This window comes from Adiantum capillus-veneris, chromosome 18 (genome assembly GCF_014529385.1).
Source record: "Adiantum capillus-veneris isolate H3 chromosome 18, ASM1452938v2, whole genome shotgun sequence".
Classification (NCBI taxonomy): domain Eukaryota; kingdom Viridiplantae; phylum Streptophyta; class Polypodiopsida; order Polypodiales; family Pteridaceae; genus Adiantum; species Adiantum capillus-veneris.
The window spans coordinates 63,138,362-63,210,450 of record NC_140948.1 but is presented as its reverse complement, the minus strand read 5'-3'; the positions used below and the strand labels follow the sequence as shown (position 1 = coordinate 63,210,450).

The following is a 72,089-nucleotide window of genomic DNA, read 5'->3' as shown; positions in this document are numbered from 1 at the left end:
GCAGAGCTTGATGATGCAACAGTAGAAGAGCAGGTGGTTGAAGCCGACAAGCAAGCAGTGCTTATTGACCTTGAAGGGCCAATTGACGAGGAGGAGCTCGACGATGCTGGAATTGAGTTCATGGTAGGTGATAAAGGCAAAGCGGAGTCAAAGTTAAAGGTGCTTCCTATGCAATGGGTGCCCTCTATAACAAGTGATGCGGACTCCAAAGCAGTGTCCAAGCTTTGTAAGGAGGTTTGTAAGTGGTGGTTGAAGGGAATGCTAATCAAGGTAGCTGTACAGTATGCTGTTGAGCAGGTACAGGATCTGCTAGACGAGGATCTAGCTTTACATAGATGGGAGGGTGGGTCAGATGTGTCATGTATGTCACGAGTGTTGATTGAGCAGGATGGTGAGCACGAGGATGCTCTATTTGATGTTCTTGGAGGTGCTTTGTTGCGAGTGGGCAGTTTGCCAAGGAGGGCTTGGAGTGGTAGAAGCATGTGGTTGGCAATTTGGTTATGCAGTTGGGTATGTGCCTCGATGTGGCACTATGCAAAGCTGTTGCAAGTGGATGGAAGGGACCAATGCAAGGTGTTTGACCAATGTGGGTGACAGGTAAAGTAGGGGGTTGGGCAACCCGCATGAGCAAAGAAAGCGGGTAGTGGGTGCCAGTTTTGTACATATGTTGGGTGTTTTGTAGTGTACAGAGAGTATGTTTATGGTGTGCAGTTTTTTAGTGCAATAAGGCCATGTGTGGTTGAACATAAATGTTCAACAAGGGGGTGGGCAATGATGGTGCAGCTAAAGTTCGTCCGAGCTAGGAGATGGTCTATGCCAGCCAGAGGCAGCATGTGAGTGCAGTGCAAAAGGCTAGGGCAGGTACCAAAGCCCTAGGCAGTCCAAGGATAGCGGAGGTGTATGCTCGAAGCGGTTTTTAAGGCCAAAAGTGCTACGGAATGGTCTAGATGGGATGGCAGGTCAAGGTGCCTAAAATGCCAAGTCAGCACTCTAGAATGTAGAGTTCAACGTGCTCTAGAAGCCGGTCTGGACGGCGCGTCGAACGGAGCCCTGGTGCTCAAGATATTGCAGTTTAAAGCTAAAGTGTGTAGCAGATCCCCGACGGACAGGGTAGCTGGGGACAGGTGGCCCGGTTGATGTCAGTGTATGTGCGTGTAGTGCTCGAGTTGTGGACCATGCCTGTCTTTTTGGATTGCGAATCGGAGCTCTGGATAGCAAGATATGGTCAGTTAAATATTTTCCGGGGGCCGGGTCTGAGCCCACTTGGCCGCATTGGAGGGTGTGCCATCTGGCAGTTTTTTGAGCCTTGCCAAGGTTCTCGATGGGAGTGTTCACCATGTGGGGCTAGTCGGAATCGACTGCACGTCAATCGGATGTTCGGGTGGCCAGATACAGGGAGATGAAGTTGGGAGCCGGTGGCACTAGAACGTGTGCGGATGATTTTTCAAGTTTTTGGTCGCATTGGATAGCGGACTCCGGGGACTCGAAGTGCAGTGAGCACGAGGAAATTTGAAGTCAGGAACCCGCTCTATCAGTCGGGTTTGAGGGCCGGTGCATAGACCAATTGGGCAAGGCAAAGCAGAGTACCCGATGCAAGTGAAAATGGGATTTTTTTTTTTCAGTTTAAATGGTGGGTTTTGTGAAGGCTTGAAGGATGCTTAACCAGTGGACTACCACGTAGCCTGAGAGTAAACCCAGATGCAAAATGTAGCCTTAATATCGAACCCTATATGGGCTGGGGCGAGTGCCTCCCATTGGTATCATAAGGTGGAGAAGGAGCTTGGAGCTCCATGCGGTGTGGGCTATGACGGAAAGCGCCGTTGGAGTTGCGCAGGCGAAGGTTGGCGTTGCCGAGCGGCGCGCGGCCCTGCAGGGCTTTTGGCGGCGGCAATTGGCAAGTGTGGCGGCGATGCAGTGGTGCGCACCCGAAGCGGCGGCGGAGTCCGGCAGTTGGAAGTGATGACGTGGCAGTGGATGGTCCCACGGCCAAAATTTTAAGGAGGAGAGAGGGAGCAATAGCGACATCGCTATTGCCTCCCCCCCTCATGTAAGGGGAAAGTCCCACAGCAGCAAAGAGCAAAGCGAGTGAGAGTGAGAGAGTGAGATACAAGATCTTGGCATGTGTCAGAAAGAGGCCAAACATGCTAAAATGGGTGCTCCCCCTCTATAAAGGAGTCTTTTTTATCATTTTTGAGGGCTTTTGGTCGCCTCGTGAGGCGTGGGAGCCACAGGGAAAAGAGCCAAGAGTGTTTTTTGTCTGCAGGGGGCCGAGAGGGCGCCTCCCCCTATGTATTTTGTGAAGCCGAGTGCGGCTATAGTGTTTTTTTGAGCAAGGAGTGAGTTCCCCCCATTGAAAACGGGCGTTTCTTGTCGTGCTATTTCCTTTCCACCCCCTTCTCCTGCTCTGTTCTGTTGCACGTGATGCCGGGTGTGTGATGGCATGTGGGCCCCCCCGATGGGTGTGTGTGCAAAGAGAGAGAGAGAGAGAGAGAGAGAGAGAGAGAGAGAGAGAGAGAGAGAGAGAGAGAGAGAGAGAGAGAGAGAGAGAGAGAGAGAGAGAGAGAGAGAGAGAGTGGTATGTGTGCAGGGGTAGGCGGTGATTGCAGCCGTTTTGTGGGTGTGGGTTGATTGGTGGTCTATTTGAGTGCATGTTCACTGCGGTGCGTCAGGTTGTGTTTGATCGTGTGTGCGATAGTTTGAATTCTGTGAGTCGAAGGTGATCACTAAGTGGATTGGGGTGCTGTGAATTCCCTGAGCTATAGAGAGGCCCTTGTGTTTGTGTCGGGCGTGTTCCCCCCTTCCCCCTCTCCACCGTATGTGTGTGGACTATCGAGCACTAATCCACGTCACTATCAAAAATAGATTTGTTGTACCTCGGGTAGAAGATCTATTTGATAAGCTACAAGGATCTACCTACTTCAATAAGATTGACCTAAAAAGTGGCTATCATCAAATAAGGATAGTGGATGAAGATATCCTAAAGACCGCATTTCGTACAATGTTTGGTCTTTATGAATATCTAGTCATGCCTTTTGGCTTGACCAATGCACCAGCCACATTCAATCATTTGATGGAAAAAATATTTAGACCCTACCACAAGTTCACTGGAGTGTTCTTTGATGATATCATCATCTACTCCAAGTCCTTGGAGGAACACAAGCAGCATCTCCAAGTGATTTTTCAAGCATTGACGGAGAACAAGCTTTTCCTCAACCAAAAGAAAAGCGAATTTTTCCTTCAAGAGATTCAATACTTAAGTCATATTATCTCTCAAGATGGTATCTGTATGGATCTATCAAAGTTAGAGGTAATAAAAGCATGGCCTAATCTAAGGAATCTACATGAACTAAGAAGCTCCATAGCAAAATTTTCTCAAATAGCAGGACCATTACGTGACTTAACAAAGAACAATGTTAAGTATTCATGGACTGCTAAGGAGAAAAAAGCTTTTGACAAGCTCAAAGGGAAGCTTACCTCTCAACCAGTCCTCATGCTTCCGGATCTCTCAAAGCCATTTGAGGTTCAATGTGATGCTTGTGGTGATTGCCTTGGAGTAGTCTTGCTTCAAGAAGGGACTGCCATAGCATATGAGAGCCGAAGGCTCAATATGGATGAATAGGTCTTGGGCATTTATGAGAAAGAGCTTTTAGCCGTTCTACATGTCCTAGACACATGAAAGCACTATTTATTGGGGACTCCATTCATTTGAGGAACATACCACCAAAGTCTCAAGTACTTCATGACGCAAACCAAGCTTTCCGACAAAAAAATGAGGTGGGAAAATTTAGCAATTTTTTTTTCATATTTCTCACATTGCCGTGGTAAGAACAATCAAGTGGTCGATGCACTTTCACGAAAACCAAAAGTCAATGCGTTATCTATAGCAACTCACAATGATCTATCTTCTATGATAGAGACCTTGACTTTAAAAATGTAATGTCATCCCTTGCTTTGGAGAAGAAAGAGGAATCATTCACCTTGCAGGATGGTTATCTTCTCCATGGCAATAGGCTATGTGTTACCCACTCCCTTCGTGAGATGAATCCCATGCTCCTCCCTATGCAAGGCATAGAGGCATTCAACCTACTCTTCAAGGAGTAGAGACATACTAATTCTATTGGCCTACCATGAAAGTGGACATACAAGAGTATGTTTCAAAACGTGTGGTATGCCAAAAGACTAAGTATGATAGAGGGAAGAAACCTGGATTACTCCTGCCATTACCAATCCCGAATTCACCATGGGAGAGTATATGCATGGATTTTATATTTTGATTACCCAAGTCTATCCATGGAATTATGAGAATATGGACAATAGTCGATAGTTTTAGCAAGCAAGCACGCTTTATTCCTGTCAAAAAGACTATTAAGGCACACCAAATGGCAACCATCTTCATATCTCAGATTTTCAAACACCATGGATTACCAACATCCATCGTTTCCGATAGAGATCCTAGAATGACCAGTAATTTTTGGAAAAATCTCTTTGAAAATCTAAGTACAAGATTGAATTTCTCTTCGGCCTACCACCCACAAATGAACGGCCAAAGTGAGATAGCCAATCTTATGATACTCAAATTACTAAAGACTTATATTACAAAAGTAGATCAAGGATCACAATGGGAGAAGTACTTACCCCTGGTAGAGTATGCGTACAATAATACTGTCCATACTACTACAGGAAAAGTACCTTCTGAGATCATAGAGGGAAAACCTAAAAGTCCCTTGCTACTTAAAGTACATGGGGAGATCTTCGCTAGTAAAGAGTATAGTTGTGACCTACAAGAATCTTTTCAAAAGGTTAAGGAGGCTATATCCATCTCTCAACAAAGGCAGAAAGCTGCTACTGACAAGCACAGAAGGTCCTTAACGTTCAAAGAAAATGATTGGGTCTTACTTAAGTTTCCCAAGGCTCAATTGAGGCAAATGAAGGGAAAAAATCCTACAGGCCATCAAAAGTATTATGCTAAATTAGCAAAAAAATACTATGGTCCTTTTCAAATCTTGAAGCCAATCAATGACATGGCTTATCAACTCAAGTTTCCCAACCATTGGCTCATACACAATGCTTTTCATGTGAGCCTACTTAAGCCCTACAAAGGAGAGCCACCAATAGAACCAATTATTGAAGACCCTCCAAAAGTTGAAGACCAAGAAGAGGTTCTACAACCCAAAGCTATCCTTCACCATGAAGACAAGGTACTACGGAATGGTAAGATTATCTGATGGTATCTTATTATGTTCAAAAATAATCCATTTGAAGATACTATATGGATGCAAGGAATACATCTTAAGGATAGTATGAACCTTGTCAATGCTTAAAATGCTGCACTAGAGAAAGCAAATGTAAATGATTTCTAAATGAGCAATGTTTTTGTCATATAAGACTAATCTTCATTTGTGCACAAATTTAAATATTATGCATGCTTAGAATCATGTTTTTGATGACGACATCACTCAAACACCAAGTAGAATTTGTCACTCTACTTTGGGAGTATGATATGGACTAAAGAGCAGACATGCTTACAGCAGCTACGTCTCCCAAGCACCAAATGGACTAGTCATCCATTATGGAATGATGTTGCAGGAAGAAAAGAGATCCTCTACCTGCTAAGAGATGTAGACTAATGACTAATACTTTATCTCTTCCCTACCTCATAGTTGAGGACGACTATGATATCAAGAGAGAGGTAATCTCATAAAATCTAATATCAAACCAACACAAATGATTTTCTCATATTAAACTGATCATTTAATGTGGGAGAGTAAATGGGAACAAGGGTTAGAATATAGACATGTTCTTATGGATCTGTCTCAACATGGGTCCAAATGAGAGATGGTATGTTAAAGAAAAATGCTACCTAATGGAGCTTAATGTTGAGCTATATATAGAGATACTATATAATGTTGAGCTATATATAGTATCTCTATATATAGCACCCTGGTCCCCTCTATATAAACACATCACGTGTGATCAGTAGACACACTTTTGGGGTTTGCACATGATGGTGTTGTCTCTCTCTCTTGTCGTCTACCTACACTCTCTTAGTGCGGTTTCTTGTCTTCGGTTCAACATGGTATTAGATCTCACCGCATGCGTTCTCTATCGAGCTAAGGCTATGGAAACTCCGTGTGCTTCAAGCACGAAGATAAGTTTCACGTATTTCTTCTTGAGTGTCTTTCTTGTATTTTATTGTAGTTAGGGGTTCGTGAATGAGCGTACAACTGTGTAGCAGCCTAAGTGCGAGGCGTATGAGCAGATGAAGCCCAGTGAGAGGCTTACGAGAAGATGAACCGACTGCATAAGACAGTTAGAACTTTTCGTGGGATTAAAAAAATGCTTGTGGTTTGTTTCTTCCATTTCGAGTTCATCTCTGTACAGGGAAACCCTCAAGTTTTGCATCTGGCTTGCCTTGTGAATCTAAGAAAAAGTGATGAGATGCTTAGATCAATTGATAGCAACGAGCAGAGGTGGAGCAAAACCCTATTGCTGCCCAGTTTAGCGCATCTATAATTACGCAGCGCTGTCAAAATTAGAGCGCCGTCGTATATAGTGTATAAGCGATGCCGAAATTATAGCATCTTTGTCGTGAGGCTCCATCTTTGTCATGTACGTAGCTTTTGTGTCGTGAGGCTCCATCTTTGTCTCGATGCTTTATATAGCATCAAATATATAATTAGACGTAGTTCGTGTCGTGAGGCTACCGCAACGCGCCGCTCTATTGTATGTGTTGCATGCTGTCATCATCCCCGATGGGCAAGTAGAGAAGCCAAGTCAACCCACGTTATGGGACCAGAGAATCCAAGGCAGTCCGCGATAACTAGAGAAGCGAAGGCAACCCGAGTTTGAGCCATTAATACGATCTGGTTCTTGCTTTCTTTGAAGCTTAATCCTATGACACCTTAATCTATTAGCCACAAAATTGATGAAGCCATTGCATCAGTGCCTTGCGACAACTGGCAACTGCTGAATGAGAAATAGTACAATGGTTGGGTCGTTCTCCCAATGCTCCCATGCTGACGAAGTCAGTTTCTATTGGCAGCGATGAGTTTTGAGTGTCCGTCTATGGCTACTACCCATGACTACCACGATTGGCTTGTTGCGTATTGTTTGCTGCCATGCAAATTCTCTCAAGAAAGCGCACTGTCAACCAGGAAACTTTTATATTGTCTACCAGTAGCAGCTTTGGTAGTGCCTCGCGATGGCTACCACCTTCTCTAAGATCTCCAAGTCTCGGCTTAACAAGTGCCTCGAAACGGCTACGACCATTGTCTCTAGTCAACAATGGGACGAGGAATGCTATTTTTATCGTGACTTGTTTTAACTTGCATGCTTTATTAAAAGAAACACCACGTTATTGTAACCACTGTTGATGATTGAGTGGATTTTCATGGATGTGCTTGTGCGTATCTGCAAGTAAGGCATCTATTCGAGTGCATTTTCATGGATGTGCTTGTGCGTATCTGCAAGTAATGCATCTATATTGACTTAGAACTGTCGAGGATCAGTATAGAGGCAATTTTGTCATGCTATGTGTAGCAAGCTTCTGCCGAGTATAGTGTGGGTTTCTTTTGTCTTCAATCACATAGTCTAGTATAGCGTGAAATGTTGTCAACAGGTTTCATGTATTTCATTGACGTAGAAACGACAAGGTTCACCAAATGGAGCTCCATGATGTCACGGGTGAAGTTACATTATGCGTCTTTATTATCTTCATCCATGGTTCAAGGCGATATTATTTGTTGTGTTTTTATTTTCTCCATTGATCATGGCTTTGGTTCTTGGTACATGCTGCTAATCTCGTCACGATTTTTCATAACGTATTTCACGTGATTTTACAAAGTAGTTATCTATTGACTCTCATTGTCTTGAGGTTTTGCAGATTTTGCACAAAACTAGCGTCTGTAATGCCATGGTACATAAAGCCATGATGGTGATTACTATTTTACAATTTTTATTTGATTTGAATAAAATGTCTCTGATGCCATGGTACGTAAAACCATGATGATTGGTATTTCAAAGTTTTTATTTGTTGAAAGCGTCTTTGATGCCATGGTACGTAAAGCCATGATGATTGATAGTTCAAATTTTTTTTCTAAGCGTCTTAATGCCATGGTGAACACCGTGATGCCATGGTACGTAAAGCCATGATGATGAAAACTGTTAGTTGAGACCTTGGGGGTCGCAATGTATTTATTACATGTCAGCTTTGTATATATTTGTGCACATGTGATTACATTGATGTTACGTTTGTTTCTATGTCATCTACACATGTGATTGCATCAACATTACGTTTGTTTCTATGTCGTCTCTAGAGCGGCGTCGCAAACCGTCTCTAAGGATAATGTGATGTATTTATTTCTAATCTTCACATATCGATGTGTTTCTTGAGTTGATGTTGTTTATAGGATGAAAGTCACGTCAAGGAGTGTACTGTACATGGGCTTAAATATCTGTACATGGGCTCAAAGATATTTAAGCGGCTCAAACATATTGAAGATGTTCAAAGATATTGAAGAATTTGCATCAATTCAATTGTATATATAGGGTTGTTAAAGACCCTTGAAAGGGCACATTGTAAAACAAGAGTGATGTAGCTCCTTTGAGCATTGTAAATATATATTTTAAAACATTTTAATAAATCGGTGGGTATATATAGAGCTGTGGGTTTTTCCCTTGAGCCCCCAAGGATTTTTTCATCCACAGTTAGGGACCTTCATTTGAGTGGGGGTGTTGAGCTATATATAGTATCTCTATATATATCACCGTGGTCCCCTCTATGTAAACACATCACGTGTGATCAGTAGACACACTTTTGGGGTTTGTATATGATGGTGTTGTCTCTCTCTCTTGTCGTCTACCTATACTCTCTCAGTGCGGTTTCTCGTCTTCGGTTCAACACTTAAATACCGTAGGGTTAGCTTCATTAAAGACCTTTAAAAGTTAGTGTTCAAAAGTCCTTTGACCTTAGGCAACCTAGGGCTGACCTTGAGGTGGGAATCCTACCCAAGCATGAGGTGCTTGTTGGCTTGCTAAGCGTTAGTGTGAGCCTCACCCAAAATCTTGAGGTGTTTCTCACATACTTAAATGACTAAAGTTCTTGAAGTATTCAATTCAAAGATAATTCTCAAGAGCCATCAACGTTTCCATTCTTGAATGACTAAGTCCTTGAAGTATTCAATTCAACCAAATGGCTTGATACTCATAAAAAACACATGTTCAAATGATCCTCCACATGTGGCCCTCATGATGTGTTTGAATGCTATTGGATAGGTTTTAAAGGGGTCCAATGACAATTTAGATACAAAAAAATAAAAAAAATTAAGTTCTTTCTCTCAAATAGGAAAAAGAGAACACATGTCCAAATGAAATAATAAAATAATACAAGAGAGAGAGAGAGAGAGAGAGAGAGAGAGAGAGAGAGAGAGGTGGACCAAGCATGAGAGGGGGGGTATACTCTCCCACAGAAACACACACATTTTCTGATTGTGTGGAGTGCAAAGTGCAAGAGCTCCATCTCCTTCTCCAACCTTGTTGAGGAGTGGAGAGCCTACACCAGCACTCTTGGCTATGGAATGCACATCCAACCAAGAGCCATGCTTCAATGCTTAAGCTTGACATCTTCTTCATATTCATTACTATGCTATTATGCTATGCTAAGCAAGAAGAGTGATGATAAGTGAGGAACTATTTCTTTCTCCTATGGATGATTCTTCTTCTTCTTCCCTACCCTCATTCCCCGTGAGCTCTCTCCACCTTCGAAGGTGTTTGAGCCCTTGGGACTAAGGCTTGGAATAGTTAATGCTTCTTGAAAATTTTATGTTAAGCTCGTGATGCATGAAGCTTTCCATCTTCATAGCATCACCAAGGTCACAAGGAACACAAAGATTGTATTGTAACAAGTCTCTGTTGATGGGAGAATCTATAATACAAACGCCTTTTGGAGGGGGGATCGGCTCCAAGTAATTCCGGTCTTTAAATATTGTCATGTTCTCTAATACTCTCTCTCTTGCAAAAGTATTGTTCATTCCAAGTTAATTAAATACTATGTTCATGTTGCTACCATCAATTAAGTTCACCCTCTATGTTCTCAAAGTTATCTCACAAAAATGCTCACGCTAATTCTCTTAATTCTGTTATTCTCAAAGTTCATAGGCCATATCCATTACAAGCTAGATAAGATCAGGCAAGGAAAATTGTTTGTAAGAAGCTACATGGAAAAGATCAAAGAGGTGACAAGGCAGGTGCAAGAATGACCTTAAGAAAAAAGATTGCGCGTATGGTTTCTGAATGGATTTCACAGCAAGAAGCTAAGAGAGCAAGAGGTACCTGCACCCATGAAGAAGTTTAATGTCTTGGAGCAGAGAGCTCTGAAGCTCAAGAAGCAAGCCAAGAAGGAACAAAGCCATTAGAAGCGAAGGTCTAGCAGTAGCAGCTCTTCTACGGAGAATTCTAACTCTAGTGAGACTTCCAATAGTTCTAATAGTAGTTCATACAAAAAGAGCAAGGACAAGGCTAAGAAAGGGTCTTGGTCTCCGAACATCGACAAAATGGCAAAGCAAATTGTTGAAATCAGCCATACCAGATCACTAATCAGGAAGATGGAAACCTGGTGCTCCAAATGTAAATCTAGAGATCATGTTTCCAACAAATCTCCATAGTGCATGTACTACAAAGTGTATGGACAACTCTGGAATATCTGTGGCATTCGAATCCATCATTTCAAGAAAGGTAAGGATCTGTCTCTTATTGCATTTACAAATGCCCAATCAGCTAAGGTAGAGACGACCAATGGACCTAACAAGGAAATTTTAGGTACCTGTGGGACTGCTACTGGGCACATCAGATACCAAGGGGGTACTGGCCGAGGCCGAGGTCATGGAAGTTTTTAGAATTGAAGTCTTAACTACTATAGTTGTGGGAAATATGGACACTTTGCTGCTTAGTGTACAAATGCACCTAGTACTGAGGCTACTGAGGCAAAAGCGCCAAAACTAGTTCCAGTACGGACAATCACTCGCAGTAAAGGGGTGATTATTGAAGAACTTTAAGGCAACCCTCTGAAAGCAGACATTCCTGAAACGAGTCAATGGACTCAACAGAGAGAAGTCTAGAAGGCTAAGGGCAAGGAGAAGGTAGTTGATGAATGGCAATAGTAGGAAGAAGTGGCAGCTAGGATCACAGAGCATCTAGCTAAGAAGCTACCGAAACAATGAGATAGTTTTGATGCTCATGTTATTCAAAAGATACCAACCTTGTCTTCTTAGAAAAGGCAGTCAGATCAATTAGGATCTGGATTCTCTGAGACCATGCTTGTTGTAGTACAAGGAATGGTGGATGATCAAGGGCAAGTCAAATCAGATTTGATTGCAGTAGAAAACACTGAATTATGAGAAGCACACTGTCTTGCTCAGTGTCAGTCAAGGCTCAATACACACACAAGAACAGAGGATTGGTAATGTGAAGAAAGTTCTGATTCCTCGAGTTTTGATGATAATTCTGACCAGGTGAGAAAGGAGATCTATGTCAAAATCTATAAACGAATTCAAAAATTGACGGTCAAATCAGATGATATCAAGAAGATTTTGCCTGAATCAGCAAAGTTTATCAGACAGCGGAGAAAAGATGAAGCTAATGCCAGAGCAGTTGATTTGTCCGTTGTCAAAGATAATGAGGTGTCAGTAATCCAGGTGGATTACAAGGTCAGGAAACAATGGGAGCCGCTATCCGATGCTATATTGGATGGAGAGGCAGGTGTGAATATTGAGGGGGCACATCTTCAAAAAAGTCTTGGCATTTAAAGCTAGCACCCTTTAAGCTTAGAATGGCTAATCATAGAGTTGTTCAGGCAACTCGTATGATTGACAATATACAGATTAGGGTGGGTAAAGAGAAATTCAAAACCAACTTTTTGTTACTGGATGTCCAAGGAGCATATGGTATGCTACTGGGATGACCATGGCTTTCGATGATGCAGGTTATTCATGATTATGCAAATCATACCATAACCATTCAAGGAACCAGAAGGAGAATCCATCTCCACACAAATAGCACCAGAAGCTGGAAGAAAGCATTGCAACCTGAAGAACTTTGCCAAAAATATGGGGTTAAGAAGATTGAACAGATGCTTGCAGCCATGAATATTTTTTCGTTAGCTGAAATTGACTTGAATGCAGTGTTATACGACAAGGCTCAATCTGAGAAATAGAGAAAGAAATTTCCAAATCAATTCACTCAACTGAATCCTAGAGAGAGACCAATTCAATTGACTGGTCGGCGAGAGGAACCATCTGACTCCAAAGAGGGATATTCAGATTTGAGTACACTTGTGCACACTAAAGAGGGCGCTGGAGTGCTGAATGCAAATCCAGAACTAACAGATCTGTTCAAGGATTATGCTGCGGAGACATTGACCAAAAGGAAAGGAGGTGACTAGAATTGGGTGCTCCCAGATGATTAAGAGATTGAAGAGTGGAATTTGGGTTCTGAAGAAATTCCTCGATTCATCAAGGTGAATAAGCATCCAAACCCAGAAATGAAGGAAAAGTCAAACTTATGTTCCTGAAATACAAAGATGTATTTGCATGGGAATATACTGATTTGAAATGTATGCATCCAGAGGTTTGCCAGCACAGAATACCTCTAAATCCAGATACTAGACCAGTACGTAGCAGAGGTACATAATGAGTCCGAACTATGGAAAGAAGGTCAAAGATGAATTTGACAACCTTCTAGAAAACGGATTCATCATAGAAATCACTAGTAGTGATTGGCTATTCCCAATAGTGGTCGTACCAAAGAAGAATGGGAAACTTAGATTCTGTGTGCACTACCAAGAAAGGAATACTCAAACTATCAAAGATCCCTTTCCATTACCCTTCACTGATATGCTTCTTGATGAGATTGCAGGCCATAATATGTATAGTTTTATGGATGGCTACAATGGTTACAACCAGTTAAATATCGCTCCTGAAGATAGGAGAAAAATCACTTTTATTAGTGAATGGGGTGCATTCATGTATTTAGTCATGCTATTTGGTCTTTGCAATGCTCCAGCAACATTATAGCATTGCATTAATTATTGCACAAATTTCTAGCAATATTTATGGATGACTTCACTGTATTCTCAGCCAAGGAGAAGCATCTACTGTTTTTGGAAATGGTTTTTGAGTGATGTAAGGAGAAGAGGATCTGCTTGAATACATTCACGTCTGTCTTTCTGGTCTAGAAAGGACAATTAATGGGACATATAGTGTCCAAAAATGGCATAGAGATGGCCAATGATAAAGTTGAGTGAGTCCAACAGGCCAAGGCACCCCGCAGTGCGTCTAAATTCAGTTCATTTTTGGGGTATATGATCAAGAGACACATTTCAGTAACAACACAATGTAAATTCTGATGGAGATGCTCTCAGTTAAGCACAGAAAATTGACTCCGTATTATCCTAGGTGCAATGTTCAAGCAGAAAGCAATAATACAACCATCAAGGATAATTTGACCAAGATTGTTCAGAAGGTGCCACACTAGTGGGATATCAAGTGCTAGATTGCTCTATGGACCTACAGAACAGCTTATCAAGTCACCACTATAATGACACCTTTCATAATGGTGTATGGTACTAAAGCTGTAGTGCCTATTGAATTTGTAATTCCCAGTCTCAGGATGGCAGTTGAATATGGATTAGATTTTAATCATAATCTCAAACCAAGACTGGAGGAATTATTGCATCTGGTTGAGTTATGACCTGGAACAGGAGATTGTTTAGCAAACACAGAAAGCAATGGCATGATAGAAGGATAAAGGTTAGGGAGTTTTAGAAGGGTGACTTAGTTTTGCTATATCATTCCAAATTGGGCCTAAGAAACAAAATCTGAAGATAGCTTGGTCTGGTCCATTTGAAGTTGATTGCGTATTTTCAAATGGCATAGTGAGTCTGAAAGACTTATCTGGATTACTGCTGCCAGGTGTTTATAATGGGGCCAAGATAAAGTTATATTATTCTAATGACAAGGAGACCTCTAGAGGTGATAATAATGGTATTCCAGGTACTGATGACCAGGGAGTGTCACACCCGGCACGTACACGTATAACAGTGAGGTGTGTGGCCACTCTTCCTCACAAGTCTCATGCGTGACGACTACCTATTGTCACGCACTTGCCATTGCCAAGCTTTGAGAACTCTTCGCTCCAATGTGAACCCTCCTCGTTGATAGATTCTTCTTGTCCCTATCTGACACTACCTAATACACCTTGTTACGGGTTAGGATACGCAAGTAGTCTTCTTACTCTACAGCTTTGCAGTCATCACAGTATATGGGTCGCAAGAAAATGTCAGAGAAGATGCAGGACATAGTGGATGAGACTTCAGCAGTCATTACTTCTACTCATGCCTCCCTCCCACTCATTCCATACAGCAAGATACACAGATATGTATTTAATGAGCAGGCAGAATCGTTGCTTCAATTATGGGATCTGCATGTGGTAGTATAGGCTACGTAGTTTGATTTTGATGCAGCCATTATTAAACAGGTCCCCGATTCTTTTGATGTTGATGAAGACGGTGCCACTGTTAACGGAATTAAAACAGTAGTGACACCTGAAGATATTGATTATGCCTTCAGTGTGAGGTCCCCACCCCATCGTATCAAACAACGGATCTGATGGTAAACCTGGTGGCCACTAGATCTATAGCGGAAGCAAACAAAATGGTTCAGGGTTCGACTAGCGGACGATCTCTCATCACAAAGTGAGTCGAGTTCGAGCCTACTAGCAAAGAGATCTAGCTCCACCTCGCAAAGGAAGCGTACTTAAACTATCTAGCGATCCTATGACCCACCTTCCAAGAGGAGAGAAGCCTCGAGTGCCTTTTTCCCCATGTTTCAGAGGCACGTACTCTCGAGAATTCCCCGCTCTAGGGGCAATGAGCGTTACTAATATCGAGTAAGCACTATGGGGACAGAGAGTTCCCGACCAATCGGGACCACCCATCTCGTAGTCATTGGCAACCTGAGCCAAGCCCCCACTTTCCACCCCCACACTCACACTTCATCGTGTGACCTAATTACTACCACAAAGGTTGTTCAACATAAATATTCCATGTTTAATTTCGAATCACATGGTTCGTTAAAACAGCCCTTCAACCAGTATTGCAAACAACACCAAGACAGAATTCTAGTAAAAATTCTACTCAAACTTATTCATAAAAATTCCAATGTTCTGGAGGTACAACATCCCCCCTCCAGCGAGAGTTTACTCCTCCCGTTGTCGCCTATCTGCCCATACAACTAGGTATGTCCACCGCATAGAAAGCACGTCATGGACACTCCCACCGCATAGAAAGCAAGACGTGGGTTCCCACCGCTTAACCAACAGTCGTGGGTATCCACCGCTTAACCAGCAGTCGTGGATTCAAGAGCCCTTAACCAGGAACTCTACCCCCTGTGATCAGTAGGGGGGTCAGGACTGATTCAACATTGGAAATAAAATGAACATGTCGAGCTAAATTTTTCCTAGCAAACATTCTTTCCTCTTGCAAACAGCATACCCATCAATCATTTCTTTCCTACTTTATACTTAAATGTACTATGCATTCAATGCCGAGGTTTCCGTCGGATTTCTCCAACATGTTTAGGGATATGAGCATTACTAACTAGCGTATGCAATGTTAATTTAAACAACTTGAAAAAAAAATAATATGATCTACCTCTTCCACTTCTTCATCGATGGCCCGTGAGATGGCCGGTATTTGCTCGTCCATGGGAGCCTTCCCTTTTCCGTTGACATTGCTCGTTCCTGCTTCGCGATCATGGGCACCACCGAAGCGCGTCCTCTTAACCGGGGCCATTTCTCACTACTTTAAATGATTAGCTTGGGGAAAGAGCTAAGGTTCACAAGCATCATAACAGTCCAATGGGTAGATCAATTAATCCCTCCTATATGAGAGTCTAGATTTCTTTCATAAGCAATCATTAAGGATGGCACATAATCCTATGGGAACCGGCTCTAAGATAATTATTCGGCTTGCATGATCAAGAATAATTAAGATTTCACTATTAAAATTACCAGAGAATTGGATTAAGTATGATTAAACTATTTCCTAGCAATTAGATGATGCAGATTTACCCTATGCATATGTGTGAGAAAAAACCAATTCATAGAGACTTAATGACCGATTAATTTCTCCTTAATTACGTCTTAATGAATAAGAAAAATGAATTCAATTAAGCTGCAGTGTTAATGAGTGATTACAATGATGATTCTCCTCAATCTGCACCAATACTAGCTTACCGATTAATTACTATGGTATCTACAGAGAGAAGATTCTGATAATTATGCTCTAATCATTAATCAAGAGTGAAGAATGGCTGATAATTCAGCTATGGAATGATGATTACATAATAGAGTACGAATAAGGAGAATTTAGAAAGTAGTCATAGAGATTTCCGACTAGGAATAGGCATAATGTACGAGAAATTTTGATGGTAGAGAAAGGAATTTTCAGATAGCATTAATTAAAATGTCATTACCGTGATTAAGAGCTGGTAATCTTCTCGATTTTCTGATCTAATCGAGCTTCTTGAGATGAAAATTCGGCAGCACCTCCCTCCTAGCTTCTTCTTCAATAGTTGTGTGATTCGGCAGCACCTCCCCAATGTGTGTGGGTGTGAGTGTATGCACTGTGTGTGTGTGTGATCATAAGTGTGTGTGTGTGTGTGTGTGTATGCAGGTCTTTAAATAGGCTCCTACAGGCTGAAAATCGATCTGGGTTGCTAATTGCATCTGGGAGCTTCTCCAGTTAAGCATGGCAAGTCCAGTTCTCTGCCCACCAAGTGTCAGGTTGGCTTGGTTAACTGGTTCTGAGACTGAGTTGCAGGCTTGGCAGCTTTCCCAAGACTCCCACAAAGCAAGAGGGCGCCCCCTAGCTGCTAAAGCTGATCTGGAGTGGCCTGGGACCTGTTCCCACACAGTCCCGGGCGCCCGGTACCTCCCCAGACAATTTTTAGGAAAATTGGTTCTAGGCTAAAACGGGTCATACGAATCGGATTTTGATGCCGTAAATTGCCATACGAAGCTCTAACTATGCCGTACTGGCCCGAGTACCTGCCATATTTAGCAGCCCCCGGGGTTCGAAAATGCATTTTTCTCAAATTCGGGGTACGGGTGCAGTTTTTCGAGACGGTCGAGACTGGACGGGTCGGGTGACCAAAAACTTACTATGTTTGGAAATTTTTCACAAAAATTATTTTAATTCACATTTTGAAGCTTTATAACATTCTAAACATCATGGCACTGACAGAATTCGGAAAACTGCTAAAATTAGTAACTTTTTTCCATTATGATCATTTCATGGTACAAGGGTGCTCTTTTTGGTTGGGGTCAGAGACCTTACAGCCTCCCCAACGTGAAAAATTTGAGATGTCCTCATCTCAAGAATACATCTGGATAAACTCTATGCTAACTACTTAGGTACATATATCCTTTGTCTAAAGTAAAGATATCCTTTGATAATAGAGCAGTCTTTAGCTTTATGCGTCTTATTCTGCTGAACTTTGATGAGATTCTGGTGCTTGATTTATTGCTCACTAGGATTAGCAGTTGCATCATACATTGCTGCTCTCTCATCAGCTTCATCACCCACAGTTGGTTGTCTCACTGCGGCATTAGCGAAAGCTCTACTTCCTTGTCCTATGTTTCCTCTTCCTCGGCCTCCTCTTCCGTTTGGTTGACCTCGCCCATTGATGATCAGAGGTACATTATTAGCACCGGATGTTTGGGAAATTCTTTTTGGACATCGACTTTTGTAATGTCCATACTCCTAACACTCAAAGCATCTTATATTGGGAAACTCGGTAGCTGTCGTAGTAGCTACTACCGAACGATGGTCGTATGCAGGGTTGATTGGTCTATTACTCCAGTTGTCTGTCCTGGCCCTCTTTGACAAATAGTATTCACTATCTTGGGTAGTCCTCTGAATCTCTTTAGCTAACGGTTTGGCCCTTAGCAAGGCATCTTGCAAAGTTACTGGCCTGAGAGCTTCTAGTCGGTTGTTCAGGGGGTCGATGAGTCCTTGGCAGAACCGTGCTACCTGTTGTTCCAATGTCATCTTAGGAGCATATCTCCGAAGAGTGACAAACTTTGAATAATATTCTTCGACAGATGAAGTCAGCTGCCGAAGGGAAAAGAACTCGTTCATCTTCAAGGTTTTATAGGCGGGTGATAAGTAACGCTCCATCACAGCAGCCTTGATGTCTTCCCATGACTGGGAAGATCCCTTGATATCCAAGTCCCTGCAATGTTGTTTCCACCAGATCTTGGCATCGCCAGACAAGCGGAACATCGCAAGCATGGTCTGATTCACGGGTTGGGTTCCTGCAGCTTCGAAATAGTCGTCCATTGCTTCCATCCATACTTCCGCATCTCTCTCCACATTAACCCCTTCGCCTTTAAAGGTTGGAGGCTGAGCTTGTTTAAGGAGGAGCTTCTTCTCTTGCGCTGCCGAGTAGAGAGCAGCAGGCGGTGCCTATCCAATGGTATAAAACTCATTACTATAGCACTCTTCTCAAATGAACCTAAGCTTTTCCATACTCAAGAGGAAATTTAACTTTTGGGCTTAACCAACCTACTTAATCTGTACATCTATCACAAAGGATTTTAACCATTCCACCATTTAAATTCCATTGAATACATCCAAAATTGTCCGATAAATAATGGTAAAAACTTTACTCGAGAGCTTTGATCCATACTTATAACTTTATGTGCATCAACAGGCTACCTGTCCACAGCACTAGTCGCACCAACGACTTCTCAAAAAACAATAACATCAAGTGGAACCCACTGAATCCCGACAAGCTCAACGAGTAAAACTCTTTAACATCACTCAGGAGACAATCCACTAGACAAATCCAATGTCATTATTCTGGGCAACATCACGCTCAAGCTTTGAGTACGAGCTATCCTACAATCCCTTAGTTTTTAAAATTTCAAACAACATCATTTTCCAGTTCGTAAACCTATAGCTCTGATACCAGGTGTGAGGTCCCCACCCCGTCGTATCAAACAACGGATCTGATGGTAAACCTGGTGGCCACTAGATCTATAGCGGAAGCAAACAAAATGGTTCAGGGTTCGACTAGCGGACGATCTCTCATCACAAAGTGAGTCGAGTTCGAGCCTACTAGCAAAGAGATCTAGCTCCACCTCGCAGGGAAAGCATACTTAAACTATCTAGCGATCCTATGACCCACCTTCCAAGAGGAGAAAGGCCTCGAGTGCCTTTTTCCCCATGTTTTAGAGGCACGTACTCTCGAGAATTCCCCGCTCTAGGGGCAATCAGCATTACTAATATCGAGTAAGCACTATGGGGACAGAGAGTTCCCGACCAATCGGGACCACCCATATCGTAGGCATTGGCAACCTGAGCCAAGCCCCCACTTTCCACCCCCACACTCACACTTCATCGTGTGACCTAATTACTACCACAAAGGTTGTTCAACATAAATATTCCTTGTTTAATTTCGAATCACATGGTTCGTTAAAACAGCCCTTCAACCAGTATTGCAAACAACACCAAGACAGAATTCTAGTAAAAATTCTACTCAAACTTATTCATAAAAATTCCAATGTTCTGGAGGTACAACATCCCCCCTCCAGCAAGAGTTTACTCCTCCCGTTGTCGCCTAGCTGCCCATACAACTAGGTATGTCCACCGCATAGAAAGCACGTCATGGACACTCCCACCGCATAGAAAGCAAGACGTGGGTTCCCACCGCTTAACCAACAGTCGTGGGTATCCACCGCTTAACCAGCAGTCGTGGATTCAAGAGCCCTTAACCAGGAACTCTACCCCCTGTGATCAGTAGGGGGGTCAGGACTGATTCAACATTGGAAATAAAATGAACATGTCGAGCTAGATTTTCCCTAGAAAACATTCTTTCCTCTTGCAAACAGCATACCCATCAATCATTTCTTTCCTACTTTATACTTAAATGTACTATGCATTCAATGCCGAGGTTTCCGTCGGATTTCTCCAACATGTTTAGGGATATGAGCATTCCTAACTAGCGTATGCAATGTTCATTTAAACAACTTGAAAAAAAAAATATGATCTACCTCTTCCACTTCTTCATCGATGGCTCGTGAGATGGCCGGTATTTGCTCGTCCATGGGAGCCTTCCCTTTTCCGTTGACATTGCTCGTTCCTTCTTCGCGATCATGGGCACCACCGAAGAGCGTCCTCTTAACCGGGGCCATTTCTCACTACTTTAAATGATTAGCTTGGGGAAAGAGCTAAGGTTCACAAGCATCATAACAGTCCAATGGGTAGATCAATTAATCCCTCCTATATGAGAGTCTAGATTTCTTTCATAAGCAATCATTAAGGATGGCACATAATCCTATGGGAACCGGCTCTAAGATAATTATTCGGCTTGCATGATCAAGAATAATTAAGATTTCACTATTAAAATTACCAGAGAATTGGATTAAGTATGATTAAACTATTTCCTAGCAATTAGATGATGCAGATTTACCCTATGCATATGTGTGAGGAAAAACCAATTCATAGAGACTTAATGACCGATTAATTTCTCCTTAATTACGTCTTAATGAATAAGAAAAATGAATTCAATTAAGCTGCAGTGTTAATGAGTGATTACAATGATGATTCTCCTCAATCTGTACCAATACTAGCTTACCGATTAATTACTATGCTATCTACAGAGAGAAGATTCTGATAATTATGCTCTAATCATTAATCAAGAGTGAAGAATGGCTGATAATTCAGGTATGGAATGATGATTACATAATAGAGTACGAATAAGGAGAATTTAGAAAGTAGTCATAGAGATTTCCGACTAGGAATAGGCATAATGTACGAGAAATTTTGATGGTAGAGAAAGGAATTTTCAGATAGCATTAATTAAAATGTCGTTACCGTGATTAAGAGCTGGTAATCTTCTCAATTTTCTGATCTAATCGAGCTTCTTGAGATGAAAATTCGGCAGCACCTCCCTCCTAGCTTCTTCTTCAATAGTTGTGTGATTCGACAGCACCTCCCCAATGTGTGTGGGTGTGAATGTATGCACTGTGTGTGTGTGTGATCATAAGTGTGTGTGTGTGTGTGTGTATGCAGGTCTTTAAATAGGCTCCTACAGGCTGAAAATCGATCTGGGTTGCTAATTGCATCTGGGAGCTTCTCCAGTTAAGCATGGCAAGTCCAGTTCTCTGCCCACCAAGTGTCAGGTTGGCTTGGTTAAGTGGTTCTGAGACTGAGTTGCAGGCTTGGCAGCTTTCCCAAGACTCCCACAAAGCAAGAGGGCGCCCCCTAGCTACTAAAGCTGATCTGGAGTGGCCTAGGACCTGTTCCCACACAGTCCCAGGCCCCCGGTACCTCCCCAGACAATTTTTAGGAAAATTGGTTCTAGGCTAAAACGGGTCATCGAATCGGATTTTGATGACGTAAATTGCCATACGAAGCTCTAACTAAGCCGTACTGGCCCGAGTACCTGCCATATTTAGCAGCCCCTGGGGTCCGAAAATGCATTTTTCTCAAATTCGGGGTACGGGTGCAATTTTTCGAGACGGTCGAGACTGGACGGGTCGGGTGACCAAAAACTTACTATTTTTGGAAATTTTTCACAAAAAAATATTTTAATTCACATTTTGAAGCTTTATAACATTCTAAACATCATGGCACTGACAGAATTCGGAAAACTGCTAAAATTAGTAACTTTTTTCCATTATGATCATTTCATGGTACAAGGGTGGTCTTTTTGGTTGGGGTCAGAGACCTTACAACCTCCCCAACGTGAAAAATTTGAGATGTCCTCATCTCAAGAATACATATGGATAAACTCTATGCTAACTACTTAGGTACATATATCCTTTGTCTAAAGTAAAGATAACCTTTGATAATAGAGCAGTCTTTCGCTTTATGCGTCTTATTCTGCTGAACTTTGATGAGATTCTGGTGCTTGATTTATTGCTCACTAGGATTAGCAGTTGCATCATACATTGCTGCTCTCTCATCAGCTTCATCACCCACAGTTGGTTGTCTCACTTTGGCATTAGCGAAAGCTCTACTTCCTTGTCCTATGTTTCCTCTTCCTCGGCCTCCTCTTCCGTTTGGTTGACCTCGCCCGTTGATGTTCAGAGGTACATTATTAGCACCGGATGTTTGGGAAATTCTTTTTGGACATCGACTTTTGTAATGTCCATACTCCTAACACTCAAAGCATCTTATATTGGGAAACTCGGTAGCTGTCGTAGTAGCTACTACCGAACGATGGTCGTATGCAGGGTTGATTGGCCTATTACTCCAGTTGTCTGTCCTGGCCCTCTTTGACAAATAGTATTCACTATCTTGGGTAGTCCTCTGAATCTCTTTAGCTAATGGTTTGGCCCTTAGCAAGGCATCTTGCAAAGTTACTGGCCTGAGAGCTTCTAGTCGGTTGTTCAGGGGGTCGATGAGTCCTTGGCAGAACCGTGCTACCTGTTGTTCCAATGTCATCTTAGGAGCATATCTCCGAAGAGTGACAAACTTTGAATAATATTCTTCGACAGATGAAGTCAGCTGCCGAAGGGAAAAGAACTCGTTCATCTTCAAGGTTTTATAGGCGGGTGATAAGTAACGCTCCATCACAGCAGCCTTGATGTCTTCCCATGACTGGGAAGATCCCTTGATATCCAAGTCCCTGCAATGTTGTTTCCACCAGATCTTGGCATCGCCAGACAAGCGGAACATCGCAAGCATGGTCTGATTCACGGGTTGGGTTCCTGCAGCTTCGAAATAGTCGTCCATTGCTTCCATCCATACTTCCGCATCTCTCTCCACATTAACCCCTTCGCCTTTAAAGGTTGGAGGCTGAGCTTGTTTAAGGAGGAGCTTCTTCTCTTGCGCTGCCGAGTAGAGAGCAGCAGGCGGTGCCTATCCAATGGTATAAAACTCATTACTATAGCACTCTTCTCAAATGAACCTAAGCTTTTCCATACTCAAGAAGAAATTTAACTTTTGGGCTTAACCATCCTACTTAATCTGTACATCTATCACAAAGGATTTTAACCATTCCACCATTTAAATTCCATTGAATACATCCAAAATTGTCCGATAAATAATGGTAAAAACTTTACTCGAGAGCTTTGATCCATACTTATAACTTTATGTGCATCAACAGGCTACCTGCCCACAGCACTAGTCGCACCAACGACTTCTCAAAAAACAAAAACATCATGTCGAACCCACTGAATCCCGACAAGCTCAACAAGTAAAACTCTTTAACATCACTCAGGAGACAATCCACTAGACAAATCCAATGTCATTATTCTGGGCAACATCACGCTCAAGCTTTGAGTACGAGCTATCCTACAATTCCTTAGTTTTTAAAATTTCAAACAACATCATTTTCCAGTTCGTAAACCATAGCTCTGATACCAGGTGTGAGGTCCCCACCCCGTCGTATCAAACAACGGATCTGATGGTAAACCTGGTGGCCACTAGATCTATAGCGGAAGCAAACAAAATGGTTCAGGGTTCGACTAGCGGACGATCTCTCATCACAAAGTGAGTCGAGTTCGAGCCTACTAGCAAAGAGATCTAGCTCCATCTCGCAGGGGAAGCGTACTTAAACTATCTAACGATCCTATGACCCACCTTCCAAGAGGAGAGAAGCCTCGAGTGCCTTTTTCCCCATGTTTCAGAGGCACGTACTCTCGAGACTTCCCCGCTCTAGGGGCAATGAGCATTACTAATATCGAGTAAGCACTATGGGGACAGAGAGTTCTCGACCAATCGGGACCACCCATCTCGTAGGCATTGGCAACCTGAGCCAAGCCCCCACTTTCCACCCCCACACTCACACTTCATCGTGTGACCTAATTACTACCACAAAGGTTGTTCAACATAAATATTCCTTGTTTAATTTCGAATCACATGGTTCGTTAAAACAGCCCTTCAACCGGTATTGCAAACAACACCAAGACAGAATTCTAGTAAAAATTCTACTCAAACTTATTCATAAAAATTCCAATGTTCTGGAGGTACAACATCCCCCCTCCAGCGAGAGTTTATTCCTCCCGTTGTCGCCTAGCTGCCCATACAACTAGGTATGTCCACCGCATAGAAAGCACGTCATGGACACTCCCACCGCATAGAAAGCAAGACGTGGGTTCCCACCGCTTAACCAACAGTCGTGGGTATCCACCGCTTAACCAGCAGTCGTGGATTCAAGAGCCCTTAACCAGGAACTCTACCCCCTGTGATCAGTAGGGGGGTCAGGACTGATTCAACATTGGAAATAAAATGAACATGTCGAGCTAAATTTTCCCTAGCAAACATTCTTTCCTCTTGCAAACAGCATACCCATCAATCATTTCTTTCCTACTTTATACTTAAATGTACTATGCATTCAATGCCGAGGTTTCCGTCGGATTTCTCCAACATGTTTAGGGATATGAGCATTACTAACTAGCGTATGCAATGTTAATTTAAACAACTTGAAAAAAAAATAATATGATCTACCTCTTCCACTTCTTCATCGATGGCCCGTGAGATGGCCGGTATTTGCTCGTCCATGGGAGCCTTCCCTTTTCCGTTGACATTGCTCGTTCCTGCTTCGCGATCATGGGCACCACCGAAGCGCGTCCTCTTAACCGGGGCCATTTCTCACTACTTTAAATGATTAGCTTGGGGAAAGAGCTAAGGTTCACAAGCATCATAACAGTCCAATGGGTAGATCAATTAATCCCTCCTATATGAGAGTCTAGATTTCTTTCATAAGCAATCATTAAGGATGGCACATAATCCTATGGGAACCGGCTCTAAGATAATTATTCGGCTTGCATGATCAAGAATAATTAAGATTTCACTATTAAAATTACCAGAGAATTGGATTAAGTATGATTAAACTATTTCCTAGCAATTAGATGATGCAGATTTACCCTATGCATATGTGTGAGAAAAAACCAATTCATAGAGACTTAATGACCGATTAATTTCTCCTTAATTATGTCTTAATGAATAAGAAAAATGAATTCAATTAAGCTGCAGTGTTAATGAGTGATTACAATGATGATTCTCCTCAATCTGCACCAATACTAGCTTACCGATTAATTACTATGGTATCTACAGAGAGAAGATTCTGATAATTATGCTCTAATCATTAATCAAGAGTGAAGAATGGCTGATAATTCAGCTATGGAATGATGATTACATAATAGAGTACGAATAAGGAGAATTTAGAAAGTAGTCATAGAGATTTCCGACTAGGAATAGGCATAATGTACGAGAAATTTTGATGGTAGAGAAAGGAATTTTCAGATAGCATTAATTAAAATGTCATTACCGTGATTAAGAGCTGGTAATCTTCTCGATTTTCTGATCTAATCGAGCTTCTTGAGATGAAAATTCGGCAGCACCTCCCTCCTAGCTTCTTCTTCAATAGTTGTGTGATTCGGCAGCACCTCCCCAATGTGTGTGGGTGTGAGTGTATGCACTGTGTGTGTGTGTGATCATAAGTGTGTGTGTGTGTGTGTGTGTGTATGCAGGTCTTTAAATAGGCTCCTACAGGCTGAAAATCGATCTGGGTTGCTAATTGCATCTGGGAGCTTCTCCAGTTAAGCATGGCAAGTCCAGTTCTCTGCCCACCAAGTGTCAGGTTGGCTTGGTTAACTGGTTCTGAGACTGAGTTGCAGGCTTGGCAGCTTTCCCAAGACTCCCACAAAGCAAGAGGGCGCCCCCTAGCTGCTAAAGCTGATCTGGAGTGGCCTGGGACCTGTTCCCACACAGTCCCGGGCCCCCGGTACCTCCCCAGACAATTTTTAGGAAAATTGGTTCTAGGCTAAAACGGGTCATACGAATCGGATTTTGATGCCGTAAATTGCCATACGAAGCTCTAACTAAGCCATACTGGCCCGAGTACCTGCCATATTTAGCAGCCCTCGAGGTCCGAAAATGCATTTTTCTCAAATTCGGGGTACGGGTGCAGTTTTTCGAGACGGTCGAGACTGGACGGGTCGGGTGACCAAAAACTTACTATTTTTGGAAATTTTTCACAAAAATTATTTTAATTCACATTTTGAAGCTTTATAACATTCTAAACATCATGGCACTGACAGAATTCGGAAAACTGCTAAAATTAGTAACTTTTTTCCATTATGATCATTTCATGGTACAAGGGTGCTCTTTTTGGTTGGAGTCAGAGACCTTACATTCAGACTGCCCAACGAGAAAAGCCCACCATATCATCCGCAGACCAGCTTAGTCTGGCTCTTAAGGAAGATGAAGCAGCTAGAAAGACAATGAAAGCTGGTGGGCAAGGGATTCCAATAGCTGCAGTGGATGTTACCTCAGCCTACAAGTTTATTGCAAAATCAGTTAGTCTAAAAAACAATCCGACATATGTGTCTGAGAAACTGTTTGGGATGCTGCTGGCAAAAAGGCTAGATGATAAAGCCAAATTCAATCTATGCCAAAAAGGCCTTTTTGGCTGGATGATAAAGCCAAAAAGGCTAGATGATAAAGCCAAATTCAATCTATGCCAAATTTTATCTCACAACGTCTTACAGCAGACTGCTAAGCTGAAGTCACAGAGTCTATTCAAAGCTTGGTATGTCTGGCAGTTTTTGTACTAGGCTACTGCTCTAGAGGCCTTTTCCCAGGTAAAGTTGTCTTGGAATCCGAAGCCTATTCCATTAACTGATAATGTGGAGTTATCTTTAGATGAAGAGGACCCAGGTAATCAACTGGCGATCACTGGACGGAAGAGGAAGTCTGCATAGGCTGAGGTCAGTAGCTCAAAGAAACCCAAGATTCTATTAGAAAAGAGTACACTCTACAAAAGAAACTTTAGAGTCAGGTCCAGCCCCTACCCACTGAAAAATCTTCTAAAGGCCAAACTTCAACAATTTCCAAAGAGCAGACTCAAACAATAGTCAGCACTAAAAAAAGCCAGCAACAAGAAACAACTGAATGGATAACAAGCATTGAACAGGTGACAGTTGATACTAGCAAACAAAAGTGCAAAGCTCTTGCCAGCCCGGTCACCAAATCTCCTTTTAGTGAACTAGCTTTATCATTGGTCACGAAGGATCGGTTGTAGCAGTTGCGGAATAACCCTCTCAAAGGCAGATTAGTACTTCAAACACTAGATTTTGCAACATTACCATATATGGCTCCAGTCATGGTTTATGAGCCAGTTGAATCTGATTCACCTACAGTAGTTGATGACTACTCAGCGACCTTCGAAGCATCATGGAAGACTATCGTCCATTCCTTAGGACATATGATGGATGTATCAGTTTCCAATGAAGAAGTAGCTAGGCTGAAAGAAGAATTGGGAAGTAGCCAATATCAGATTTATGAACGTGAGGGGAAAATGATTGATCAGTTTGAGGAATGCTATTACTGAGAATCAGTCAACTCGAACAATTAAGGAGCTACAGACAAAGACTTTGAAACTAGAAACCAAAAATCGGTGACTAAAAGAAGAGAAGGAAGCTACTTCAAGAGATGTTGACAAATTTCAAACTCTCTTTCATATGAAGCGTGCAGATTTCTAAGAACTACTAGCCACCCACACTGTGTTAAAGGATTTTCTTGCAGAGAGATACATATAGAGTAACCTTGCTGATATCCTAAATCTACAAGGAAAAGTAGCCCTGAAAATGGATAATTTGAAGGCACTCCTTGAGTCTATTCAGAATTATCTGCAAGACAAGATCGCTAAATATAATATAGACTTGGTAAATCAGTCCATTATGGATCATATCCATAAGCAAGATGATAATGAAGAGGAGTCGGAGCAGGAAGAATAACATGAAGAGGAACGGGATGACAAGCCTGATGATGATGATGATGATTCTCCTCCTTCCCCACCCTCAGGCTCTAGATCTAGAGGATCATTTGCAACTGGGGGGCATGGACCCAACAAAGGAAATCCAGGTACTGATCAGGACCAGCAAGACTAGCAGTTGGATGATTAGTAGCACCAAGGCAGTGACCAGCACACTAAGGGCAACGCTAGAGAACCCCCACTGCACCAGTCACAACACATTCTCAATAGCAAAGGAAAATCCAAATCTGTGATTGAATCTTTTGAAGATGATGAACAATACTCTTTACAGCTCATCACACTGAATAGGAGTTTAAGGCATCAACAAGCTCATATTACTAGACAGTATCTTGAGGATGAAACTCTTATTTTTTATTTGGAACTCTTCCAAAGGCTATATGTAGAAGCCAGGGAGATGGTTCAACACTAGAAGACGGCTACTTTTCATGATCAAGAGTTGTGTCACCTACCTGTTCATCCAAGCAGTATTCAGCTACTATTGGAAAGGGTACCTAAGTGGACATTGACTTTTGATGATATGACAATCAATTCACATTGGCAGAGACAATCTACTTCAAATCTTCACTCCATAGCTACAGAATTGGATTTGCTGCTAGGAAACATACCTACATACATATGTATGAAGGAGGTTAGGATTTAATTAAAAGAACTCTTGCTTCAGATGCAAATTGCCAGAGGTGTCTTGGATCAAAGGGTGCAGGCCATCCTTGAAGATCAAGCTACCAGCAGTAAAGGACCCTGGACACAAATGTCAGTAGGAGAATAGGCAACTGCTATTTGAAAAATCTTTCAGTTGGTCCAAATTACTAGGAGAACCAAACTGTTCTCAATTTTTTGGAGTTTATGCTTGATTCTCCAGTACTCTTGTATGATTTACCTGCCAAGGAGCCAAAACTGCCAAGATTCTTCCCAGCTTTGTATCCTCAACATCAAAAACCAGTAGATCGGCTCACTTACTTCAGCACCAGTGATGAACTTCATGACTGGTATGAGCAAGCCAATACGGACTGGAAAACGTGGAAATCACTTGTTAATGATACCCTCAAAAAAGACATTGTCATGGATCTACAGAGAGAAATGCAAAGGTTCAACCTTTGTATGGGGTAGTGGAAGGTCCAGCTCCGTGGATTAACGAAGATCACAAATTAGTTACTTTAACTGACTATGGAGTCCTCCAAGATTCCTGAAAAGGATATCACTGCCAAACCAGGAGTGGGACCACAATACAGAGAAATGGCGGAGATTCTCTTCAAAGCTAGAATGAAGACAAATTAGCCACTCTTGTAGGGATGGATTCACATAGCCTCGCATTGTCATAAATTGTCTAGAACCCATTTGACTAAGGGCAAACACAATTTATATGATCCCGACATCAAAACTTATCGCCTTATGAATTTTAGATAACCACAGAAAGGCCGGTTCAACTTGAGTAGGATGCCATTTATAGACTTATTCAGAAGGACAATGTTGCACGGGGTATTCACTAAGGGTTACTGTATGGTATCACGTGAGTGTACAATAGGGGGGTTTTCTAAGGCCAAATGGATAGATTTTACATAGGAGGGTCCCGTATATAGGGGTTAAAAATGCAGTTTTGTTGCACGCAGGTGGCATCCCCCTATTACTACTAGTGAATCCCGCATGCAATGCTGGCACTGGGACTTTTGAGGCACCAAAGAAGAAGAAGGGCAAGAGGAAGCGAGTTCAGTGGAAGGATAGTGGGTAGTTCTATCTCCGAATCAGATGGTGGATTTTCCAACTATCTAGTAGGCAATGGAATCTCCTTGGATGGGTACCCTTGGAATTACAACTATATGGGTGTGAATAACTCAACAAGCATGAAGTACGGCATAAAGCTCAAAATATTGAAAGAGTACTATCATGAGGAACATCCGCCAACTCACAAAACTAGACTGGTTTTCTCAACAACAAATCTGATGGCAGGCAGTGGATTTGTTTGCCCAGTCAAAAGGAAATTTTGGTTTATACCAAAATTCAAGAAAAGAGGGAAGGTTGTAGAAGGGGAGGACAGTCCTAGCAGGCCAGAACGGCTCCTTAGAAGGCCGACCAGCGAGAACAACTACATTGGCAGTAATTACAACAGTTACTATAGTAACTCTGTAAGCCTATAAATAGGAGCCACTACACTATATCCGGGGCTTTTTTTCACTTTTGTCTTACGGGCTCTTGCTTCTAGACGTTTAGCTTCATAAGCTATTGGCTTTCAACTCTGTAATCACTTACTCTTGTAATCAATCCACTACTTACCGTTCCTAGAGTTATGTGCGCCGATGGAGACGTGGCACACATGCAATTGGCCATTTTGTTCAATAATCTCCTTAATGATTAACACATTTATTCTAGTTGGCCCTTTTCCCCATAGAAACTGGTACTGATTTTGAGAATCCACTGGCTCTTTCACCGGCACTGGTTTGTCATATTGAGACTTTACTGGTTCTGATACTGGGTTGACATGGAAAAGATTTAGAATAGCCGGGTCTAACGATCCCTAGTCATCAATACCTAGAATACCAATATCATCACCTCTAGAGGTCTCCTTGTCATTAGGATAATATAACTTGATCGTGGCTACATTATAAACACCTGGTAGCTGTAATCCCGATAAGTCTTTCTATCTCACTGTGCCATTTGAAAATACCCAATCAACTTCAAATGGACCAGACCAAGCTATCTTCAAATTCGGTTTCTTAGGTCCCAGTTTGGACTGATATAGAAAAACTAAGTCACACTTCTGAAACTCCCTAACCTTTATCCTTCTATCATGCCAATGCTTTCTGTGTTGCTGAACAATCTCCTGTTCTAGAATGGCTCTTTGTCATAACTCAACCAGCTGCAATAATTCCTCCAGTCTTTGTTTGAGATTATGATTCAAATCTAATCCATATTCAACTGCCATTTTGAGACTGGGAATTATAAATTCAATAGGAACTACAATACCATACATCATTATGAAAGGTGTCATTCCATTGGTGACTTTATAAGCTGTTCTATAGGCCCATAGAACAGTCTCGAGCTTGATATCTCACTGCTTTGGCTCCTTCTGAATAATCTTGGTCGAAATATTCTTGATGGTTTTATTACTGCTTTCTGCTTGACCATTGCACCTGGGATAATACGGAGTCAATTTCTTGTGCTTAACTGAGAGCATCTCCATTAAAATTTCCATTGTGTCATTAATGAAATGTGCCCCTTGCTCAGACACAATTTCAATGGGGCATCTATAATGGCAGATAATGTTTTCAAACAAAAAACAGCACTGGATTTGGCAGTATTATCTGGAAGAGCCTAGGCTTCTACCCATTTAGTGATATAACAGGTAGCCATCAAGATGTATCAGTTCTTCCTTGGAGTGACCTTCTTGAATGAATCCATGAAGTCCAAACCCCATTTCATGAATACTCCCAGTGGCTGTACTGGGTGAGGGGAGTCATATCAGCCGCTATTGGTCTGTCCATTCTCTGACATATATCACAAGTCTTGCAGAAACTTCAGGCATCCGCTATCAGGGTTTTCCACCATAATGCGGTTTGCAAAATCTTTTTATAAGTGATATCAGTGGAGAAGAGTCCTCCAGAATCCCCATCGTGTCCTCCCTTCCATTGGCACACACCTTCAAAGAACACCATCTATGCCCAATCTATAGACCAATCCTCCTATTATGGTGAACTTTAGACTCTTAATTATCAAAGATTTCTTTTGATTCTGAGTCCAATTGTCTTGGAATCCTCCTCTTGAAAGGAACTGGGATACATCATACCATTCAGGGTCTGAGTTCTCCTCAACTCTCACCTGAGACAGCTCTGCATCTACTGGCTCATCCCTCAAGGAGATTTCACAGTAGTCGTGAGTACTTCTGGGAAGAAAATCAACACCACAATGAGATTTACCAGGCTTGTGGAATATGAGAAACTCAAACTCCATGAGAAACATCATGCATCTGATTAATCTTCCTTGGATCATGTAGAGGTAACACCTTTACAGCAAACATGTAAGAAAATCTTCTGTAAAAATTTATATACCCCAAGAATGAACTCAATTCAGACTCTATGCGGGGTGTCTTAGCATGCAGAACACACTCGACTTTATCATTGGCCATCTCTATGCCATTTTTGGACACTATATGCCCCAGTAATTGTCCCTTCCATACCAAAAAGACAGACTTGAATGGATTCAAGTAGATCCTCTTCTCCTTACATCGCTGAAAAACCATTTCCAAAAATAGTAGATGCTTCTCCTCAGTTGAGAATACAATGAATTCATCCATAGATATAGCTAGAAACCTGTGCAAGAATTCACTAAATATCTCCATCATGCAACGTTGGAATGTTGTTGGAGTATTGCAAAGACAAAATGGCATGACTAAATACATGAATACACCACATTTAGTAATGAAAGTGGCTTTTCTCCTATCTTCAGGAGCAATCATTAACTGGTTGTAACCACTATAGCCATGTATAAAAATATACATATCATGGCTTGAAATCTCATCAAGAAGCATATTGGTGAAGGGTAATGGAAAGGGATCTTTCATAGTTTGAGCATTCAATTTCTGGTAGTCCACACAGACTCTCAGTTTCCGATTCTTCTTTGGTGCGAACACTATAGGGAATAGACAATCACTGTTGATGACTTCTGTGATGAATCCGTCTTTCAAAAGGTTGTTAATTTCCTCTTTGACCTTCTTACCATAGTTTGGATTCATTGTGTACCTTTGCAGACATACTGATATGGCATCTGGATTTAGAGGTATTTTATGTTGGCAAACCTCTAGATCTACACCTTTCAAATCAGTATGTTCCCATGAAAATACATCTTTGTATTTTTTGGAACATAACTCTGGATTTTTCCTTCATTTCTGGGTTCAGATGCTTATTCACCTTGATTAAACGAGGACTTTCCTCAGAATCCAAACTCCACTCTTCAATCTCTTGATCATCTCGGAGCAGCCAATTTAGGCCACCTCCCTTTCTTTTGGTCAGTGACTCCGAAGCATAATCCCTGAACCGATCTGTTAGTTTTGGATTCTCATTTTAAACTCTAGTGACCCCTTCAGTGTGCACTGGTGTACTAGAATATGAATATCCCTCTATGGAGTCAGATGGTTCCTCTGGCTGACTAGTGAATTGAATTGTCTCTCTCCAGGATTCAGTTCAAACTAATTTGGAAATTTCTTTCTTTGTTTCTCAGCTTGAGCCTTGTCGAACAACACTCCATTTAAGTCAATTTCAACTAACAAAAAAATGTTCATGGCTACAAGCATCCGTTCAATCTTCTTAACCCCATATTTTTGGCAAAGCTCCTTAGGTTGAAGTGCTTACTTCCAACTTCTAGTGTTATTTGTCTAGAGCTAGATTCTCCTAATGGTTCCCTGAATGGTTATGGTTTGATTCACATAATCACGAATAGACTGCACCGTCTGAAGCCATGGTCGTCCCAGTAGCATACAATATGCTTCTTGGACATCCAGTACCAGAAAGGTGGTTTTGAATTTCTCTTTACCCACCCTAATCTGCATAAACTTGATCATACTAGTTGCCTGAACAACTCTATGATCAACCATTCTAACCTTAAAGGGTGTTGACTTTAAATTAGTGATACCAATCCTTTGCTAAAGATGTGTCCCTAGGATATTCACACCTGCCCCTCCATCCAGTATAACACTGGATAGCGTCTCCCATTGTTTCCTGACCTTGTAATCCAACTAGATTATCGGCACCTCATCATCTCTGATAGTGTGTAAATCAACTGCTCTGGCACCAGCTTCAACTTTTCTCCGCTGTCTGATAGACTTTGCTTCTTTACGTAAAATCTTCGTGATATCATCTAATTCGATCGTCAATTTTTGAATTCGTTCACAGATTTTGACATAGATCTCTTCTCTCACCTGATCAGAATTATCATCAGAACTCGAGGAATTAGGACTTTCTTCACATTGCCAATCCTTTGTTGTGTTGTATGTATTGAGCCTTGACTCACACTTAGAAAGACACTCTGCGTCCCCCGTTCAATGTTTCTATTGCAGTCAAATATGATTTGACATGCCCTAGATCATCCACAAGTCCTTGCACTGTAGCAAGCATGGTCTCAAAGATTCCAGATTGTGAATGATATGGCTACCTTTTCTCAGAAGACAGGGTTGGTATCTTTTGAATAACACGAGCATCATAACTCTCTGGCTTTTCTGGTAGCTTCTTACCTAGATCCTCTATGATCCTAGCTGCCATTTCTCGCTGCTCTTGCCATTCATCAACTACTTTATCCTTGCCCTTAGCCTTCTAGACTGCTCTCTACTGAGTCCATTTACTGGTTTCAAATAGACAGGTTTCATAGGCTCGTTTGGAAGTTCTTTAATAATCACCCCTTTACTCCGAGTGATTTCTCATTACTGGAACTAGTTCTAGCGCTTTTGTCTCAGTAGCCTTAGTACTGGGTGCATATGGGCACTGAGCTGCAAAGTGCCCATATTTCCCACAACTATAGTAGTTAAGACTTCACTTTTGGAAATTGCAATGGCCTCGGTCTCGGCCAGTACCCCCTTGGTATCTGCCTCGCTCAGTACCGGTCCCACTGGTCCCTAAATTTTCCTCTTTAGGTCCACTGGTCGTCTCTACCTTAGTTGATTCGGAATTTGTTAATGCAATTAGAGACCCTTTTTAGCCTTGTCCTTGCTCTTTTCGTCTGAACTACTATCAGAACTGCTGGAAGTCTTACTAGGGATGGAATTCTCCGTAGAAGAGCTGCTACTACTAGACCTACGCTTCTTATGGTTTTGCTCCTTTTTGGCTTGCTGCTCGAGCTTCAGAGCTCTCTACACCAAGTCATTAAACTTCTTCGTGGGTGCAGGTACCTCTTGCTCTCTCAACTTCTTGCTGTGAAATCCATGTAGAAACCATGCATGCAGCCTTTTTTCTGAATATACTTTAATTTGACGTATTTCTCAAAGGATTGAATGTGGACATCAGGATTGTCCATTTTCTCTCCTTTGAAAATTGTAAAAGAGATCTTTAAATAAGCAGTGTAATCATGCATGTCTGTATCATCTTTGTTTCCTCTGGTCTTGGTAGCCTAACTACGTCTGAATGACTTCCTGTAATGATCAGTATCGGCCTCCCAGTGACCTTCCTTTTCAGTTTCAGTATGAGTCTCTACCTTGGCCTTCCAGCTTGTATTATGACGATTGCCTTTGCTACCCATGGCCTCAGATGTCTTGTGTGTGGACTTAGAACCCTGAGTCCTTGTTTTGCGTTTCTCATGCTTATCCCTTCTCCTCCTTGAGTGACTAGAATGCTGAGAGTCTCTTGCCTCTTCAGCATTACTCTGCTCCTCCTAAGCCTCAGTCTCACTCTTGGGGTCCCTCTCAGTATCAGACTCTCTTGCTGACACTTCTGAAATAGGGTCGACTCATCTTGGATCAATGCAAAACCGGGTTGATGATTTTCGACCACGACTGATTCTGGGCGGCATGTTTGTAGCTAAGAACTCTAACTCAGAAATAGAGCTCGCTGGTCTAAGAGCAATCAGCTCTAGCTACAGTGATCGTCAAAATGTAATGAGAGGTTTCCATTCCACCGGGACCAAGACCCTTTCTAAGCCGTATCCTTGCTCTTTCGTCTGAACTACTATCAGAACTGCTATAAATCTCACTAGAGTTGGAATTCATCGTAGAAGAGCTGCTAGTACTAAACCTCTGCTTCTTATGGCTTTGCTCCTTCTTGCAGCTCCAGCTTCAGAGCTCTCTGCACCAAGTCATTAAACTTCTTCGTGGGTGCAAGTACCTCTTGCTCTCTCAGCTTCTTTCTGTGAAATCCATGTAGAAACCATGCATGCAGTCTTTTTTCTGAAGGTGGTTCTTGCAGCTGCCTAGTCAACTCTTTGATCTTTTTCTCATAGCTTCTTACATGCAATTTTCTTTGTCTGACCTTGTTCAGCTCACAGAGAATGTCTTTATCGCCCATGTTGTCTGAGTACTCAAGCCTGAAAGCCTTGATGAGTTTATTATAAGACCTGAGCTAGCAAGCTGGATAGTGGTAATACCATTTTCTTGCCGCATCCTTTAGTGTTTGAGGAAAATACTCTTCCCAGTCATCTTCATCAATATGATTTAATCCAGCATATTGCTCAAAGGCTTGAATTTGGACATCAGGATCGTCTTATCATCATCTTAGGATGCTCAAAGGTCTTAGACTTGAAAAAGCATATCAAAATGGATGTAAGAACACACAAAAATTGCTTGGCTACATCAAGCATTTCAAAATACCATTGGCGGTACGTATGTGCGACCTACCCAAGGACTTATCAACATGTTTTCCAGCATGGACAAGATAATGCATGCACATCAAGCTCTATCACTAAGTTAACTTCCGACTCTTTCAAAGAATATTTGCTTCAAAAACCAAGAGATACATCAACAGATGCTGAAGATCAAGACCTGCTTCGAGACTACATTACAAGTTTTTTTTTTCATCAACTATTTTTGCCAGTTTAGTGTCATAGTTTTTGTCAGCTTTTGTCTATTGTCAAAACCATCATAAACTTTCAGTCAAAGCCTTTCTTTAGCCCATAAATCGTCAACTACTGTCATGCCATGATAACAAAACTTTGTACGGGTTATAGACACTGCCATCCATAAATGGTAAGACCTCCCAATTTTTGTCAATTCTCAGCCTATTTTTTTACCGCTTCTCATGAGGTTACTGGGTACACATGAAACCCAAGGTTTGGTAGTGAACCAAAAACTCCAATCATTTTTGGTAGCTACATATTTGACCTACACCCTATCTGTTCAAGGGGGGGTTACTGATCTTGCACCAAGCTATGGATAAACCAGAAATCCTTGGTTGTGAGAAAACCTAAAACTCATGGTTGACGAGTACACCAAAAACTCGAGGTATCATGAGAGGGTCTGTCCAGTTCGGGCTTGAGGGGGGGATTGTTGGGTTCAAGCCCTTTTTGGTCAGCCATGGGAAAAGCCTCTTATAGGCATGCATGTTAGCTTCACTTAGAACTCATGTTTTGCATGGTTTTCTTGGCTTTATATACTTTGTAAGGCTTATACACAAAGAATAATAACAATAGCAAAAGCGTGTTCTTTGTTTTTCAAGCAGTGTCGAGTCTCTTCTCTTCTCTCTCTCTCGCTCTCTTGTTCCTCTTTTGCCCGAGCCTCCAAGCCATGGCTCCTCGGTGGCATCCTCCCTAGCTCCAACCCCCAACAGAACCTTCAGTCCTGATTCTGCGTTCCTGACGCTCAACCCTCCTCCTCCTTGAGTGACTGGAATGCTAAGAGTCTCTAGACTCTTCATCATTACTCTGCTCCTCTGAGCCTTAGTCTCACTCTCGAGGTCCCTCTCAATATCAAACTCTCTTGCTGACACTTCTGGAATAGGGTCGACTCGTGTGAAATCAGTGAAAAACTGGGTTGATGGTTTTCGACCACGACTGACTCTGGGCGGCATGTTTGTAGCTAAAAATTCTAACTGGGAGACAGAGCTCGCTGGTCTAAGAGCAATCAGCTCTAGCCATCGTGATCTCCGAAATGGAATGAGAGGTTGCCTCTTCAGACATCTATTCAATGTTAGAGTTCACATCTACTGATTATCTAGGGAGTTCAGTTAGTGAGGATTGGAATTAAGTACTGGACTGAAACAAAGAACTCAATTGGAATAATGTACTAAAATGGAAGACACAAACTTGAAGACTGGAATGGTATTATAGATTCAGATCATTAGTACAAAGATAATCAGTACAGTGTACAATAGGCTTAAGCTCAGATGAAGTCTGAGGATTGATTATTACAGGAGAAAGTGATTATAGAGTTGAAAGCCAAAATCTTATGAAGCTAAAAGTCTAGAAGCAAAAGTCCGTAAGTCAAAAATCCAAAAAAGCCCCGGATAGTGTAGTGGCTCCTATTTATAGGCTTATAGAGTTACAACAATAACTTCTCTAATTACTGCCAATGTAGTTGTTCCCGTTGGTCGGCCTTCTAAGGAGCAGTTCTTGCCTACTGAGACTGTCCTCGCCTTCTACATAGAGCTTCTTGCAATAGTCATGTTGGACATATCCTGCAATCAAGGTGCTTCAAGAGTCGACATTGCAAATAGAAAGCTCATGAATGACTTTCTATGCTTTTGTAAGGGCACCACATTTGGCTTACATATGGACCAAAGCATTTACAATCAGTGTTAGGAAAAAAATAGGGGTATAGTGTATTTAAACCGGCTAAAATCATAAAATCCCGGTTAGTATTTGAGCTTGCCTTGAAGAAAACGGACACACAAGTTTTAGTGTAAATACCGGCCAAAGCTTCAAATTTTGACCTAAAAATCGACAAGACTCAGATGATTGGCTTAGGGCGACCCTCGCCATCTGACCGAGCCTTGCTGAGTAAAGGATTGGACTTTTGATAATAGTGCACTTCGAGGTATCTATTGTAACCTTCTGTCCGTCGAGGCTGATTTGTGTATTTCTTGGTGATATTTTAATACAACCACTCACAATTGTGAGTTTTGCAAAATAGAAGCGTCACAAGCCTTCAAGGCGAAAGCATGAGTGTGATAGCATTTGTAGAAGGGGCTTTTCTTTTCATTTGATTAATATAACCTAGAGCATCCTTGCCATGACCATGTTGGGCATACCCAACAATCAAAGCACCCTTGAAGTGCAATTAGATCATAAATGACGGTCTCTCTTCTCTTGTCATAGCCATGTTAGGTATATCCCATAATCAACACGTTGCAAGTGATGACATTCCAAAGAGGATGCGCAATAAGAACTTTTCGTGCTTTTGCCAGGGATCACATTTGACATACATATCAACCAAAGCATTACTTTATGTAGAGTCCCGCTTTCCATGTGTGCCCCTTTTATAAAATCCTAGCGTTGGATTGGAATTTCAGTGCTCGAAAATTGAGATTTACCTCTAAATTTTAAATTTGATGTTGAGAAACCTATAAAATTTAGCTTGAAAACCTTCACTAATATTTCTCTCAAGTGTTTGGAAAGAAGATAATGGTTGGCCTCTAGCAGCCTTCAGGCGGCATCCCGCGCACGGGAGGTTGAAGAAATTTGAGCCTCTAAAGCGCGGTCCTCTTCTGTTATCAATCTGCAGTATCGGCGTTAGTGTAGCCAGATCTACCTCTCGTCGCCATTGTTTTGCCCTACATTGCAGAGAATAACTTAGTCTTCCTTCACAGCTGTCGCAGTCAGATCTGGCTCTTCCCTTCGCTACTGCTTTGCCCTTCACTGCCGCATCGAATGGAATCGCACCTGGCTGTTTTGCATCGAGGACTCGATTGAGGCTCCATGGAGGTGAGTCTCGCACACCTAGCTGACCTGCCCTTTGCGAGCCCCTTCAGCTTGGAGTGGGTGCGACATTTGTAGCCGAAATACTACAGCAGAAACTGCCAGGAGGGAGATAGGCTGTGAGCTTATTAATTAAATACGCTTACTTTTGTTAACCTAAAATCAAGCTTGTTTGTTGGGTCTTGCTTCTATAGCTTTGCTAGACGGTTTTAATGGAATTTGATGCACATCACTGAATTTGATGGTTCATGAGTCCTTGGAGAGCTTCAAGGATTGTCGTAATGCTTGTTATTTGAAGCATCAAAATTGACTCCATGGTTCCATTTGGATACGTAATTGGTTTAGAGAAAATAACAAGGGAAATGGGTTTGTTTTTTTGATAGATAGTACCATTTGGTATTTTGTAGGAATCAAGTGAAGTGGAAAAAAGAGGGCATTTTTGGGTATGGAATTGTCATGTGGTAGCATGGTAGATTTACTTTTTTACATGGTAAAGTAGCTCTTTTCTATATGGTAAAGTAGCAGTCTGTATGCCTATTTACATCTCCAAGTAGCATTATTACAAGTGGAGATAAGGGCTCTGGAGATATGTACCTAATTGAAGGCTCAATTTTTCCTTATGTTGATTTTGCCCTAAATGGAATAAAGAGGTCCTCTAGTGTCATTTCCATACGAGGATAGTTCTCTCCCTCACTCTCTCTGTCTCAAAGTGCAGACCTTCTTCGGTCGACATGTCATAGCTCTCTCTCTCTCTCTCTCTCTCTCTCTCTCTATATATATATATATATATATATATATATATATATCTATATATATATATATATATATCTATATGATATATATATATATAGATGCAGACCTTCTTCAATTGGAATAACAGGTTTTGAGTTCGAGTCTCCTCGTTTGATAGATATTTAAGGTCTCTTGGGATAGTTTCCTGCGACGTTAAAATTCTCTTCTTATTCTTCTCTTTGTGTGTGTGTGTGTGTGTGTGTGTGATGTGCACAAAGAGAGCTACATGAGTGCAAACCTTGTATTTTTTAAAGACACAACTCTCTCTATCTCTCAGCTTGTATGGATCTCGTTGTTTCTCTATGTCTTGTAGGCTACCCGAAGCTTGCTATGTGTGCACATTGATGTGGCTTGCCAAGTTGTATGTTGATCTTTGGGTGAAAGGTGGGTATGTTAGCACATAGCAATTGGCAGGTAGGGACTACGAAGCAAAGGTAATGCTTACAAATGTGGTAAAAAGGGGGGGAGGAAATATTTCAGAGAATCTTAAAAAGTAATGAATTTCTTTACTAGTGAGCCAAGTAGGGGGTACGGCTGAGGAAAATTCACAAAATGCCTATCAAAGTTGAACTACGGGTAAACCTATCAAAGTTGCATATTGCAAAAATGGCATCCTGAACTGGAAGACCGTCCAAATAGGGCCGACTCTCCCCACAGAGCAACTGTAGCCCCACAACTTGAGAGCGATGAGAAAATGTTCCAGCTCCATGTGAAAGCTCCTATAGCGATTATGCACAACTAGCGTAGCATGAGGACGTTGTGGGATTTATGTGAGATGAAAACCTCTCTCTCTCTATCTCTCTCTCTCTGCACCACACCGCAGCTAGTGAGCAATAACTCGCCATGCCATTAGCATGCTCCATAATGTACACTCATTCATATGACGTGCAAGTGACAAGCCTTATGCACTAGCAGTAGTCATTTTTCAGTCAAGTGGATGGAAGAATAGGAGGACATTGTGTGGCACTGAATATCTCAGAGAATCTTTGATCAAAGGTCAGTTCTTGGAGCAGGAAACCCTTCATGCAAGGGCTCACCAGACAAGAATTTTCTACCATGTCGTCCATAGGTGACAAAGATTTGAGATCACGTGCAACAAAAAATGATGGAACTTCTTCCGACGAATCACGAAAGATTGTAGCTAAATACAATTAACCCTTTAATGCATGGACGAAGGGGGCAGATGATGCATCACCCCTTCTTAGCAAGGCTACAATTGATTTCGAGGAAGGAAAATGTTTTTCGTTTTTGTTAGTGTTCGATGAAGCCATGCACTTGCTTAACCATCATGAACCCTTATTTGAACTCATTCATCCCTATCACGACATACCCACAAGCAATGTCAGTATATGGTGTGTGTATGTTGGTGTTCATAATTGGTACATCATCACAAGCAAGTACTTCTAGAGATAAGGCATGGGTTGACCCGTCACACAGGGTGGCCAAGGGTGCCATCAAACAAGCCCTACCAATATGGTCATCTTTCAGAGAATTTACTTCATAGAGCGACTGATAGCAGTTCTTCAAGCCTACACTACTGTTTGAGGACATTGTGAACCCCGAGTGGTATGTGAGATACGGAAGGCCTTTGTGGTGCGCGTAGTTCATAGTGACATGGAGGGCCAAGAGGGCTTAGATGATGCATCCCACTTAATTAGGATGATTTGAGAAGGAAGTCAACCCAAATGGTTTTTTAGAGAGAGAGAGAGAGAGAGAGAGAGAGAGAGAGAGAGAGAGAGAGTATATAGAGAGTGGTAAGCTACAAGGAAAGAGATGTAGACATAGAGAGAGAGAAAGAGAGAGGGAGAGACGTCTTACCGACGAGAGTATAGAGAGACAAGAATCCTAGAGAGAGAGCGGATAAATCAAGACTTAGAGAGAGAAAGATAAAAGGAAAGAGAGTGAATAAGAGAGAGATAAGAGGTCTAAATAGAAAATAGAAGTTTGAAATGCAAAAAAACTTGGTGGCAAGAAGCTGTGGATGTTGGCGGCGAGGACTCTCTCTCTCTCTCTCTCTCTCTCTCTCTCTCTCTCTATATATATATATATATATATATATATATATATATATATATATATATATATATATATATATATATATATATATATATATATATATATATATGTATGTATATTTATACACACACATATATATGTATGTGTGTATAAATATATACGTATATATGTATGTGTGTATAAATATATATAGATATATACGTATATATTTATACACACATACATATATATGTGTGTGTGTCTCTCAAGGCATTGTAGTAGCTCTGTTAAATATTTTATTTTCTCTTCTGTATCAATCTCTATTTATCTATCTATAACTATTTAAATGTTTTATTTTCTCATGTGTATTGATCTCTATTTATCTATCTATAACTATTTTAGCGTTCATATGAAGCTACAACAGTGCCTTGAGCCAGAGGTGCACACAAAGAAGAGAGAGAGAGAGAGAGAGAGAGAGAGAGAGCATTTAAGGTGGCATCTTTATACACAATATAGCTAAGAAATTTCTTCCACATAGCATTGTTGGAAGCGGTGCCGTTGTACTAGTTTGAATAAAATGTAAAAGTTGTCAGTAGGTAGCGCCATTTGAAAACAATAAAATGAAAAGAAAGTCGAGAGCCTCTTAAATGAAAGGATCCAATAATAGATTTCAATGCTTTACAAAGTTCAGATGTCGTAAAAAAAAGTAACAAAAACAAATATATATGTCTAGCTCTAGACTTCATTAAGGCTTATTTTAGGAAGTCAAAAAATAGCATTTGCATAATTTTGCGAATGTGTTAGGGGACTAACAAGTGTATTATTTGCAAATTCTTTGCAATGTTGAATTCAACCAGCTTTGTTACGTATAAACTTATTGATTGATTGGTGGGTGGGTCGGTGGAGAGAGAGAGAGAGAGAGAGAGAGAGAGAGAGAGAGAGATGGATGCTAATTGGGTCTCTTCGATGAAGGTCAAGACCATATTCATCAAGTGAGGAGTGACTTAACCTACTGACTTGTATGCTGGGTTAAGGCCTCAAGGAATTGACTAAGATTAGCCTGTGATGAACCCTCGTCATACAGTACTGCTTCCCTCACAATCCTTTGAAGCTGAAGAGAGTTCTCTCTGAAAGCCTCACCATCACCACCCAGCAACTTCACAATCATTCTCTCTACCTCCTCTCGCTTCACAAGGAGGGTGCCCTCCTCTGTGAGCTCCCTGTTGAAGCTGAGTGCCACGTGCCAAACATCCATTATGTATTTCGCATTCATCTGCTGCTCCAAGAACCCGCCAGGCCAAGCAAGCATCCGAACACCGCCACTAATCCCTTCGAGGATGGAGTTCCATCCGCAGTGCGTGAGGAATGAGGCGACACTCCGATGCGATAGCACTAGTAGCTGAGGAGCCCATGACACAACCAATCCTCTATGCCTAGTTCTCTCTTTGAAGCCTTCTAGATTTGCAAGGGTTGCTCCATCCACATCCACTCGGAGAACCCATAAGAATGGATGTCCACTCGCCTCCACTCCGGCGGCCACTTCTTCCACCTACAACAAAGTCGTGGTAGACAACATCATCATCATCATCATTATGAGGCTAAGAGACAAAAACTTCGTCCTAGACCGAAACATCATCATCAATGCCAGCATGCAAATTTACCTGTTCTGCTGCCAAGTGAACTATGCTGCCGATTGATCTGTACAACACAGATCGATCCTCCTGCTTGTCTAGCCACTCTTTGCAACCCATACCCTCTGTCCAGAGGCTTGTCCCCATCGCCGGCGCCGTATGCATCTGCCCAGAAAAGAATGCTGGCGGAAGCAACGGTCGCACCGGCCAAAACTTCGGACCCATGCACGGCCTCTATGTCGAGCTTATATGTAGTGTTTCCAAGGTGCCATTTTGCACGCTGCAGCACGCCTGAGCTGAATCTCCGGGGAGACCATTGGAAAAAGAATTCGGTCGGCGATCCGTTGGCGGAGTGGAAGAGAGACGGCAACTCGCAGGCTTTCAATGAGTGCAAACCGGGAATGCAGTCCACCAATCGTTGGGTTGAGTCACTACTCAGACCTGGTGATATCCATATCCAACTCTTTAAAAGTTAGGAGGCCAAAGCAAAAGAAGCTCCCATAATAATTAAACACCCATAATGCTTTGAGATGTACGTCATGGAGCTTACAATTGACAGGGACGATGCCCTTGGCAGCAAGAGGGGATATAGAGCAGTAAGCCAAGCTACCATGGGCTGGGGTAGTTCACAAGGCCACCCACGGCAAGCGGACAGCATCGGCAATATCCGCCATCCAATAGAAGTAGCTATCTGAAATGATGCACGTAATGGGGGGCTCTGACAGACCAGAGGAAGCTTGAGACACCAAGTCCTCGATGAACGTCTGAAGTGGCTTGTGTAACTCGTCAATGGCTGCTGCGCATTCCTGAATGCGGCCGTCGTTAAGGGGGCCATGCTTTGGCGGAAGGCCGTTGGGAAAGCTGAGAAGCTTCAATCCAGGGACGGCGCGAAGAGATCTTGGGATTGTCCATTGGCTGTGATGACGTCATGGTTGAATTGGGTGTTGATGAGGGTGATGTTTGTGAAGCCTATGGGCTCTTGCAGGAGCTTCAAGGCGAGCCGGACTATGGGGTTGATATTGTGGCCCTGCGATGGCATGAAGCTTGCGGCTGCAGGCGGACGACGCCATGAGACCTTGTATTGAAGTTGGACGCGCGTATTAAGAGACTGACTCCTTACGCTTCGATTCTCTCTCTCGTCGGATGATATCTTGGGATAGTTTCCTCTCTCTCTAAACCATGCTGGCAGCTTTGCCACAATGCACGATTATAATAAGAGGGGGCCTCCATGGGAGGGGGTGATTGGCAGGATTAATTGACAAAATGTGATGCGACAAGCTCAACTCACGTAGAAAAGATAGGTGGTAACATGCCCATTTCTAATAGAACCCTTTTAAAGTGCGGCTACGGGGTAGAGAGGGGTAATCCATAACAATTACAAATCCCCCCCCCCCCCCCCCCCCGGGTGTGTGGGCATTCCCTAAGGTGATTCATCATCTTTCTAACCTAGCTTCTCCGATAAGATCCTCTAACACTAGAGAGCACCCACAACACCACATCCATGAACAAGGTAAATGTGGAGAGAAGAGATCACTAAGATAGAAAGAGACTAGATATCTAACAATGAGAGAGAGAGAGAGAGAGAGAGAGAGAGACGGGAAAGGCTCTCCATGCTGATAATAAACTATCAATATAAGTGACCAAGGGTGCTCCAGGATTCCCATGAGGGAACATAGGTTGGGGTAGTCAAGGATAATATATAGAGGTCATAGACGATGGTCCATACCCTCTACATAGGCGAATCAGTCCCAACCTTGAAAAACTAGGAATAACCCAACTAGCTCCTTCTCCCTCAATCGAGCCCAAAACAGGACTGGATCAACCTCTTCTCCCTCAACTTGGCCCAAAAGAAGATTGGATCAGCCACTACCAAGCATCCATGATGGTCGTGTCATCTAATTAGGAACTGATATCATGTCTGAACACATGGTGGAAGATTCATTGAAGACATGAAGTGGCCTCGGAATTGATGTACATCCCAACTTCAATCAGGCTCAACCTTGATAAGATCCTCAGACACCAACGAGCACCTACAGCGCCACATACACGACCAAGGAACTATGGAGAGGAGAGATCACTAAGGTAGAAAGAGATAGGATATATGAGAGAGAGAGAGAGAGAGAGAGAGAGAGAGAGAGAGAGAGAGAAGATGTAAGGACATGGGTCCTATGGGCAAGGCCACCGGCATGGCCGGACAGTGTGTACGTTAGGGGGAGGCTATAAGATAGCACGGTTGGGTGGAGACTAGCATATGCATTACCACCACCCTTTCACTGGTATCCGAGCTATTTTTGGGAGGAGGCTAAAAGAGGCTTGCATGTGCGTGTGACGACCTTCTTGTCTCCCACGTTCCGGAGACAGCGGCGTCTCCGCTGTGCAGCAAAAAGAAGATAGGCACAGTTTTCTGTGCGAGTAGCACGTGGACAGACAGCGACAGTCCACCGCGACCACCCCATCTACGCCCTCCACATCGCACAACCAAGGAAAACTCGATCGACAACTCGACGACATCGAGGCTCCAAAGGCTTCCGTTGGCTGTGTGCAAAGGAAGGTCCGCTTAACCCTTGCATGAAGGAAGGTTGAATCCACCCCATGAGGGTAAGAGGCAAACACTTTACCGTCAAGCTATTGGCCCTTGTTGTGTAGAACAAGGAAAGATAGTTTACTTATGTTGAAAGAAAAACTAGAAGGAAAGGGAAAGCTTCAAACTTTAAGAAAGTAGGTTTACCCTTCCTTTTCACTTCTTGGAGGAAGGCAAGTTTTCCTCCAAAAATTCTTTTTTCCTCAATGAGGTAGTTTTAAAGTGAACAAAAGCCTTCACAAAAATGACGAGTTTTTGTGAAGAAGAATCAATAGTGTTCTTACAAGGAACGACAAGTCAAGCACTCAAATTTTCACAAGGCGAGGTTCGTATGTAACGCAAATCGCGGAGCATACAAAACACAAAGACTTCAATTTCTCAAGGTACAAGTTGTCGTTTCTTTTTCTCTCTTTGCATTAGTGTGTGTTTACCATGTCCATTGAGGATATCCCACCTACACACACGTTTGATTTTGAGTACGTAGATCAAAATCAGGGCACCACGGGTGCTGCTGACGCTAATATACATGATGATGATGATCTAGGAGATCATGGGCTTGTAGAGATGGCTTCTTTCAAAACTTTGGAACATCGCCAAAGTGTACTTGAAAGAAACCTCTCTGCACTCAATGAAAATGTTACCAATCTTACAGAGTTACTTGTGAAATTTATGAATTCACAGACAACTCAAGGAGCCACAAGTGGCCCAGTTCAAGGAAACCAAGCTCGCACGACTCAAGGAGTCCAAGAGACAAGTGCTACAGAAGATAGCAATGCATTACTTAAGAATATCACCATTCTTGAGTTTCATGGGGAAGAGAGTGATCGCAACAAGGATGCGGTCAATATGTTCTTACACAAATGGAGTGATATTCATAGATTGAGACACACCCCGGATATAAAGACGGCCGTGGAAACAAGTCTATCTCTTAAAGGCAAGGCCTATAAGTGGTGGATGACATTTCCAATAGATGCTCGTCCTCCGTCTTGGGCTGCGTTTCAAGCTTCTTTCTCCAAAGAGGTTTTGGACTCCAATGAAGAAGATAAGAATTGGTTAGCATGGGCTGCATGCCGCATGTCTGGCCTCTCTCTCACACAGTACCTTTCAAAGTATCGAGAAATCGAATTAAAACTAGAAGGTCTAGATGAATTACAAAAGTTACGGGGTTTTAATAGGGGTCTTGACAAAGACTATTGTCTTCATGTCAAGACCCAACATCCAAAAACTTTGGAAGAAGCCATTAGTCATGCACAAAGATATGATGATGACCAAGAGAGGAAAGGAAATGTTCCCTACTCTAAGAATACTTTTGCTAAGAGCAATGTGGCTAAGAGCCAATGGCGAGGTAGATCTCCCACACGTTCCACAAGGAATAAGAGACAATCTACCTCTCCACGCCCACAAGAGGCTAAGAAGCCTAAGCAATCACAAGATACTCCGCGTACGTGGGTCTCTCAACACTGCTGATTTTGAGCGTGCAAAGAAACACAATTTGTGTTTTAGATGTCTTTCGGACCAACATAACAAGAAAGATTTTTCTCTTTTGCAAGGCAAAGAAAAGGCCATGCACACGGTGCAACGCCTCACATTAGATTCATCTCCTAAATATTGTGTTGTAGAGGTTCTTCATATGGAAGAAAAGCACAAGTGTTGTGTGCATGCTTCAATGTGGTAGCCCACCTTTGGCACCCATGATTTGATTCGCATGCATGGCACTATTAACGGACAACGTGTTCGTCGTATTTTAGTGGATGATGGTGCAACTCATAACTTCTTGAACTATAAGCTATTCAAGAAATTGAAGCTTACACAGACTCCCTGCTCTCACAAGTACGTGGTGGAGCAGATGTCTGGCAATGATAAAGAAGTATGTGACACGGTAGTTCAAGGGGTTGATATTGTTCAAGATCATACGATGACCCTTGACTTCCAAGTTATGAACATGGACCGTGCTGATGTAGTTTTAGGACGGGAGTGGCTGTATGGTTTAGGAAACACATTTCACACTAGCTATGAACACAAATCCTTATCCTTTATGGCCAATGCTAAACATGTTCTTTTTCTTGGTGAGAAAAATATACCATCTGCACCTCTTATATGTACAGCCGAGCTTTCTATTTTGCAGAAAGCAAATTTAATAGATGAAGTCTTTTTGTGTTACTGCTTGTCTCCAAGTCTCGTGAATTCTCAAGAGCAAAGTGCGGTGAATTCTAGTAATGGTATGCAAAGTGCAATGAATTCTACTAATGGTATGCAAAGAGCAATGAATTCTACTGATAAACAAAGTGTTAACAAATCTAACGAGCAAAGTGCTCTCAGTTTAAATTCTATAGAGCAACGTGCAACTGTTGTAAAACAAGCATTATAGGAATTACAAGATTCTCCATCCCAGCATAACTCTAGTTTACTTTCTCCTTTTGCACGGAAAAAGTTGACTCACTTACTCACGGAGTATAGTGATGTGTTCTCAAGTGATTTACTAGGGGGTTTACCCCCTACACGTGATGTGCATCATGGCATAGATGTCTTGTCAGGCACTAAACTGATGAGTAAACCACCTTATCATATGAGTGCTAAAAAACCCAAGGAGGTTGAGAGTTAGTTGGTGACTACCTCGCTTGTAGTTTAATTAGACCTAGCACTTCACCTTGGGCATCACCAAGTCTATTGGTAAAAAAGAAAGATGGTACTTTGCGCATGTGCGTAGATTATCGCGGATTAAATGCGATAACCATCAAGAACAAGTATCCTCTGCCTCGAGTGGATGAGTTGTTTGATCAACTCCACGGGGCAAGATACTATACAAAGATAGATCTTCGTTCAGGATACCACCAGGTACGTATCCTATTGCAAGATATCTCCAAAACTGCCTTTAGAACACGGTTCGGGTATTTTGAATTTTTGGTTATGTCTTTTGGTCTAACCAATGCTCCATCTACATTTATGACACTCATGGATAGTGTCTTACATCCCTATCTTAGAAAATTTGTTGTGGTTTTCCTTGATGATATTCTCATTTACAGTAAGACTGAAGATGAACATATAGAACACTTACGATTAGTGTTTGAACAGCTACGAGCTAATGCGTTGTATGCTAAGCAAAGCAAGTGCGTTTTCTTTACAACAGAGATACTTTACCTCGGTCATGTGATCTCTTATTATGGCATCAAGATGGACACTGACAAGCTCGCTGCCATTCTTCGATGGCCACATCCCAACACAGTTGAGGAGCTTCAAATATTTTTGGGCATGGCTAGATTTTATCAACAGTATATCCGTGACTATGCCAAAATCACTGTTCCTATGACGGATCAACTTAAAGAAAAAAGTAAGACCTTTTCTTGGAAGAAGCCCAAAAAAGCAGTTTCGAACAGCTCAAGGTAGCTATAGCCACTGCTCCCATCCTAGCAATCGTCGACCCACTTAAACCGTTTGTGGTAGAGACTGATGCTAGTGATAAAGCCATTGGTGCGGTACTTCTCCAGGAGGGAAGACCTATAACCTTTGAAAGTAAAAAGTTGAATAGAGCTCAACATAATTATTCTGTCTATGAGAGAGAGCTCTATGCCATAATTCATGCTTTACGAAAGTGGTGACACTATTTATATGGTGCCGAGTTTGAAGTAGTTTTTGACCATGAGAGTATCAAATGGTTTACTACTCAAACAGACTTGAAGGGTCGTAAAGCTAGATGGGTAGAAATCCTTCAAGATATGATTGTAAGCTACGATACCTCAAGGGGCGATATAATGTAGTAGCGGATGCACTAAGTCGGATGCCTCAGATTAATTCACTTGCTTTCACGGAACTAAAGAGTGGATTTTTGGAGTCATTACGTGGCAAGTGTGCACAAGATCAATCATATGCTAAAGTGTGGAGTGCAGTTTTAAAAAGGGATCCCTCACACTCACATGTCTCTGAACAGCTAGATCAACATGTCTCTGCACGCGCAAATAGAAACTCCAACACACAGAGCTCCACCCCTACTCAGGAAGAGCTTAAGCGATGGACGAATTTTTCCATTGATGATGCCTACTTACTCCACAAAGGTAGAGTATGTGTGCTAAAGGACTCAGACACTAAGCGCCAAATCTTATTTGAGTGTCACGATAGTCCAAGTGCTGGTCATCCAGGTATACGTAAGACGTATGTCTTAGTTTGACGGCAATTTTATTGGCCGGGCTTATATCATGATGTTCAAGAGTATGTACTAAACTGCCAATAGTGCCAAGTTAATAAGGCAGAGCGCCTCAAGGTAGGTGGCCTTTTACATCCTTTAGAGATTCTACAAGGTAAGTGGGAGAGTATCTCTATGGATTTTGTAGTAGGACTACCTACTACAAATCGTGGCCATGATGCCATTTGGGCAGTTGTAGACCGTCTCACAAAGATGGGTCGATTCATTCCCACTAAGATTACGGTTAAGACACCGGAATTAGCACGATTATTTTTAGAGCGTATATATAAACTCTACAATCTTCCAGCTAGTATCATTAGTGACAGAGATCGAAAGTTCGATAATCACTTATGGAGAGCTGTGTTCCAAAAGCTGGAAACTAAACTTAATCTAAGTACGAATGATCATCCAGAAACGGATGGTCAAACCGAAAGAGTTAATCAAGTGCTAGAGGATATGCTACGAGCATACGTTAGCAAGAAGCAACCCAATTGGGAAGACTACTTACCTATATTGGAATTTGCTTATAATAGTTCAAAGCATGTGACTACAGGGTTTAGTCCATTTATGCTTTTGTATGGATTTCAACCTAGATCACAAGTTACGGTGGGATTGGCTAAGGAGAAGATACAACAAGCGAAGGATTTTCTCCAAGACCATTTTGACATGCTTCGAGTTGCTCGACAGAATGTTAAGCAAGCTCAAGATCGATATAAGAAGTACACAGATGAGCATCGACGTCTTGTTACTTTCAAAGAAGGAGACTAGGTTTTCCTCAAAGTTCCGGAGCATTCAGAAAGTCTGAAAACGGGAAAAGTGGCTAAACTTTCACCTCGCTATTGTGGACCGTTTACCATTCTCAAACGTATAGGTCAAGTGGCCTATAAGTTAGCTCTTCCAGAGCACTCACGAAATCATCCTGTTTTTCATGTTGGCCATTTACGAAAATAGCTAGGACAGAATGATCATGTCATTGACACAGGTGTGTTAGTTGACCTTATCGCACCACCAAGCATTCCTCATGAGCCCGAAAAGATTTTGGATTCTCATGAGCTTCGCACCAGACATCATGTCAGACGAGAGGTGTTGGTCAAATGGCTAAATAGACCTGAAGAAGGTTCTACATGGGAGAATGTTTCCGCACTTAAGAAACGTTTTCCTACATTCGTTTTCGAGGACGAAAACGATTCTCCAAGGGGGGGGTAATGTAAGGACATGGGTCCTATGGGCAAGGCCACCGGCACGGCTGGACAATGTGTACACTAGGGGGAGGCTAAAAGATAGCACGGTGGGGTGGAGACTAGCACACGCATTACCACCACCCTTTCAGAAGAAGACGAAGAAGAAGAAGAAGAAGAGTATTTTAACTCCGTAGGAAACTATCCCAAAAGACCTAAACCGAGGAGGAGAGTTGAGCTCGAGACTTGTTATTCAAGAGGGAAATGGCATAACCAATCTACCACACCTAGATGATATAAATGTTATACCATTTTCCTATTTTTATAAGCACACACACACCTACCCCCCCCTGAGAAGAAGAGTATTTTAACATCACTTGATCACCAAAGCCCTTCCTGCTAGGTTTGCTTGGAATCCTAACCAGTGATTCATTTTAGCTGCAAATTTCTCCAGGACCTAGTCCCACATTTGCTTCATGGTGACTTTGAACCCGAATGGTATCCCTAGGAGTCGAAATATCACTCCATCCCATAGGACCAATCAGCCTTGCTCGAGGATCCACCTAGGGAGGGGGGAGCGCGAGGCTCTGATGCCTATTTTGGAGTGGTTGATTTTGCAGCCCGAGACTGTGCAGAAGATGTGTAAGCATTCCCAAAACTCCCGAAGTGATTGATCATCATTGTGGAGAAAGCCATTAGTGTTGTCTGCAAATTGCACTAGACACTATTGCTTCCCTTTGGGGAGGGAGATGCCTTTGATGCTGCCTTCGGCTACTTTTCTTTTAATTAACCAGTTAAGAGAGTCTGCTGCAATAGCGAATAGGAGGGGGCCCAGTGGGTAGCCTTGTCTTACAGATCGACTAAGGGGGAAGGGTTCGGAAAGGGAGTTATTAAGAGAGACTCTAGCCTTAGCATTACCAAGAAGAGTAAGGACAAATCTGATCACTTTTGGACCAAAGCCTATCATTTCTAAGCAATCAATGAGGAAGGAACATTCTAGCCAATCATACGCTTTGTCGAAGACGACTTTCACAAAGACGTAATCTTGATCTGACTCTTCCGCATGCTCGATACCTTCCCACATTGCGATGATAGCCTCCATGATTCTTCTGCCTTTGATGAAACCTTTTTGTTTGGATGAGATCCATTCAGCAAGAGCTGGAATTATCATGATTGAAATTGCTTTAGCGAAGACTTTATAAGCCGCGTTGAGCATAGTTAGTGGCCTCCAATTTGAGATGTCTTCTTTGGAGCCTTTTTATGCAGTAGCTTGATGACTCTCGTATTGATATGGACAGGTAGGGTGCCATAAGCCAATGCTTCTTCCCAGACCAGGACCAAATAGGTGCCATAACATCCTGAAATGCTTGGTAGAATTCATCCAGCAATCCATCCAGTCCTAGCATTTTCTTGATCTTGAGAGAGTACATGGCTCGTTTGATTTCCCAAATTGATAAGTCTAAGTCCAACTGGGAGGCAATTAGAGGAGGGATGACCTTTTTGCCACAATTCTTTATCTGTACCCTAGCTTCAATTTTAGCCACTGACGTTGTCTCCAGGGGATTGAGCATGTCCGAGAAATAAGATTTGGCCAGTTCCAAGTTTTCAGCCTCCGATGAAGCTTTGCCATTCAGACCCTGTAACAGCAGGATGGTTTCCCTTTGGTTCTTTTTTCTGAGGAGCTTGAACATCTCCTTAGTCGGCTTGTTGATCTTTCTTGCCCACCATACTCTGAATAAGTCTGCAGTATTCTTGATGGTGAGCTCTTCCTCTACTCTTAATTGCTGTCTTAGAGCTGATATTTTGTCCTATGTTACTCCGTCTTGGTTGTTTAAGGATTCCAAGTTAATTAAAGCGTTGTATATGCTGTCTTTTCTTTTCCTTCTGATCTCCAAGACCATTTTCCTATAGCTAATGAGGGTGTGTTGGGTTTTAGCAATGGACTCCACCCAGGCCTTCACTGGGGTAGAGACTTTATAGAATTCTTGCACCCATATGGCCTTGACACTTTCACGCGCTTCTTCAAGCTGGAAGAGGGATGGGTCAGTGTGAAACCAGTGTGGTTGCGTATTTTTTTGCATTTGTCATCAATAGTGATGACTAGGGGGTAGTGGTCCGAGGCACAAGAGGTAAGCAGAGGCTTGGCTTTGATGCGGTTGAAAATCCTTGCCAGTGAGACAGCTATCAGACATTTGTCCAGCCTTGCTTTCCTGGCATTCTCCCCTTTGGATTAATTATGCCAGGTGAATTCCCCAGGCATCCGCGCATCCCAAAGCTCCAAATTAGATTTGAGGAGGTCCCACTCCCTTCTTTCTGAAGCACCCATGGTTTGCCCTTTACGTTGATATCTGTCCTCTAGATCTTCTACCATGTTGAAATCTCCGAACATGATAACCTGACCTTGTATACTGTTAAGGTTTTTTCATAAAGCCGTCCTCTCTCTGGAAGAACCTCCTGCATAGACTGAAACTAGGGTACATTGGAGGGGGGCTTCAATTGCCAAGGCTACCCAATACTCCTATCGAGGAGAGGTTGTGATTGGTTTTACAACTTTTGGGGATTCCTAGGGCGGTTCCTCCTGAGCCCTTCGAGTGAGAGGAGTATGTCCACTTAAGTTCCCTGAATATGGCACCGAGTCTTTGATCGAGCTTGACTCCCGTTGTCTTTATCTCCTGCAGTCCTATCACTTCTACAGGGTAGTTAGCAATCCATGCTTTGATCTTTCTAGCTTTGGAAGGGTCAGATAACCCTTTGATATTCCATGAGAGGACTTTCATCTAGGGCTTCTTCTATCCTGGTGACTTTTGTTCTAAGCCTGATGAGAGGCCTATGACACTGAGTTGAGGGCCACTACAACAAAAAAGGTGTTATCGACGTATATAGCGACGCTTAACGTCGCTATCTGCGTCCCTGTAAAACTGTCACAAACAACGTCGATATAAGTGTGGAAAGGCTTTATTTGCGACGCAGATAGCGACGCGCATATAGACGCAGATAGCGACGCAGATTTCGACGAAAGTATAGACGCGTATATCGACGACCATAACAGAAAAAAGAATTCTTGGGTAGAGGACATGTAGCCTGGCCTGTGCCCAGTGAAAATATGGACACATCCACCACAGCCAGACTTCCTGCCCTCTGCCCAAGAAAGCGAGCAGCACCAAAATCAACCGTGCTCTCGCAGAAATTTTGGCAGAGTTCCCTTTGTTTTTACATAAACTTTAAAAAAAAAACCATATCATGTATACGCCTCCTACATGCTATCCATGTAGGATCTCACATGAGATTTAAGATCAATGACCATAACGAACCATAACCATAACTTAAAAGCATAACCATAACGAACCATAACCATAACTTAAAAGCATAACCGGCCATAACCAATTTGATCAAAACCATAATGCAGATAACAATAACCATAAACAAAATCAACAATAACCATAAGCATAACCAGAAAGTTAAACATAACCATAAACAAAACCTGAACCATAACTATGTCTATACAAGAATAGGAGAAATAACCATGTCTATACAATGACAATGACAATAACCATAACCATAAGGAAAACAATAACTATCTGAACAATAACCATAACCATATATATATGTCTATACAAAAAAGAGACACAGAAGCGTGTCTGTGTCTCGCAAAGCATATATATGAAATCGGGTCCACTGATGACTATGCGTCACAACCTGCACATAGGACAACTCACAAAATTAGTATTGATATTACTTCACATATACTTACTTAATTAAATGAACTCACACATATTAACGTCTCACCTCAAGCGATCAGCGAGACTGTAAGGCCTCCCAGTCTACAGGCTCTCCTGAAGCATCAAGATCATTCAATATCTCATAGATACCTCTGCGATATCCATCTGACTCCTCCTGACGTGTCGGGGCTCGATGCATCGCAAGATTTTGCGTTTATACAAAAATCAAAGTAATAAGAATACACGATTCATCACTTTTTTAAAAATGCCATAGTTAAAACTGGATTAGAAACTCACAAACTCATAGCGAAAGGTGTCGAAGCCTCCGATGCCAAGATGAGATATCCCCCTGGTCATCTGTCGTATCCGCGCGGCCTCACGCTATTGTCTGAACCGTGTGTCCGTTGTTCGCTCATCCTCCCTGATTTGCAGCCACGTCTCGTGTGGGATGCCCGAAGGCTTCGGCGAGCCGGTCCTGAAAGCCTTTCGAGCTGCATCTCGTTGATGTTTCACGGTGTCCCGTGCAACACCCTTGATCCACCTCCTCGGAACAACGTTTGAACCCGGAGCAAGCTAGTACTCTCTCAGGATGGTCTCCACTATGTAGTTGACTTTGTCCTTTTCCTGCTCACCCTAAGATGTCAGAATGCTGGTCAAAAACTGCAGCTCCGCGAGCTGGCGAATCCGCTGTCTCATCTCAGTTCCGATTCTATCCATGTCAACAGAACCATCTGCCCGTATAGTGTAGAGCTTGGAGGCACTAGGATCGTGTGTCCCCCAAGGTGTCCCAGATGTGCCAAGAGGTGTGTCAAGAGGTGTGCCTGGGTAGGACGGGGGTCGTGAGTGAGGAGGGGTCGAAGCATTTGTGGACCCTCCTCCACAAGAACCACCACCTCCACCTACCGATCGCCGAGATCGGCGAGTGCGCCTGTGCTGCGGAGATGAGGATGTACCTGCCTCTGCCCCACCCCTAGGTGTCGAAGCGGCCATGATGGGAGAAGCAGGCGTCCTACCCATAGGCGTCCCCCCCCCCATAGGTGTCCCCCCCCTAGGCATCGGACCCTCGGGTGTGAAGCCCGGAGGCGTAGTACCCGTGCCTCTGGCTACCCAGTACTGAGGAGCCTCTGCCATCTGAGCAGGTGTCATCCATGTAATGAAGCCCATGAATACATCTGCACTCATAGAAGCGGGATCTGGAAATTGGTCTGCCATACTAAAGTCTTGCACAAAGAAAGTAAAATAAAGCATCAAAACACAGTTTTTTAAATTAACTTTAAGCTTAATTTTAAATCAACGTCTTCACACAAACACTTACAGGCCTAGGCCTCGACGAATGAGGCATCATCGATAAGATCTTGGACCGTATCATCGTCTATCTCTAATTGAAAACATAACTCTGTCCCAACTCGTTTTGGCAGATTGTCTTCATCCATTGCATCTTCATCTACAAGTGTCAATTCTGGCTCGTCTGCATCATCCCTTGTATATCTGTCAGCTTCCTCTGCCATACCTTCGTCCATCTTATCTAATGTCACAGTAGTATGGACGTCGTCTGACTGACTTTCCTCCAGGGGATCTTGCCCTTCAAATACTTGTTTATTTCTTGGAGCAACCTGAACCACAAACCACCATTGTCGCTCTCAAGGGTCTGGTACAAAGACCCTTGCTTGCAATGTTTGGGGAGAGCAAATGTGTCGCTCGCATCTGTCCAAACCTTTGTAGAATCTATTTGCACAAGTTTGTTTCCATCTCTACATACCGTTGCATTGCGACCAGAAGTAATCACCTTGAACCACTTCACATCCAACAAAAACATCTCAAACCGCCTGAAGCTTACTTTCAGGATATCTGACACCAGACCACAGTAATCCAGGTTGCTAGTGCCCTCATTTGTGTCTCTGGCACTGGCCCTGCTCTTTTGCATGAAACTAACCATTACCCCACTGTCAAACGTGTTTCTTTTGCTGTCAATTTTTTGTGTTCTGAAATGCTTTCCATGCGACCACAGTGACATGTATGTATGATACTTCCAACCACATCCAATAGCCAGCTCTTCCTCTTCTAGAGATATGGGTTCTTCGATCTGTCGAGCTGCTCTCACTATCTTGTCCAACCATGCCATTGTAGGGAATTCAGGTAGAGGAGCGAGATAGTCTGGCATGGGTAAACCTCTAGTATTTCGGCTTCGCCTGAAATCCTGTCGCTCCCTATTGCGTCTCTCTTTCTCTTCTTCGTACCTTTCAAGCCATTTTTGCATCGGCGCTGAATTTAGTATACAGAAATTCATGATCTTTTCTCGCATGGCGTCGTTCATTTTCTTCGGCACCCCTTGCGCTTGCGGCTCCTCTCCCACCAGTCTTGCATCCTCCTCATCGCTCCACAGTCGAGGCATTTCTGGGTTAGAAACGGATAGAAATTCGGTCGTCAATACAAGAGACTCTTGCACTAGCCATCCTTATGCCATGCTCTGCTTTGGACGCGCTTTTTGGCAAACAAAACCCTTAAGTGTTTTCATGAACCGCTCTAGAAAGAACATCCAACGTCTGTGGACTGTACCTGCCACTGCAACCTCATCTACTACATGGACGAGCAAGTGCTTTTGGATAGTTAGGCAGCTCGTGGGTAGATACTTCTCAATCATGCAAACTGCCTCAATGGAGTTAGCCCTTGCGACTGCAATAGATTCCTCCCGTATCTCCTTGGAAGAGATCCACCGCACTAGCTCTGAAATATTGTATATGCAGGTCCGCACTTCCTCCGTTAAACACCCCTTGATCGCAATTGGAAGAATAAATTGCAAGAAATTATGCCAGTCATGCGATTTCAGTCCTGACAACTGATCGTCACGGGTGAATGCTATCTTGAGACATCGCATATATCCTGTTGGTGTCCTGAACTCTGAAATCACCCTTTTAACTTGTCGCTCTTCGTTTTTTAGCAATACCCATGGCGCTCTTGGAAGTTTTGTTTGGCCAGCTACATTGGTCAAAGGCCACAACTCTGGCATCTTTCCAACTGACTGCAAATCATCTCGTGAAGCTCGATTGTCTTTCATTCCCATGATTGTCTTCAAGAGGAGCTCTCCCACATTCTTGAATATATGCATTGGATCCAGCAAATGGTTAATTAGTAGATCACCCTAGTACGGCAACATATGGAGAATGGATAAATGTTTCATTCTTGGAACAGGTTGCCCCTCATGTTGCTCCCATCGGCGACGCCACTCTTGTACATGCATAGGACGACATTTGACGCGACCAAGCTAACCTTCGCGCAAGTGATGGACATCTGGAAGATAATGGTGGTGGCCTTGATAAATTGTATTTCGAAGAGAGGCAGAATAGTGCACATCCAAAGACTGCCCGCAAATTGGACATGCATTGTATCCCGAAGTTGTTAGCCCTGCATATATTAAAGCATGAATCAGGCCAAGGCAAAGTGCTTGCGAATAGCGAGAATTTCGTAAATCAAGAACCATTATAAGAAGCTTCTCCGTATCCTGGCCAATCATGCATAGTCCACATAAGAAGTCCATGGATCCTTGCATGTTGTTGTCCTATTGGTTCAACCGCATCTGCTATGTCGATCCCATGCCATAACTCCTGGAGCTCGTCAACTAGTGGAGCTAGATAAACATCCATGTTTTTTGCCTTGAACTTACCAGGTACAATTAAGCTTAATATCAAATGACCCTTCTTGATGGCAAGCCACGGTGGGAGGTTGTAATTGATAAGGCACACAGGCCAAGTGCTCCATGACGAGCTTCTCAAGCCAAATGGATTGACTCCATCCATTGCCATGCCCAAACGCAAATTGTGTGGTTCACTCTTAAAATGTGGCTAGGTATCTTCAATGTGCCTCCAGGCCTTTGAATCAGCAGGCACCCTAAATTTTGCGTCAGTGGATCTATTCGTAGAATGCCACCGCATCAACTTTGCAATGGAACCACAACAAAACATGCTTTTTATCCTAGGAATAATAGGGAAATGCCGCAACACTTTAGCTGGCACTGTCTGGCCAACCGCATCTTGTTTGTAGCGCATTGTTCCGCACTTAGGACACGACAGACAATCTGCGAATTCATTGCGAAAAAGAATGCAATCATTTGGACATGCATGAATCTTGTTGTACTCCAAGCCAACTGAGGTCAATAGTTGCTTTGCGTCTGGCCTGGAGGGGGGCATTTCATTGCCAGCCGGGAGAAGTTGCTCCCGCAACAACGTGTTTAAGCCACATTAAATTAAAAAGCTCTCCAAGCATGTCACCATTGCAATCGGAAAATCTCTTTTGTAAATTACGTACCTAAACAAAGCAGTGACGCTTGCATTTGACCACTCATACACTGGCTGAAGATTCAAAAATGCCAGACAAGTACGAAGCATCGATATTTTGGCGCCTTCATAAATTGGTTGACGTGCCACCTTCCTCAACATGTCTTCAGGAGATAGGCGCACGACTTCTGGTGCTGCTTCGTTAGCATTCTCCTCGCTTGTCTGGAAGAAGGCATCCATCATCTCCTCCACGCCGTCGTCTTCTGTCTGTAAGTCCTTTTCTGCTTCCATCCTTGGCTATATATTGGTCGGACCTTCACGCATAATCCTTTCTCTCTCTCTCTCTCTCTCTCAGATGTAGGTGCTATGTCACGAAAATCAATGCCCGTTCCGTAGGAGTCGTATCGTAGATTCTGTACGGTTTCTTTAGCAAACTCTCCGTACTTGTGCACATGCTCATTACATATCCTACGCTTGCGTAGGATTTGATACTTGCAGAGCGTGCACAAGCATGCAATCTTCTCCTCCATGTTAGTTGATGACGTTGCCATCTACAATGATTATGAATGTTGTTTTAATATATATACTCCTCACAATGTAAACTACCTCGCATTCTCTAGTCTTGCCCAATCTCCGTACACCTGGGTCCAGAGGTGTACGGAGATCAAAACCACCGGATCAAAATCTCATCTTTATTGGTCAAATCCTATATGGGTAGACACATACGTGCACTGCCAGGTGTACATGGCAATGCATGTAGCGGGCAAAACCCCTCTGCCTCTTTTAGTTCCATAGTTTCTTCTAGAGGGAGAGAGAGAGAGATAGAGAGAGTTTCTGTCCTTTTCACACATGCAATTGGTCAACCAACCTAACTCTTTCTCTATTTACTATCTATCTCTCTCTCTCTATCTCTGTAGCTATCTCTAGTTAATTCTCTCTCTTTCTATATATATATCACTCTCTATCTCTTTATTTCTCTCTCTCTCTCTCTCTCTCTCTCTCTCTCTCTCTCTCTCTCTCTCTCTCTCTCTCTCTCTCTCTCTCTCTCTCTCTCTCTCTCTCTCTCTCGCTCTCTCTCTCTCTCTCGATCTCGCTCTCGCTATCTCCCTTTCTCTCTCTCTCTCTCTCTCTCTCTCTCTCTCTCTCTCTCTCTCTCTCTCTCTCTCTCTATCTTTCTCTCTCTCTCTCTCTGTATTTTCCTATTTGCCTATCTCTCTCTCCACTTCTCTATCTCTCTCTCTTTCTATTCTCTCTCTCTCTCTCTCTCTCTCTCTCTCTCTCTCTCTCTATATATATATATATATATATATATATATATATATATACATATATATATATATATCACTCATCTCTTTCTCTCTCTCTCTCTCTCTCTCTCTCTCTCTCTCTCTCTCTCTCTCTCTCTCTCTCTCTCTCTCTCTATTTCCCTATCTCTCTCTTTGTCTCGCTCTCCACTTCCCTATCTCTCTCTCTCTCTCTCTCTCTCTCTCTCTCTCTCTCTATTTTCTCTCGATCTCTCTCTCTCTCTCTCTCTCTCTCTCTACTTCACTCTCTCTCTCTCTCTCTCTCTCTCTCTCTCTCTCTCTCTCTCTCTCTCTCTCTCTCTCTCTCTCTCTCTCTCTCTCTCACGCGCGCGCGCGCGCTGTCTATTGCCCTATCTCTCTACGTATTGATCGAACGAGCGACTGAGCTAGGGAGAAAATGAACGCTCACAAATGCGGAGGCCAGACTACACAACATCAACAGAGGTTGCATTAGACGATCCAGGTCACTTTGGCTCGTTACGCACGACGCCCGATCAGACTACTGACCATGGAGGAGATTGATGAGGTCCGCCCGACAGATGCTGGATGTCCTATGATCTACCTATCCCAGCTAGCTGTTTTAGCTCCTTAGTCCACACCCAGCACTTTAGGATTCCATAATATTTTATTTTGTCATTTTGTCATCTTATTATTCTGACTTTGTATCAGTCTACCACATTGTAACTTTCTGGTCTCATAGGTCACTTTGGCCTTTTGAAGAGTTAATATAACATTTCATTTCATTTCTTTCTTTAATTTTAATTTTTTACGCAAACCATAATTCTCTCTCTCTCTCTCTCTCTCTCTCTCTCTCTCTCTCTCTCTCTTTAGTTTTAATTTCCTACGTACATTTTTCTCTCTCTATCTCTCTCTTTAATTTCCTACACCCACACACACTTCTCTCTTTCTCTCTCTCTCTCTCTCTCTCTCTCTCTCTATCTCTCTCTTTAATTTCCTACATGCACACACACTTCTCTCTTTCTCTCTCTCTCTCTCTCTCTCTCTCTCTTTCCTACACACACACACACACACACACTTCTCTCTCTCTCACACACACACCACTCTCTCTCTCTCTCTCTCTCTCTCTCTCTCTCTCTCTCTCTCTCTCTCTCTCTCTCTCTCTTTCCTACACAAACACACACCGCTCTCTCTCTCTCTCTCTCTCTCTCTCTCTCTCTCTCTCTCTCTCTCTTTCCTACATATAAACACACACACACACACACACAGCTCTCTCTCTCTCTCTCTCTCTCTCTCTCTCTCTCTCTCTCTCTCTCTCTCTATCTCTTTCCTACACACACACACACACACACGATGTGGAGAGAGAGAGAGAGAGAGAGAGAGAGAGAGAGGTTGCGGGGGGGGGGGCGGGGGGGGGGGGGGGGGGGAAAGAGTGCCATAATACCTGCTGCGCAGGTTTTGGCCAAGATCTGAGAACACGCGCGTTGAGGGCAAAAATGGCCGTTGTGCGCGGGTTCGGCTTTTTTTCCCCCAAATTTTTAGCGTCGATATGTCCGTCGATATACGCGTGGAAAACTTTATCTTTCTATGCGTATTTCCATGCACATATCGACGCAGTTATCGAGACGCATATGGACGGAGTGTAAGAACGTCGATATGGACGTGGAAAGGTACGGGCGTCGATAACTTTGGGTTATGTTGTAGTGGCTCTCTTATTATCTTTCTGCACCTCCATGGGCGCGGGGCCTGTCTCCACGGTTCCCTTAGGTTTGGGTGCCAAGTTTTCCTTATTATGAGGGATAGGGGAGGCCTTATTGAGGTCTATCGAGGTTTCTCTGTCCACTTTGTTGACTTGGGACTCAAGTCGATATGCTGGGTCGCCTTCGTCTCCTGATTCTTGCCTTAGGGAGTCTGCCACGTTCGATTCCTCCCACTCAGGGAGGGAGGCCAGAATATCGTATCTATTGGGCCCTCTAGTTTTGTTCCTACTAATGACGGACTTTTCAACAGGGGGGGTCATAGTTCCTTGAGACTGAGGGGGGGGACTAGCTGGTTCTTCTTTGTTGTTGCTACTGACTTTGTCGCCAGGGGTAGTGGGATTAGTCGAGCTTTGAGGGTTTTTAACAGGGCATTCTTTGACAAAGTGGCCTTTGACCCCGCAGTGAAAGCATGCGTTGGGAAGGTATTTGTACACCAGTGGCTGAACAAAGAATTCCCCATCGTCTAGCGCCACTACCATCTCCTGAGGGAGATCTACCGAAGTATCCATTTCTATCAGGGCCTTAGGGTGCCACGCCGGGATGTATTCTCCCCTCGGCCTTCCTCCTAGCACTTTCCCAAGTTGATCTCCTATAACCCGAATGTGATTATGGAAGTGTAGAGGGAGGTTCGGGAACTCCACCCACACTAGGTATTTTGTGAGCGCGTCTCTCTCCGCATTATACTCCTTGTGCCATTCGAATAAGCGCAGGGGTGAGGTTTTTAATAGCCATTGGCCTGCACTAAGCACTTTGAAAGCCATTTCCGTGTTTTTGAATAGAAACACATATTGATTCTTTGCGAGCGCCTTGATGGTCTCAACCTCCGCGCCTAGAGGACCCCAATGATTCTTAATCCACCCTTTTAATACTTCCACAAGGGGACAAGGCCTTTCTAGCATCCCTATCAATGCTCTGTTTTCTAAGTCGGCTTGAGTTTTACGAACTTGAGCAGTAGGGAGAATAACAAGGGGCTTACCGATTGCAGCCTGTCCAAAGCTTCTTGGAGCAGAGCCTCTTCCTATTGGATGGCCTCTAACTAACTTTAATCCCAAATAAACCCCTAGGGGATTCATATTTTCAGATTTCAAAAAAGGGGAAAAACTTGCGTGTGCATGTACAACTAGTCTTGCTTGGTAGGCCTTTGCTGTACATGATCTGATAGATTTGGGAGCGTACTTGGTTAGTTAGTTTTGAATTGCTATCCCCTCTGGTTTTGTTCTGGAATATGAGCAGATGAGTAGAACCAATTGTTAGGCACCAAGAATAGCTCAACTTGGGACTTCATGAGCATTGAGAAGAAGCAAGTTGGGTCCCATAGCGCTCCCTATACACAAAGGGCTACTAAATTGAATTGAGCAAAAGGGTTGCAACTTAACCTACTCCTTAACCTACTTTTGTAGTTGTTTGCAGATTGCCATTCAGTCTAGTAATATCGACCATTTAGTCTCTAGACCATGGAGCATGCACTAATGAGGCAAACATGTAGTTCAACTAACTGAAGAAAGCATTGACAAACTCAAGAAATAAATAAAGCATCAATAGACTTAAAAATCAAATACACTACCGAGTTGGTACATGTGTATGGATATCATCCAATTATGTAAGCCAGAGGGTAATGTTTGAATCAAGCTACACAAAAACAATGTGAATAGTTAAACATTTCATTTTGCAGCTAGGCACAAAGTGAAAATGCTAAATATACAGTGCACGTCATGCAGAAGTGCCACACAAAAGTATGGTGGAGAGTTGGCACTGTGGTCTCTCCAAAAATTATAAGAAACGGAAGTCGTGCCCTGCCCTGTAGCGTTTATGTGTTGCACCAAGCAAACATATGAGCATAGCGAATTGGATACATATAACGGACCTTGCAATGTTGTCGAGCTGGAGTCGTGCTTGTGCAATCGAAAATGTCCATAGTTGTGAATATATGTCTGTATCTTGTTTTGTGTCTGACACAGAGGACAGACACAAAACAAGAATCAAGACAAATACAAAAGATACAAGATATTGATTAATCTTAAGAAGAAGGAACTTTATATTGTATGTCATAGACCGTGTAGAGATAAGTTCTCAGTGCGAAAGTCCCATTGGAATGAAGCACGTTGCTACTATGAGGCATCTTATAAATTGAAAAGTTTACATGTCTAGATCATAAGTGCCAATTGTCTTCTTTTGAAAATGTAGCTATTGGCGAGGAGGTGATGAATGTCGGGCCTATGAACTCATGTTGAGATGCGAACGTGCAACAAATGTGGAGATGAGTATATCGACCTGTAAATGCGAGTGATGATGTCGACTTGGACATGGGTCAGCTACGTATTAGGGGAGAAGCTCTTCAGAGCCCTCTAATTGTTCTTGCCTGGAGCCACTATTCTAGCTCCATTGCCACAACCCCACTACCTGCAGGAGGTCGGTAATGATAATAGTAGGTGCCCCTATCGAGGCGTGCTTGAAGATGTTGCAGGTGGTGTTCCGGCCAATGTCCATAAGTGTATTGCCTTCAGAGAGGACAAGCGGACGGCCTGTTTTGGAATGGAGTTCCACGATGGGAATGAGCTGGTAGTCGCGGTCAAAGGGCACATGGTAGCAAGTGTGGTAGTGGGTGGTCATGTTGGTCTGGGTTACAAGTGTGTGATTCTTGGCAAGGATGACGTTGAGAGCGTGGTTCACAGTGGAGAAGATGCCAACCTCAAACTTGGAAATGGGCGCTTCTCCATAGAGGATGGTGTTGTCCTAATTGCCATCGGCGGTGAGATCCTTTGGACATCGAGTTGTGGCCCAAGGAAGCCTCTAGAGTCATAAGCGGTATCTACTCTTGCTCCGCGTGTAACTTAGACAGGTTTACCCTCATTTGCGTCCTTCTTCTAGGTATGAAGTTTTGTGCAGCTCTGCATTGATGGGTATTATATTGAGCCAATCGAGTGCATTGTCTTCAAGTTCTTTGCAAGGTTGGTTACTTGTGAGCATCGATTTTTTCTGCACATTAAAGCAACCATGGTTAGCTCTCTTGCCATCCTCAACGGCGAACGCTGAGGCTAGTGAGAGGTAGGTCGTAGAAAGAAGCGAGAGTGGCTTTGACCTCGAACGGGGTGGGGACGACGGTGTGGTTGGCAGTTGAGATGCAGTAGGTGCTGATGAGTTGTCTAGACGTAGCCAGCGAGTCTGGGTCGCCCAATTCCAAATCTCATATTAATAATATACTGCTAAGAAGCATCTCCGCGTTTTTGTGGACTTGCGCAATCTGACGCAGTGCTATTGTGACATGGCATCCTGAGAGAATGGTCACCATACCTGTAAGTAGAGTAGTCAGGACAGCGTCGACTTCATAAATTAGCTCTCTGAAATGTTGTCGATGACTTTCATGAGAATGAGCATGGTGTCCTTCCAGCGATTACATCAGTAGCATATAGGTGGCGAGGCTTCGTGTCGAACTCTCCAGACTCCTATTCGCAGGCTTCCATTAAAGAGGGTCTTGCAGGTCGGGCATGGATTGGCTTGTGCGTTCTACAAATTAGAGAAGCATCTCTCACGCTTTTCATAGTGCTTGCTTTTCTATATGGCGCCACGTGGTCGTTTGTACGCTCAAAGAGTCCAAAAAGGACCTTTGGCTCACCCAGTAAAGATTGAGTTAAGCTTAAGTTTCCTATTGAGGTGCAAATTGCAATGCCTGTGACAATTTTATGGTCAACAATTTGAACGGTCTATAACTCATGTGTAGCACATGCAAAATTGTTAAAGCTATCCGCATAGAATAAAGAGCTGCTCGAGACATCCTAACTTTTCAAGTTAATGTAGTATATATACAAACAAAATACACATGTCATTTCAATGCTGGTACATATGTGGATAGAAATCGATGCTTCGACTTCCAAAATCGTTTAAACTATCATTGAGAACATAGAAAGAGAGTGCCCTCATCAATCCCCAAGATTCCCCCTCACATGCTCAGCTTCCAAAAGTGGTTATTTTAGCAGATCACAAATAGTCCATGAGCATTATTGGCAGTGTTCGGGAAAAGCCATTTTCCCAAACATACAAAATTCCTTTTCTTGAATTTGCCAAGAGGAAAATTTTAAAAATAAGATTATTATTTCAAAATTTTACACTATTTTTCTCTATTGTGGGGCAAAATTTCTCCTTTTGCACTTGCCCTCAATTGGCATTCTCGAAATTGAAAACGGCACGATATTAAGCTGAGACACATTTTTCTTGAGCACTGAATACTAGGGTTGCTTCAAGCTTGGTTGCACTCGTTCCCATGACCCGAGTGAAATTGTCCCACACCTTCAACCATCATTTAGAACTCAGGTAGAGAGTGAAATCATGAATCCCCTCACATGTCCAAATCAATGCTCAAAAAACCATTTTCTTGGCCATGTTTCTTAATGGCAATGTAGTTAGACGTCAATAGAGATCTCTATTTGCACCAAAATCTAGGATGTTTGCAGAATTTATAACTAAATGCCTAAATTTTGACCTTGAAAATCAAGGTCAAATGCATTTTCATTGGGACTTTTCATTTTCACCACGAAATTTACAATACAAATTGAGATATGTGAACACTATTCCCAAAGGGATAACCTTATCCTGCTCACATCCCAATCTTTAGTGTAAATTTTTGGTAGGAAATGATCAACGTGAACCTTAATAAAATGAAAGGAAATTCATCATATCGAGGTTGTGAAATGAAAAGATTCATCAATTGACAAACTAAACGGAAGATTTCAGCAAGTGCTCACATCTCTTGGTTTTAGTGTAAATTGTCTGGTTGAAAATGAAAAATCTCAGCTGTAAATCCATGGCTTTGATTTTTAAGGTCAACAAATTGGGCATTTTAGTTATAAATCTCAAAACATATCCTTTTTTCTTTTTTTTTTCCGCAATACTCACCCAACAAGGAAGAGTTAGATAGATTAAAATATCAACACCATACATCCACTAGCTCCATGTCTGTTTACGAGCAATGTTCGGGAAAATTGTGCCTCAATTTAGCCTTGAGTTGGTTGAAAAATCCAAACAGCCGGTTGAAAGGAGGGGGAGACGAAGAAAATTTCTTGTTGGAAATGATCAACGATAACCTTAATAAAATGAAAGGAAGAAGATTTCAACAAATTGGGCATTTTAGTTATAAATCTCCAAAACATATACTAAATGGTCATTTTTAAGCACCGATTTCAATTATTCACATGAGAAGCACCCAACAAGGGAGAGTGAGAGTTAGTTAGATTAAAATATCAACACCATACATCCACCAGCTCCATGCCATGGAGACAAAGAAAGAAAAAAATAGGCGAGCCGTCCCATCACCACCAAATGACAAGATACAATGAATGACTCACACAATAGATAGAAGAAGACCACATAATGTTACAGAAGGGGGAATAATAAAGGGAATAAAAGATAGGTTCTATGAGTAATTACTGGTAATAATATTTCAAATGCATGTCTGACTCTCTTCTCTTTTGAAGCTTCTTTTAGAAAGCCAAAAATCATGGTTACCTTTAAATTCACGATCATCACATTTCTAAATCCTAGTACTATAGCTTGTAGTGTTGCATAAATTTTGATCGTCAAAATAGTTATCCTCGATAAAACAGGGTTTTTGAATGTTGATAGGTTATACCACTAGGCACGGGGAGGTCACCTATGATATATTTACCTATCACATGATTTCAACTAAAGAATATTTCTAATCCCAAAAATTGTTACCTTTTTATTTACAAAGGGGTGCCATTTAAGAGGAAAACCTTACGAATTGAATAGGAAATTGTGTATTATAATTATGGAAAATTTACACGCAAGGGGTTTCATAATATCCCTTGAATGAATGCGACATGATTGTTTTACGTAGAGTGAACACCTTGAGCACTTGCTCTACAAAAAAAAGGAGGGGGGGGGGGGGGGGGGGGGGGGATAATATGCTTTGTTCCATGTAACAAAAGATTTCCCTTGATCTCATGTGTGTGGGTGTCACGTGTGCATTATCACTAATTGACACCTCCTTTTGGGAGGTGGGATCAATGGCTCACGATCACCGGTTGATTGTGACCATTGAATTGACTAGGGAATGCAAAATATTCCCACTTTTTCGGATCTGGGGCTTAAGCTACCCTCTCCCCCACGAAATTGACTCTAACCACTAGCTCTTCCGTCACTAGAGCACCCCATGCCTCAAGAGGCCAGAGCCAAAACAAATCAGACCTACGTCCCGAAGACCATAAAAAATTACCACCACCCAACCAGACTGGATCGAGTCTCCACAAGCCAGACCCCGACCGCTACGAACAAATAAGAACACCAAGAAGCAGCAACAAAAGTAACAGGTCACTAACAGACGAGCAGAGAACCGAGAACCATGAGATTTGAAGGCGTTCGCTATGAAAAGAACCATAACACCATCCAGAGGCCTCAACCGAAACCCAACCATTGCCATGCAGGCCAATGCAACAGGGGGGACGAAGCCCCAAACCACATACCGAATCAAAACCACCACAAAGCAGAGATTACCATAGCTAAGATCTTGTTAAAACACCACATATCATGGACATGAACCAGACCAAGCGAGCTGGATTCTCCTGCACTGAGGGAGGGGTTGCCGCCAAACCCCGAAACAAAAAATAATTTAGCCCAGTAGATCGCATGCACCATGAGGCACAGAGTGCCCAAGCTCCTAACACCCAAGGAGAACCCCCACCCGTCTACAATGCATATCCTCTCCCCGCATGCAATGATGCCTCTAGACCAGGCGTCCCTTAGCATCTCCTACTACTCCCATCCCCTGCAAGAGTTGCCTACGAGCCCCCCCAAGCTCATGTAACATGTGCACAGCTGATGAACATAGTGCAAAACTTAGGGCTCCTTAGAGGATGGTAGTCTAGTAGATCTAAACCTATATAGATGATCTCTATTTCTTAAGAGATATATGAAGATATATTTATACAATTGCAATACATATTAATTGTGATACCGATGCTTATATTGATGCTCTCCCAACAATGATCATCTCAAAAATTTCTACAATAGGATTGGGGGATTTGAAGGGCAAAAAGGGCACCATTTTTTTGTAGGAATAAGACCTATTTCTCACTGATAGTTAGAATGGCCTCTGTAGATCATTCAATTAGGTTTGTAGTAACCAACATGAGGCTATAAATGTAAGTATTTTGATATTATAAACACATTCTTGGGGCATCACTTTTGGGTTGACCTCTTTGTCTACATGCCTGATCACCATAACCTCCCTCTCTCTCTCTCTCTCTCTCTCTCTCTCTCTCTCTCTCTCTCTCTCTCTCTCTCTCTCTCTCTCTCTCTCTCTCCTGCATTTGGGATCGCACAAGGGGATTAAGATTACGACTCACGAGTAGTGCAAGGAGCTTCTAATCAAGAACTTGCAAGATTGCAATGCTCAATGTAGTATGTTAATGTATGAGGGATGGCAACCTAATGGGTTGTAGTTTTTAGCACATGTCTAACTACAATTTGCTAAGGGGAAAGGGTGGCTTGTAAATAAAATCCTCAGCAAGACAAAAACTTGGTCGATCACACCTAAAGAGACTAGGTGATTGCTCAGTGTAACATGGGCATAAGGTCCATTCTCTCGGTTGAAGGTTGTGATATTTTTGTACCCCATTATATAAACTAGTGTGTGACCTATACTTTGAACAGTCGGGGTAGGGGTAGGCATGGTGATGTGAGTGAGAAAAGGAGTGAGAGGAACAACAAGCAAGAAAGACAAAGAGGGAGTGCATCGCTAGCTAGCTTTTCAACTTGCCAACAAAACAATTAAGTATTTATCCATTGTTTTAAAAAGATAAACAGAATAAGTTGTTCACTTGACACCTATTCTAGAGCTAGAAATTTAGAGTCAGATGCTAGATATCAAATTAGATTAGATGAATATAATTAAATTTTAAAAGACCAGATAGAGAATTCAGGCATACAATAGAATTGAAACGGAAGATTGCAAATGGCATGGACTGAGACAACTAGAAAAATGTAGATTCAAATTTGTAAACTAGTTCAAAAGTATAGTTGGTGCTCATATGCTCTATAAGGTATCTACCAACTAGAGTTTAAATAGATACAAAATTTCCAATCTCCGAAATGGGATTGGTGGTTTCTATTTATAGTTGCCTGCACTTTGGTCTATGGCTGGCTGCATGCTCATATAGTGTCTGGTAACTATCGGTGACTGTTTTAGGTAACTCGTTCATGTAACCCCTTGTGCAAGGTATCCATAGAGCCGTTTCACACCTTTTATATCCTCCTCCCTTTCTTGAATTTTTTCATGTAATTTTTTCTCAGAGATTTGGTTTAGCTTAATCTCTTTTGCTTTGCTTTCCTCTTGTCTGGAGCTCTCTTATTTTTAGGTTGCTACACTTGTTGAGATGGTGGTTGTATAGATCTAGTCGTCCCTTGTTGTTGTTGATGAGTGTTGAAGGTAGAGTTCTCCTTCTAGATAATCCTATTAATGGCCTCCTGCTCTAGTTGCTCCCTTCTTTTATTAAGCATTTCCACCTTCTATGGTGATAGTGCATGCTAGGTCTTTATATTAGAGTCATATAAAATCTTCTGTCGTAGCTAGCTTATGATAGATAGATATTGTTTGTATCCATCTAGTTGGGTATGAATGGTTAGATTTAATTGTCTTTGAACAAAACCTCATCCATTTCTTTGAATTTAGTTTGGGACTGGCTTTGTTGGAAAGTTCCTTTTAGAAATCTTTGAGGCTTCAATTCAAGTTTTAGTAGCTCATTTGTGTACCTAATTAGAAAGATGATCTGATATTTCCATTGACCCATCATTCCTTTGAAATTGATCAAGTTATTCTTGAGCTCTGCAACCATATTTTTATGTTCAATATAAGTGAGGAAAAACTTCCAAGCCATCCATATGGCCTTTCTTTGTTTGTATCTCCCTTATCTAGTCCACAATTTGGATGTCTCTCATTTGATGTGTAGGTTTATTGTAGACCGGGTACAAAGCTCAATAGATATAAGGCATTTCATCTTCTTTCATTGGAAGAGGATGAGTGCATACATGATGAAAGGGGAGTCTGACACTATTTCATTATAATTTAGGACTATCTAGTTTTCCTATTGAATCATTTTTTTAAGGACTTTGACCAGATGGAACAAACTCTTTAGAGCTTGTTCTTTCTCTTTGATCATCATTCTAGTGAGCTACCCTTTGTTGCTAGACACCTGTAGGAATACAATGGGGTCTAAGATGACCTCTTTATATTCCATGAGATTATAGAGGTGATTAACATTTTGACAAATAGGTGTATGCCACGTGTGCAAGAATGGTGGATGTGTAAGAGAGGTGTAAGAGTGGTTAAAGGATGCACTTCCCCCCAAAAAAAAGGAGGTAGAATAGTTATGACTTTTGGCATTCCTTAACTCCTCTATAGTACAAAATTCAATTTAATTTGAGCAGAGATTATAGATCTGCAATCTACACGCCAATCTCTTTCCATAGATATGTTACATGATATGGTTTTACTTTCTAGATTTTAAATTCCATTTTGGGAGGAAAATTTGAATTCAAATAAACTATC

At 42.4% G+C, this 72,089-nt stretch overlaps 1 pseudogene; it reads right to left on the bottom strand.

Annotated features, from left to right (window-relative positions):
* Positions 1 to 42,929: 42,929 nt before the first annotated feature.
* On the bottom strand, positions 42,930 to 44,652 carry LOC147435765 (7-deoxyloganetin glucosyltransferase-like; annotated as a pseudogene).
* Between the last annotated feature and the right edge of the window lie 27,437 nt (positions 44,653 to 72,089).